The sequence below is a fragment of the Agelaius tricolor genome, unplaced genomic scaffold, assembly GCF_023055355.1.
Source record: "Agelaius tricolor isolate 1412-34295 unplaced genomic scaffold, bAgeTri1.0.p SCAF_12, whole genome shotgun sequence".
Taxonomy (NCBI): Eukaryota; Metazoa; Chordata; class Aves; order Passeriformes; family Icteridae; genus Agelaius; species Agelaius tricolor.
Genome location: NW_027269272.1, coordinates 5,771,501 through 5,839,811, shown reverse-complemented (window position 1 = coordinate 5,839,811; position 68,311 = coordinate 5,771,501). Strand labels below are relative to the sequence as shown.

General features: G+C 49.7%; 4 protein-coding genes across 9 annotated transcripts in view; 2 read left to right on the top strand and 2 right to left on the bottom strand.

The window, feature by feature from the left end:
• Nucleotides 1-92, bottom strand: part of CFAP410 (cilia and flagella associated protein 410) — a 5,821-nt gene extending 5,729 nt beyond the window's left edge. Inside the window, exon 1 of the mRNA XM_071437322.1 lies at nt 1-92. This exon is cut by the window's left edge and continues 103 nt beyond it. The gene's annotated coding sequence lies outside the window, so the exon portion shown is untranslated.
• Nucleotides 93-11,655: 11,563 nt separating this feature from the next.
• Nucleotides 11,656-27,628, top strand: TRA2B (transformer 2 beta homolog). 3 transcript variants are annotated; one of them, XM_071437320.1, is made up of 9 exons: nt 11,661-11,824; nt 17,850-17,983; nt 21,275-21,437; nt 22,286-22,474; nt 23,319-23,434; nt 24,303-24,386; nt 26,130-26,192; nt 26,635-26,708; nt 27,215-27,628. In XM_071437320.1, exons 1-9 carry the CDS (start codon nt 11,789-11,791, stop codon nt 27,223-27,225), a joined length of 870 nt encoding a protein of 289 aa, XP_071293421.1. In that variant the 5' UTR covers nt 11,661-11,788; the 3' UTR covers nt 27,226-27,628. The 3 variants fall into 3 exon arrangements, with proteins under 3 accessions (XP_071293420.1, XP_071293422.1, XP_071293421.1); XM_071437319.1 differs by lacking the exon at nt 27,215-27,628 and having other exon boundaries at nt 11,656-11,824; nt 17,829-17,983; nt 26,635-26,716; XM_071437321.1 differs by lacking the exon at nt 27,215-27,628 and having other exon boundaries at nt 11,657-11,824; nt 26,635-26,716.
• A 5,536-nt stretch (nt 27,629-33,164) lies between these two features.
• Nucleotides 33,165-54,801, top strand: IGF2BP2 (insulin like growth factor 2 mRNA binding protein 2). Of its 3 annotated transcripts, none has more exons than XM_071437315.1 (17): nt 33,165-33,487; nt 33,952-34,012; nt 42,749-42,797; nt 43,121-43,172; nt 43,699-43,762; nt 45,070-45,342; nt 48,943-49,077; nt 49,231-49,353; nt 49,896-50,031; nt 50,205-50,333; nt 50,852-50,872; nt 51,411-51,479; nt 51,670-51,786; nt 52,050-52,124; nt 52,333-52,464; nt 52,770-52,883; nt 53,285-54,801. In XM_071437315.1, exons 1-17 carry the CDS (start codon nt 33,298-33,300, stop codon nt 53,378-53,380), a joined length of 1,836 nt encoding a protein of 611 aa, XP_071293416.1. In that variant the 5' UTR covers nt 33,165-33,297; the 3' UTR covers nt 53,381-54,801. The 3 variants fall into 3 exon arrangements, with proteins under 3 accessions (XP_071293416.1, XP_071293415.1, XP_071293417.1); XM_071437314.1 differs by having other exon boundaries at nt 50,849-50,872; XM_071437316.1 differs by lacking the exon at nt 33,165-33,487 and adding an exon at nt 33,635-33,753 and having other exon boundaries at nt 50,849-50,872.
• A 731-nt stretch (nt 54,802-55,532) lies between these two features.
• On the bottom strand, nt 55,533-65,231 carry SENP2 (SUMO specific peptidase 2). 2 transcript variants are annotated; one of them, XM_071437317.1, is made up of 17 exons: nt 65,047-65,231; nt 63,937-63,992; nt 63,113-63,243; nt 62,815-62,881; nt 62,057-62,135; nt 61,309-61,438; nt 61,077-61,180; nt 60,574-60,662; nt 59,912-59,969; nt 58,845-58,908; nt 58,352-58,495; nt 58,067-58,198; nt 57,513-57,716; nt 57,327-57,406; nt 56,514-56,669; nt 56,245-56,340; nt 55,533-55,749 (listed from the first exon to the last, which is right to left on the bottom strand). In XM_071437317.1, the coding sequence occupies exons 1-17, from the start codon at nt 65,178-65,180 to the stop codon at nt 55,707-55,709; spliced, it is 1,767 nt and encodes a 588-aa protein (XP_071293418.1). In that variant the 5' UTR covers nt 65,181-65,231; the 3' UTR covers nt 55,533-55,706. The 2 variants fall into 2 exon arrangements, with proteins under 2 accessions (XP_071293418.1, XP_071293419.1); XM_071437318.1 differs by having other exon boundaries at nt 56,585-56,669; nt 65,047-65,229.
• Nucleotides 65,232-68,311: the final 3,080 nt, after the last annotated feature.

The window sequence follows — 68,311 nt, the reverse complement described above, 5'->3', positions numbered from 1 at the left end:
CGGCACCGCTGGGCCCAGGCCCCGCCCGGCCGGGGCGGCCCCGGGGCTGGATTCGCCTCCTTCTTCCCGGCACGCCGCGGCTCCGGGGCTGGATTCGCCTCCTCCGCCCCGCCCCGGGCCCGGCACCGCCGCAACGGGCGCGCGTTCAGGTGGTTATTGGTGTTTACGGGTAAATGCTATTAGCCGTTTAATTATGGCTTATTAAAGAATGTTTTGTACACAGAGCCGCGCCTTTGTGGGTGTATGTTTATGCGGAAGGATCACCTTGGAATCGTGGAATGGTTTGGGCTGGATGGGAAAAGCCCGTCTCATTCCAAACCCCTGCCATGGGCAGGGACAACTTTCACTATCCCAGGCTGCCCCAAGCCCCGTCCAGACCGGCCTTGAAGACGTCCAGGGTTGGGCACAAGCTGCTTCTCTAGGCAACGTGTGCCAGGGCCTGACCACCCTCACATGGAGATTTTTTTTTCCTAATATCTAACCTAAACATACTCCTTCAATTTGAACCCATTCTGCCTTGGCATAACACATGAGTGTATAATTTTATACACTCGTGTGGTTTATGTGACTTTACACATATATCCCCATATACCCCTCTATCGATACATGTATGCAGTGTGCATAAATAAAATATATCCACATTTGCTATAATAAATATATAATTTGCCCTCTGACCCATCCCTGCCTGCTCCCCATCTGCATCCTTGGCCCCCTCTCTCCTCAATCAGTTCCTAAACATTCCAACAGGTGATAGTTCAGCCCTTGAACTATTGTACAAATAATAGTTAATGACTATCTCAAGAATGACTAATACAGCACTACAGTTTCTTACTCCTCTTATCCCATGTTGCAATAAGAAAACTAACGCTCACCTTTGCCTCAGCCTTGGGACTCAAGTGGTTCAGAACGCATTTTTACAGAGCCAAAGTCCTTTAGGAATCTTCTGGACTGCTGGATTTCTACACCACATCTGATGTAGGAAAACCTCCAGTTTGTATCTTGAGGGGTGTAACAGCAGCAGGTGATTAAATGGGAGAGCTGGAATAAAAAAGTCTGGAGAAGCAGTGTGGTTAGTTAAAAAAAAAAAAAGGATTCATACAGAGTTTCCCACTGTTTTTCTGTGTGTTTCCACCTTATTTGGCAACACAAACAACTGCAGGATGGAGGTTGGGTGTTCCATGTTTGGTTGTGTGGGTGTTTGGGTGCTGCTGCAAAAGGAAGGGTTCAGGTGTGTCAATGGGGCACTTAGGGACATAGTTTACAAAATCACAGAATCATTGAGGGAGGAAAACCCCTCCAAGTTCATCAAGTCCAACCTGTGACTGTTCCCCAGTGCCGTAGGCACACAGTTTGTGGTGATTGGGAGTGGGGCTGAGCCTCAATGGGCCCAGCTGTGAGCAGCAGGTGAGCAGCACTGACAGCAATGAGCCATGGAGTGCCCAGGGGCACTGACCAACCACCAAAGGGAGCAGAGGGCACACAGGTGCAGTGCATGTGGGATAAAGAGTATAAAAGGTTGTACTGTAGACTAGCAATGAGCTACTTGAAGCTTTCTGGAGTGACACAATGTTCCTCTGTATGGGCAGATGCCTGAAGCTTTCTGATGAGCTAAGGTGTTACTCTGCTTGAGCAAATGCTAAAAGCTTTTTGAATTTGTGTGCTGATACTCTGTATATCATGGCCCCCTTGACTGCAGCATATGCCGTGACACCCCACCTTGTCACCAGCCCTGAGCACTGAGTGCCATGTCCAGGTATTCCTTGGACACCTGCAGGGATGGGGACTCCAAACCTCCCTGGGTAGCCTCTTCCAAGGCCTGCCCACCCTTTCAGTGGAGAAATTCCTCCTGATATCCAACCTGAGCCTCCTCTGGCATAATTTGATGCTGTTTCCCCTTGTCCTGTCCCTGTTCCCTGGGAGCAGAGCCCGACCACCCCCAGCTGCCCCCTCCTGTCAGGAGCTGTGCAGAGCCACAAGGGCCCCCCTGAGCCTCCTTTTCTCCAGGCTGAGCCCCTTTCCCAGCTCCCTCAGCCTCTCCTGGTGCTCCATTCCCTTCCCCCTTCCTGGACACACTCCAGCCCCTTGATGTCTCTCTTGCTGTGAGGGCCCAGAGCTGTCCCCAGGGCTGGAGGTGTCTCACAGGTCCCAGCACAGAGGGACAGTCACTGCCCTGGGCTTGCTGGACACCCTGTTCCTGATATGAGCCAGTGGTGAACATGGTGGTGCTGGGTTAATGGTTGGGCTTGAAGTTAGAGAGCTTTTCCAGCCTTGATGATTCTATGGAACACACTGGAAGTGAACCCTTGTTTGTGGTGATTGCCTTGTGTTGGGAGAGGAGATGGGTGGCACTGAACTCCCTCCCCTCCTGATTGCCACACTTCCAGATAAGGGAAGGGCTGAGGGATGCATTGTTTGGGATCAGTGAGTGTGCACTTGTCAGGAAAAATGTGGTGTAAATGGGTTAGGCAGATCATCCCACTGCACTTCCCTCTCTCTGCCTCAGCTGCCATCACACATTATCCAGATCATCATCACATCACATTATCCAGAACACAGGTGGTGCATGAGGATTTTTGAGCTGGATATGCAAGACTCAGATGGAGCAATTCTTGGAATTTTTATGTTTTCTGTATGCAGCTGTCCACGGGCCAAGGCACAAGGAAGCTCAGGATTGGGGCACTTGGGTCCTGTGTTGGTGAGGGCAGCAGCAGGACCTGAGGAAGAGCATTATCCAGGACTTTGGGGTACTTTTGTTCACCAAATCCCAGGCTGCTTTCACTTCCACTGGAACATGGAACACCCAAGCATGATTCCAACCACCCAGCCCTGCAATCCCAGCCCCTGCACTGCTGGCAGCCAAGCCTGTCCCTGAGACAGGCTAAGGAGATTAAGGAATCTTCTCTAGATGCCACAGAGAGATTTTTTGTGCTCATCCTGCTGGAAGAAGCACAGGTCAGTCAGTTTTACTGGCACTGTCTGATCTGAGACCTCTCCTGAGACTAAATCAGACACAAGCATTTATTTCATTCAAGTTAATTAAATAAAACCTATTTTAATCCACAGTTTAATTCTGCAAGCAGTAGCAATAATCATCTCAGGCAAACCTCTGCCCCAGTCTTTTAAAAAGAGAGCAGTTAAATAATGCATTTAGGCTTGTGAAGTGTGTGCAGAGAACAGGAGAACCCCTGAGGCCTGGGAGCACGTGGCCTCTCCAGGCTGCACAGGATCACCTACAATCCATGGCACATCCACATCCTGCTCACAGCCCTGCAGTGGCACTAAAGGATCTTTCAACATTCCAGAGCAGGGGTCAGGTATCCCTGTGGCACTGATGAGGCCCCACCTCACCCCCTAATTCCTGGTGGTGGGTTGTGCTCCCTTTTTGAGTCTGTGGGAGCCAGAGAGCAAAAAGCTCTTTGCACACTTGGGCTCGTATCTGAAGTACCCTCAGTCAGGTCTGTACTACACAGCAGCCTCACATTTCTTTTCCAGCTTCATATCAGTGTTTTATAAAATGAGCCTGTTAGAACCTGTTTGATGGCTTTGTGGAGGGTACAGGAAAGCCATTTCTTGCATGTAATCCTTGTATGTATTTTTCCCTCTCATTTCCAACCAGGACATTTGCTGTGATCTGTGATTCCTTTGTGCAGGGTCTCACAGCTCACCCACAATAGCCTCAGAAGGAAAAGGTGGAACCCCCCAAGTGTCCTGGTTACTGAACTGAACCACCTGGGTGTGGTGTGGGATTGCTGTTGGAGTGGGGGTCACACACAGGGGATCTGAAGGACATGGCAGCTGCCAGTGATAGTGATGACTCCTTGCTGCCAGTAGCAGCCACATGTCCACACTGCTCTCCAGGCTTGTCACTGGCACTGATGGCTGTCTGCCCTCCCAGGTATCATGGAATCATAGAATCACACAATACCCCAAGCTGGAGGGGACCCACAAGGATCATCCAGTCCCACCCCTGGCCCTGCACAGACAGCCCAACAATCCCACCCTGTGCATCCCTGGGAACATTGTCCAAATGCTGTTGGAGCTCTGGTGGCCTTGGGGCTGTGCCCATTCCCTGGGGAGCCTGGGCAGTGCTCCATCACTTTTGGGGGGGAAGAGCCTTTTCCTATTATCCAACCCAAATCTCCCCCCCAGTATAGCTTCCTGACATTCCTTCAAGTCCTGCATGGTGTGGTTTTGTCCTCCATTGGCCACGTCAGATCTCATTAACCCTTTGTGGAGATGGAGATAGATGGCAGTGCCTGTATGGAGACACCTCTTGAGTCCTGGCAGCTGGGAGTGCAACCAGAGCCACCTCTCCTGGTGCAACCCCACAGCAGCTTTATGTGTTCCAGAAGCTGGTCCCTATCAAGCACCATCCTGGTTGAGGAAAATATGTTAAACATGATAGAAAGAGCAATATAGCTTTGGGAGAGTTCTATTTTCCTGGTATCCTGGAGAGGTGCTCAGCCCTCCTGGGATGGGCTCTGCTCCTTGCCCTTTCCTCTTCCTGGGAAAAGCCTCATGCATTTGAGAATGCAGCAGTTACAGGAACAACTTGTTGCTCAGAAATGAGGCAGTGTGGGGTCACGGCAGGCTTGGCCATGCTGTAGTTGTGAGGATGCTCATGGCAGCTCTCCAGCAGCTCTTCCACCCACAGGACATTCCCAGGGCTGTCACTGCCCTGGATCCAGAACACCGTGTGCTATCACTATTTAGATGTGTGCAGGAAATGCCAAAGTTTGGTCAGAGCAAACAAAATAATCATGTCATGGTGATGGATGGAGACAGGCACGTCACACGGGCTCTGTCAGGTTTCAGTTTGGGAAATATCCCCTCTTATTCCCTCTGAAGAGACAGCTAAGAGGAGGAACACCTGTGTCTACAAGACACTTCCAGAGCTAGGGAGACAGATGAGCACTCCAGGGCCAAATTAACAGAGGAGCTTCTGCAGAATTTCTGGGGAAAAACTTTGGAGAGGATTTCCAGGAAAGCTCCTGCTCCCTCTGTTGTCCTGTGATGACAGCAGCACTAGCCCTATTTCACCACAAAGCAGCTCTACAGACACCACAGCCACACCTGAAGCCACCTGGGGACACTGCACAGCTCCAGTGGACTGAGCAGGATGAGGAACTTCCCAACAGACAAGATCTATCTCACCCAACAAATATGAATTCTCAAGACAGTATAGGGAAATGACAGCCAAGTAAAGGGAAGTCACAGCCAAGAGCATAAAATGAGTATTGAGGGGCTGGTGTGAGTCCAGAGAAGGGAAATGAGCTAGGAAAAGGGCTGGAGCACCAGGAGTGGCTGAGGGAGCTGGGAAAGGGGCTCAGCCTGGAGAAAAAGAGGCTCAGGGGGAATCTTCTGGCTCTGCACAACTCCTGACAGGGTCACAAGTCTGCCTCAGGTCCCAGGGAACAAGTTGTAGACTTAGCAGTGTAAGGTTGATGGTTGAATGTGACAGTGTTCACAGGGGTCCAAAGATGGGGGAAGAGATGAGGATCCGACTCCATGTTTCAGAAGGCTTGATTTATTATTTTATGATATATATTATATTAAAACTATACTAAAAGAATAGAAGAAAGGATTTCATCAGAAGGCTGGCTAAGAATAGAAAAAGAATGAATAACAAAGGCTTGTGACTTGTGACTGATGGAGACAGTCTGGACAGCTGTGCTGTGATTGGCCATTAATTAGAAACAACCCCATGAGCCCAATCCCAGATGCACCTGTTGCATTCCACAGCAGCAGATAACCATTGGTTACATTTTGTTCCTGAGGCCTCTCAGCTTCTCAGGAGAAAAAAATCCTAAGGAAAGGATTTTTCAGAAAATATCATGGCTGCAGTTGAACTTGACTTTTCCAACCTAGATGATTCTGATCTGCTTTGCTCACTTCCCTCTGCTCTTTTGGCAGGAAGTTGAGCTGGGACTTGGGGATAAAGGTTACTCCTAGCAGGATGGTTTCTGTGATCCCCTTGCAGCAGAGAGCTGCACAGGTGCTGGGTGTGGCAGATCTCTGGGCAGCACAGAGCCAGGAAGGGCTGCAGTGGGAGCTCACATGGAAAAGGTGCCACCCCTGCTCCAGGGAGAAGCTGTTTGAGAGCCTGGTCTGTCCCCCTCTGTAGCAGAGCCACCAACATTCCCCACTGATTCCTGAGCTGGCTCACTCCCTCCTGTGGCTCCTGCTGCTCTGGAAGCCTGTCCATGTGCTGTGTGGGTGGTGTGGAGGAAGAGAGGCTGAGGGCAGCAGGAGCTGCCAGGCTGGCTCTGCAGCTGCACACGTGTGCTGCTGGAACAAACAATCTCCTTTCCATAACTTCCCCAAGTGTGGCTTTTTTAGCCTGCAATTCACTAGGCAAATGCCACAACCGCCCCAGCTTTTACATGTTTACCATGTAAAAGGCATCCCTGTTTGCAGGTGACTCATTCCATTGATCCTGAGAATAAACTGTGCAGGTTGATTTGTGAAACTTCCAAGATGCACTTGTAATCAGAAATTTAAGTAACTCCCACCTTTGTTTTTATGGGTTTTATGGATTTTTTTCCTTTGGTTGGTCATTTGTTGAAAAAAACCCTGAAAAAATTAACATCAAGGTTCAATCTCAATTAGCAGGACCTATGGATGTACTTTAGCATTTGCTCAGCTGAGGAACAGCTGCAAGGTTTCCACCAGGAGTTGATTTGCATGTAGCCAGAGCAGCCCAGAGACCTCAACAGTGTAGGCATGAGCCAGTCTTCACTTGGGATCAATTTTAGGGATTACACATAACTGGATAGAGGGAAATTGCTGTTCTGGGAGCTGTTACAGCAGCTCTGAAGCACAAACGTTTTCTCCTCATGACTTTTCACTCACTCTTTGTTCCTAATCTTTAATCTTCCCTTACATGCTCTTAATCGTCACTTAATCTTTGTTCTTGCATGACACTGACCACCTAAGGGGGGGTGTGAGGAAGGATTAAGAGGTGAAACAACTTGGCTGCAAAGCAGCATTGTCCTTGGTAGATCTGGGTGGAGAAAAGTGCTGGTTCAGCTCCCTGCCTCTTTGTGCCTTTCTCCAGATTCTTTTTAAATTCCCAACAGCTCCCACTCTGTTTGGGCTCCCTTCAATAAATCCTCAGAAAGGAGGAAGGCAAGAGGGAGCCTCCTGGCCCACCTTGACTTTTATGTTCTGCCTTTTTCCCATGTTTTTTGGTCTCTTTATAAAGGAGGGACATATCATCCTGGTCCCTTCAAGCTCCTTCCTGTGCATCTCACAGCATCACACGCTCTGCATAAAGAAACATCATATTTTACTTTGATCTGCAAATCAGCAGGATCCCAATTCCCATGTAAATGTATTCACAGGATGCATGTTATGGGCAAAAAGAACTGATAACAACTGTCTCTACAGAGCACTGGGTGCTGTGGAACTTGCTCCTTATTTTAGCATTTCAGCTGTAACCACCAGGCTGTTCTCTCTCCTCCTGTCCCTGTTCCCTGGGAACAGAGCCTGACCACCCCCAGCTGTCCCCTCCTGTCAGGAGCTGTGCAGAGCCACAAGGTCCCCCCTGAGCCTCCTTTTCTCCAGGCTGAGCCCCTTTCCCAGCTCCCTCAGACTCTCCTGGTGCTCCATTCCCTTCCCCAGCTCTGTTCCCTTCCCTGGACACGCTCCAGCCCCTCCATGTCCTTGCTGAATTGCTGGGCCCAGAACTGTCCCCAGGGCTGGAGGTGCCTCACAGGTCCCAGCACAGAGGGGCAGTCACTGCCCTGGGCCTGCTGAACCCACCATGGCTGGGACAGCCCAGGGGCTACTGGCCTCTTGTCCACCTGAGCACACCTGGGCTCCTGTCTGGCTGCTGTCACCAGCACCCCCAGGGCCTGTCCCAGCTTTCCAGCCACTCTGTCCCCAGCCTGGAGCTGCACAGGCTTGGTGTGACCCAAAGGCAGGACCTGGAACTTGGCCTTGTTGACCCTCAGCCCACAGATCCAGCCTGTCCAGATCCCTCTGCAGAGCCTTCCTGCCCTCCACACTCCCACCCAACTTGGTGTCACCTCTGAACGTACTGAGGGTGGCCAATTCCCTTGTCCAGATCATGGATAAAGATATTAAACAGTGCTGGGTCCAACACTGAGCCCTGGGGTGCCCCAGTGGTGCCCAGCCAAAACTGGTTGTAACTCCTTCCCACCATTCCCTGTGCCAGGGATCAGCCAGGTTTTTGCCCAGGAAACAGTGCACCCATGGAAGCCATGAGCAGCCATTTTCTCAGGGAGAACTCTGTAGGAGACAGGCTCCAAGGCACAGATGAGACTGTTAATTTAACTGCAAAAGGTGTTTCACAAACTCTGGCAGGAATATGTCTGTGGAGACCACGGCCAGGAGGCCCCCAAATCCAGACTGACACTGCAATACAAGCTGGAAATGGCCTAAGCAAACAGAAAAATGCCTCTCCAATCCAGCTGCACTCCCTGCACAACAGGCTGCCTCTCTGGGTGCTGCTGGGAGCAGGGAGATAGATAATCTCCTTGGGATCATCTCACACATCTCTGTGTCACTGCTGCAGAGGCCAGGCACAGCAGGCTCAGGGGTTCCCCAAAGGTAGGGAGGCTTCCCTAACTGCTGGTTAGCCACATTTAAATGTGAAGGAAAGGATCAAAGCATGCTCACATCAGCTGTTTCTATTCCTCCATGCCCTTTTCTCCTGCTCAGAGGATTTTTGGGAGCATTGGGGTGTCTGCCACCATGGGACAGGCCCTGATTCCTAGGAAATTCCAGATGATTTATCCCTGCTGGTGTCTTCTTGTCCCACTGGTGAATGGGTAGAACTTGAGGAGAGGTGGACAATGCCTTGTCCTGCAGTGAGGGTTGTAGGCAGTTCTGGGGTTTGCAGTCTCTGAGGTTCAAGTACTGCATAGATTTGTAAATACAGACCACAGACTGGAAAACAGATGTCCATTAAACTTCCTGCAAGAAGGGCAGGAGGAGCTGAGGTCACTTGGTCTGTTCAGCCTGGGGAAGGGGAGGCTGAGGGCAGAGCTCACCAGGGGCTGCAGCTTCCTCCTAAGGGGCAGCTCCAGTCTCTGCTCTCTGTGACCACAGACAGGACCCAAGGAATGGCTGGAGCTGTGTCAGGGGAGGGTTAGGCTGGATATCAGGAAAAGGTTCTTCCTCCAGAGGGGGCTGGGGCACTGATCAGGTTTCCAGTGAATGGGCACAGCCCTGAGGCTGCCAGAGCTCCAGGAGCATTTGGATAACGCTCTCAGGCACAGGGTGAGATTATTGGGGTGTCTGTGCAGGGCCAGGGTTTGGACTGGATGATCCCTGTGGCTCCCTTCCAGCTCAGGATCAGCGTGTCAGTAACACAAGCAAAGCACTGAGATGAAACCACTGGCATAAAAAAAAAACCCTGTGGTATTTTTAAATCAGCAAAAGCTGTGAAAATATTGTTCACCTTCCTTTTTAGTTGATAAATTCGCCTTTGTGCTCTGGGGCTGGCAGGGAGAAGGAAGGCAGCCAAGAAACCTCTGGCTTGTCTCTTCTCACAAGTGTCAGAGGTGATGGAAATGGAGCTGGGGTTCCCCCTGGGTGTCTCTGTAGTCATCACCTGGGAATGCAGGGCGAAACTATCAGCAATTTGCTCTTTTCCCTTTGCACTTTGCCTCCAGCCTCCTCTTGCAGCATTCTCAGCTGCCACTTCAATCTGTGTAGGGAATGGCACCAGGAAAAAACCCTGGTGGCCAAAAAATCCCACTTAGAAGAGGTCCAAAAATCCCACTTAGGAGAGGTCTGGAAATCCCACTTAGAAGAGATACAGACCTGTTCAGGTCTCTGCCTCACTGCTTGTTAACAGCACAAGGGGCAGGCAGGGCATTACCCAGCCCTCACTGCACAGGAAATGCATTCCAGTGAAGAAAAATGGTCACTGCTGGGATGTCAGGTGGTTATGGAAGTGTTTCTAGAGCAGGATTATGTCCTGCAGCAGCAGTTGTGGGATAACAGGTGAACTTTCAACTTGAAAGAGAGGTAGTTTAGATTAGATATTAGGGAAAAATTGTTCTCTGTGTGAAAAACACGTATTTTATCATTGGCTTTTTGCAAATATTAAAATGAATATTGTGTTAGAAAGTAATGCTGTATTAATTCTCTTAAGTAGTGTGGTAAATACAGTTTTAGGTTATAACAAAATGTTAAAATAGAAACTGTGCTATGTAGGATACTTTTTTTTTTTCTAAAGAAAGGACTTGCACTGAGATAGCAGCCACAGGACACCTGAATCTTTCAGAGAGAAAGAATTTATTGCTCCATTATCAGGAGAAATGAACTTCTTCCTGCCTCGCTCAGGCAGGATGACACCGTTAGGCTTATGAGGAAGAAGTTGATGATGACCAGACAGAATCCTGTGTTTGAATGGAATTTATGCATCATGTGTGAGGTGTATGAATATGCAATGGGCTATTGCTTTTAAGGGTTAATCCTCTGTTAATATGTGTCTTTTTCAGGCTTGTGCTGCCCAGAAAAAGGTACCCAGACTGTCTGAAACTCTTTGTTTTTATTGTCTCATATTGTCCTAATTCAAATTGTCCAAAGTATTACTACTCCAATTGTATTACTATTTTTACAATCATTTTATTACTATTAAACTTTTAAAATTTTAAAAACAAGTGATTGGCGTTTTTCACACCTGTGAGGGTGGGGAGGCCCTGGCACAGGGTGCCCAGAGAAGCTGTGGCTGCCCCTGGATCCCTGGCAGTGTCCAAGGCCAGGCTGGACAGCACTTGGAGCAACCTGGGACAGTGGAAGGTGTCCCTGCCCATGGCAGGGGTGGAACTGGGTGGGCTTTGAGGTCCTTTTCGAACTAGACAATTCTGGGACTCCCTGGGATGAGCTGAGCAGGTGCAATGTCTCCTCCTGTCTCCCAACTCCCAGCATTGTGCAGTGTTGTGGTTTGAAAAGCACTGAAGAATTCAGTATTTTGGTTAAACCACAGCTGTGTGTTTTAAATCCGGGTGGTCCTTTCTGTGTGGGTGTCCTTTGCTAATCCCTGCACAGTCCTAGCCCTTTGGGGCGCTGCTTGTGACATAAAACAGATACAATGGAGGTGTTTGTGACGCTCGTCTTCACTGCACATATTTTGTGGAGAAACTATGCCAAGGATAGAGGAAAACCCGCCATTTCAGCGACACTCTGCTGCCCTCGAGCGGGTGCCTAAGAAATATCCCGCTCTTCTCTGCCCACGTGCTTTGAACTAATGCTTTCACACTCAAAAAAAATCCCTCGCAATCACATTTTTAAACTGTTTCAGCGTCCCGGCGAGGGCGAGAGCCGCGACCTCACTTGGGGCGACGGTGAGGGGCCCCACCTGAGGGCGGGGCCTCACCTGAGGGCAGGGGGGCGGGGCTTCGATGGGGCGGAGCTTCGTGGGGTGGGACCGTGGCATTGGCCTCACTGATTACGTCAGGAGGCGTGGCCATTGCACCCAGAGCCATGAGGGCGGAGGGGTTTGGGGTGGGCGAAGGGGCGTGGCCATGAGGGGGCGTGGTTTCGTCCAACGGGCGGCCTCAGGGCAGGGGCGTGGCCTTTTTCTTAAGGCGTGGTCTAAGGTTGAGGGCGTGGCCTTCTTTTCGGGGGCGGTCCGTGCGGGGCGTGGCTTTGGGGCGCGGTCTCCGGTTTAGGGATGTCCCCCTGGGGGCGTGTTCTGCCGAGCGCGCGCGCGCGGCCCCGCGGTCTCGTCACTTCCCCCGCGGACGGCGCTCTCGCCGGGGTCGGTCGTGTCCAGTTCGGGCGGCGGTGGCGGGAGCAGCGGGACGGGACGATGAGCGACAGCGGGGAGCAAAACTACGGCGAGCGGGTAATACACGGAGCCCGAGCACGCTGCGCGTCCGGGCCCCCCCCTTCCCTCCCCACCCCACGCACCCCTCCATCGCCTTCGGGTGGCGCCGGTTCCCCCGTGTCCCCTTTTGGGGGTGGCGGAACCTCCGCGGGAGCGGAGAGGCGGGTGAGGCGGCGCGGTGGGGCCGATGGCGGAGGGGCCGCTCCCCGCATGAGGTGCCCGGCGCCATCTTGGGCCGGGACCGCGCGCCCGGGAGGGACAAAATGGCGGCCCCGGGCCCTCAGGGGCCCCGAGCCCTCCATCCCACCCCTGCGGAGGGGGAATGCTGTTATTATCTTCTCTCCAGAGCCGCCTTGCAATCCACTCTTGAGTTGCTCTTTAATTTAGACCGCTTTTCGCTGCCTCTCCCCTGTAACAATAACTCTGCTTCTCGGGCCTGGCGTCCAGGTGGCTCGGGGTCTCCCCTAATTTAAATTTGATAATGGAGGCAACCCCTTGGCTTTGTGAAACCTGCAGCAGATGCCTCCCAGGGCTCCAAGCTTCGGAAAGATCTCACTGTCCAAAAGAGTTTTTATTAATGTCCATATAGATGCTTTGCTAAGATTCACGTTTGTGATGCACATCGGTAGTTGCTTTTTATTTACTGGATCAGCCTTCGATGTCTTTATTTAGGGTCACTACTGTATTTTGGGGATTTTTTTAGCATAATTCAAATATTTTGTTGCAGTATCGGAGGGAATTGTGGAGGTGATAAGTTCCTAAGTTTTAAACTAGAGGGGGCAAGAAATATTAAAAAACCTAGTAATTTTGAGCAATGTATTTCTTAGAATACGGTTTTATCTAATTAATTCACTATTAGGAACTGTTATGTCTGAGTGTTTCTACTTCAAGGTAGGTAAAATTAGAAAAAATTGGTCTCCAGGGGGCTAAGAATAGGAATGAATGGTGAAAGAGAGGGATTAAGGAATATCCACGTGCTAGCACCAGTGTTTCATTTGTATCTTCATTCACGAGATCTTTTTATTGGGGGGATGTTTTTTGCTCAGGGTGAATTATTTGTGTGTTAGTTTTTTTAAAGATGCTTTAATTGTTGTAAAGGTCAGACTGGAAGCCAGTATAGTCTTAATAAAGTAATAAAGCCGGGATAACTTGCATTATATTTTCAGTCAGAAAGAGTGAAAATAAAGCTTCTATAGCAAAGTCATTTTGTGTGAAACAATCGTGTAGAATACTGGGGCAGAAATTGTTGTCTGCTGCTTTATTGTATTTTTAATATAAAAAATGTATTAAAGCATTTGTAGGCAGTCTTTGCTAGTGCCTAGAATGGATTATGTGTGAACTTTTGTGACCTTTAAATAGGTAAGTTGTTTGAAATGGACGTGTTTGTGAAGGTGAAACCATAGAGCTGCACACCTGCTATTCCAGACTGCAGCAGGGATTGGTTTTCCTTCTGCTCTTGCCTGTGTTATTTATGGGGTTTTTGCTTACTTAAGGCTTATGTTTTACTGAGTCAGTGGCTTTTGTGCTTTTCCAAGCTGGAGTCTCTGCAGACTTGAGTTAGTGTTTGGATAAATAATCTGGAATATGATAGCAACTGTCTTAAACTGTCCCAAGTGCAGGCTGCCAGCAGGAATTGAGCTCCTGTTCTCTCCTTTATTGGTGTTCCTTCAGGCAGTCAGATCTGGGAATTCAGTCAGCTGGATCTTGTTGTACTCCATTTCCAGCTGCATTGGTTTGCCGGCCTGACTTGATTGAGCCCTCATGGCAGCTTTTGGGATGAAGAAATTCCAGGTGCTTTCACCAGGAATGGGACTTGTTTAAGCAGCAGCACGAATTTACTCTGGATTATGGTGTTTTTAAAAGGGGGAGGGAAGATAAGAAGATGAAAAAATCCCCACTTGAACTCTGTTTCACAGCTTATGTTCCGTAGGGGAATGAACTGAAGAAACTATAAATTGTTAAGTACTGGAATATACTTGAGATGCTGTTGTTATGCTGCAATGCCATGCATTTCCAACTCAATTTTGTTTTCACTGAAATTGTTCTCACTGAAGCACATGGAGGAGTTGCAAGAAGATGAGTTAAAGGCCAAATTAATGAATCCTACCCTGTGAATTAGTTAATTAGGATAGTGATGGCTTGGTATGTGGTCAGAAGCTTTTCAATATGCAAGTCAGGGTGGGGGGTTTTGTTTGTTTGGGGTTTTTTATGTATAAAAGCTCAGTTTACAGATTACTTACAAGGTATTTAATACATGTATTTTCAAGGAAGAGTGATTTTTATTACAAAATTGTGTGAGAGGGAGGTCTGAGGAAGAAATCTGAGGTCAGAGATGAGCTGATCACTCAGTGCCACCATAGGGATGGACCATACCCTGTGTTCCTCCCTCACTTGATGGCACCTCTTGGGGAGCTCATTCAGTGCCCAAACCTTGAAGATAATTTGCTTTTTGCTGGTGGATTAATTTCCTTCCAGCCTGGGCACTGGAGGAGCCAGTGGCAGAGGTGGTGGGAGGAAACTGTGGCCTGATTTTTCAGAACACACTGTTCTTTCTGTGTGGAGTTTGGAAACTTGTGGAAGGGGATGGTTCTGCTCTCCCTCCAGTGAATGCCCAGCTCCTCCAGCAGTGATCTCGTGTCCCTCAGGGGAAGGGAGGCAACTTCCATAAGGGAGAGGTTGGGGAAGGTGCAGTCAGCACAGTGACACCTTGAATAAACAGGCTGCAGATCTGATAGTGTCATGTGAGGCTGCACCAAACAAGTGGAAATACATAACTTCATAGGAATATATGATTATAAAACCTTAAAACTTTTATTTCTCTGTATCTTACATTGCTGACTGAAATCTGTAACTCTGATTCCTGGGAGGAAAACCTGGATCTCAGAAGTACAAAGAACTGTGGCCATCATCTACTGCTTCTGTCCATGGAAACCTTTCCCACCTACTGCCCCCCAAATAATCCTGCTTTGGGACATTCCCTGCTCAGAGTACATGGCTGTAAGGCTCTTTGTGAATGTGCTTAGAGCTGTTAAAATCATCCCAGCACTTGCTTTGAACGGGCTCAAGGTCGGGAATGAACCATTTGGAATCCTGGCCTGGACTTTGGGGCTTCCACGTGAATTCCAGAAGTCCCTGATAAAGGGGAAGAACTGTTGATAACGACCAAGGGATCTGGGGGAGGGAGGTTAAATTCACACTTGACAAAGTTAGGGGGGAAAAATGGTTATTGTTTAGTGAATACCAGTCTGGATCTGCTGAGCAGCAGTGCTGAAATACAGGCAGGGTAAAGAAGATTGTTTGTTCCCTCTTTCCCATGTCACACCAGGAGCACACTTGGGCATTTTTCAATAGCTTAAAATTCACAGAGAGAAAGAGCAAAGAGTAGGAAAAGCAAATATAAAGAAAAACAAAAAAAGATGCAAGAAACAAGCTGTGGGAGTGACTGATGTGAACCCTCAAGGGTGTAAAATAAATTTTCAGTGTTGCAGGCCCTTGGTACTTGGAATTTTGGGTAGGATTTCCCTGAGGCTTGGGGTGGAACAGGGGCAACGTGGTAATTTTGGGGTTATTACCAGTTCTGGTGATACCCAGAGCAGGTGAGGTGCATTGAATTCCTTTAGGCTGGAATAAAGAAGTGCAATAATCCTATAAAATATGGTGGATTGAAGGATGATCTGGGAAAAAAAGTGGATTTTTAAAGACTGGGAAATAAAAAATGGAAAAGAGTTGAATGAAAATAGGCCAGCTGTTAAATTGTTTTGATTTTGGTGGATAGTTGTCTTTAAGACATTTTCTTCTTCCCGAGTTTCTGCTCAGCTCCTCAGTGTCCAGATTCCATATCAACCTTAGCATAGTACAGCAAAGACTGCCTGAAAAATGTACCAAATATATGAAGACTTGCCTGTTCTCTACTCATTTCTTCAAAGCTTTTTAACTTTTAAAAGCTCTGAAAAAGGGTTTGGTGTGTGTTTGTGGGCAAAATCCTCCCAACTGCTTCCCTCCAATCCTGCATTTCTCCTTTTCTTTCTGGTCTCCAACTGTACTTGGACACAGCTCCTTCTGTTTAGCCCAGATTATCTTTTGTGAATTGAAGTATTTTTCTTCAGGTGAAAAGTAGCCTTGGTTTGGGTTTTAATCCTTCTTCAATCTTGCTTTCCCTAACTTTGTTAAAGAGCTAAGACTTCTTACAGCAAAATTAATATATTAACTCGGAACTCATCTCTGTGGAGTGTTTTCTTTCAAGGTACTAATGGATTTAGATTAAATTAGTTAATTGTAACTTAAATTGCTCCTAAATATTCCCCCTGCCCTTTGCAGTGTTAGTACATGGGGAAACTGTAGTTTAGAACAAAACATTAAACATCTGTGTGAAGAATACAGCCTTGGCCAACTTTGTGCTATTTCTGTTGCTCTTGGGATTAATTGCAAACCTGCTTTGTCCTGTGCATCATGTTTCTTTCCTCTGTATGGAAGGGAACTGTAAAATGGTAACATTTGGTTGAAGTTGTATGGGAGTGATTGAAGCGTGTGAATTTCGGGTTAGCAAATAAATTTGTGAATGCTTGGTACAGGATTCCTGTTAAATTAGTGTTCAGGTGTAAGAGATATTAGAAAGATAAAACAGGATTTTTGAAAAAAAGCTGGTACTCAGTGTCATTGGTGAGCTTTCTCCATCAGAATTTACACTAAATTAAGGATTGTTTCTAGAAAGAAGTATAATTCTGCTGAATTTTAAGTTTTCTCTAATATCTTGAAATGAAGAACACTTTCTACTAGTGTGTTTAAGGCATATGACTAAAACCAAGTATTATACTGCTTTTAAAATAAAAATACATAAGTTAAAACTGCTAATTAGGTCATGTCACTGCCAGAGGAGATTGCCAACAAATAACAGAGCAGGTGGGGTGTTAGTCCAGAGCAGTTGGGAATGTGGGGCTCCAGTGCAGTTCTGGTCAGTGGGGAATGCAGATTTCTGTGGAAACACAAAGCCTGCACATGTAATCCCACTTGTGCAGGCAGCTGGGGGTGTGTGCTCCTAAACCTTCACACCAGGGCTTCCAAACTGCAGGAGGGGCCCAAAATTCAGATAATTGGAGTTCATGGAATGACCAATGCTGTGCTTTCTGCACATCTGTCAATGGCCGCAGCAGGACCTCACTGGAGTCACTCCTTGGTGATTTTGTCTCAGTGTGTGGCTGATAGTGCAAATTATTTTGAGTTTCCTGATGCTACAATTCCTTAGTAGGTTCTCAGTTGATCCAGTTGCACTTACTGTTAAATACAGGCATAAATAGCAAATTCAGCTACTTAGGGCTAAGTTAAACTGAGTTGACTGAACCTGTTGATAAAATTGTAGGGCTTTGGTAGATTCAATTCTTGAACTGCATTTATAGTAAAAGTCCACAACACTTTTTTTTTTCTAGTTTCAGTTTTGGCACTAGATTTTATCCTGGAGTTCTTAAATATTCTTCATCCTGTTCTTTTTCTATTAAGGTTAATGTTGAAGAAGGAAAATGCGGAAGTCGCCATTTGACAAGTTTTATAAATGAGAATTATTTGAAGCTCAGGAATAAGTGAAGCTGAAATTTGAAAAAAAAGAAAGTGAATGCATGCTAATTATCAGACCAGAAGTCCCACTTGTAGAATATTGAGCAATTTGTGTGAAGTGGGGAAGATGAAAGAAGTCAGAATTTGAAACGGAAGAATGAAGAAAAGGAATAAAAATGAAGTTAAGATAAGAAGTAATCTGGAATCTGAAAGCACTACGCTAAGTAATTACTAGTCTGTTTATGTGTCCCTGTATATTTTGCTAAACATGCATGCATTATCTGTTTAATAGCAAAAGTACATGCAGGGTAAAGAAGTGTCTACCAGGGAAAAAAAAAAAAAAAAAAACCTCCTTAAAAAAATCTAGGCAGTGCTAATGCCGACTGCCCGGACACATAGCTATGAATATTTACCATTTATTTCACTGGAGCTTGTTTACAGCCCCTAGGTGAACAAGGAATTGTGTACAAATTAGGCTTTCAATATCTGCGTGCAGGAATCCCGTTCTGCTTCCAGAAGCGGAAGTGCTCATGGGTCTGGCAAGTCGGGGAGGCACACCCCTGCAAGATCTCGCTCTAAGGAGGATTCCAGGCGCTCCAGGTCAAAATCTAGATCCAGGTCTGAATCCAGGTGAGTTTGCTTCTTTTACCTCTTCCTCCTCCTCACAAGTCAGATGATTGTCAGAGGTGGCCCAGCTTAGCCAGTTCTGTTTCCAGAGTTAGTGACTCTTCTGTGGACATGGAATACAAAGGGGCGTGCGTGGTTTCAGGATTGGGAAAGCCAAATTATATCAATTCAGATATTTCTGCTGCTTCTTGTATCCTTGCTGATACACTTTGGAAGTGCCTTTTATCTCTTGGAATACTGCCTTGTGTCTGAGCATGGAGTACTAGGAACTCTAGATCTTAGGTTTTTTGTGCATTAACAGAGCTTGGTGCATCAACAGATTTCCCATTTTAAGCCACATTCCTGTATCACATTTCTTTACTGGAAGCAGTGATGTTCCTGGAGTAGTGGAAAGAAGCAGTAGAGATAAATGTGAACTTCCCAGTTTGACATTTTAAATACATTGATTTAGCTTGAAAATTAACAGGGTAGGAAGCTTTGAATATTAGTCTGCTCTTCAAGCTCTCCAGAAAAGTTGTGGAGAGCTTGCTTATTGTATTTGTTATGTGGCAGCACAAACATCCACGTGCCTATTGCACTGTATTACCTCTCCTGCCAAACAAGCTGTGTGCAGGGTCAGAATTCCTCTTAAAAAGAGGAGATAGTTGACTGCTGACTACAGAAATTAATGTGTTGGTAATTTCTTTACTCATTTGTAGGCATTCAGGCTATAAAAAGTGGGGTTTCAGCAGTGTGGTTTTCAGGTGTGCTGTTCACAACAAACTTTTTATGTGAACAAGCAGTGAATTGCCAAAGCTTGGGGAGCAGGCTGGAGGAAGATACTGTGCTGTCAGCAGTCACCCAGGGTTGAAAACATCATCAAATAGTGTGTTAAATCTTGCAAGATCAGACAGAAAGGCTTTTGTGAGAAGGAAGGTAATTGGGAAGCTTTGACAGCAGAAGAATGAGGTTTTTTGTTTGATTCAGGCACAGTCACAAGTGTCATACCGTGCACCTGGCAGTCCCTGTTGTGTAAGAAGAAATGTGTTGAATAAAAGGAATAAATACTTGTTAGAGTAATACCATTAGTGAGTGTGGAATTGGAATGACCTGTGGGAGTGCCAGCAGTGAGAGATGCTGGGGCAGCTCAGGAAGGGCCCAGTCCCACGTCCTGCTCTGGGCTCTGACTCTGCTGTCAGGGCTTTATCCACTTGGGGTTTGAAAACCTCGGGGGAGGGAAGCTGCAGAACACCTTTGGGGAGCCTTTTAATATTAAAAAAACAAAGTCAGGACACCCTCCCAGCACCTTCTTCTGTCCTTTAATCCATATGACTCCAGGGATTCCATATTCCTTAAAATACATCCCACTTACAGAATCACCACAATACTGAGTAAAAATACAGTCACAGATGGTACACAATTCTGAGGAAGCAAATAGAAGATGTAGAATTTATGAGAGACCTGGCAAATCTTACTTTTGCAATAAACAGTGTTTAAATAATACCCTGGCAAATGGCTTTTTACTTTTTAATGACCAAACAGTAGAAGTTTATAACTGCCATGGCTTCCTGAGCATTTAACAGCTATCTTGAAGGTGCCTCTGGCTGGAAATAATGGAATTACGTGCCAGAGTTAGTGTTGATTAGTAGATTTGGACAGAATTGTGTCGAGGCACATATTTAGAAACTACATACTTTAATCTCTGTTCAGTGCTGTCACATGTTGAGGTGTGGTCATGGGCAGATCATTGAACTCTAGAAATAACTCTGTGATAACTTCTTTATTTCTTGGTAGTTTCTGTTGCAAATGTATTTTTGAGTTACAAGCTTTATAAATTAAACTTTGATTTGGGAACCAACCTGTGTCCTGGTGTTTTTATCAGTTGGGGTGTGGATATACTTGATTTTAAAATCTACTTTTATTGATGTTTGTAGTTCCTTTCTTTGGCTGATACCATTCTTGTACCTGAAATATCAGTTCTGTTTGCCTTAATTTTTTTTCCTATATCAGTGTCTGAAACGTGGCTGTGTGCATGTGTGGAGCTTCTTTTTTTTGTTATTGATATTCTTTCTCTCTTTTTTTACTGTTTTCCCAGCTTCAGGGAAGTTCTCTTTTTTTTTTTTTAATTTATTTTGTTGCCAAAATAATGTTTTCTTTATAAATGCGTAGTGAGAAGTGCTGTAATGGGACATGCTGAATTAATTTTTCCTGGACATGAATATGCATTTTAAGTTGAGCTTCTCTGGCTCTCTCCTGATGAGGTTGGAGGTGGTTTTTGAGGAGCTAGATTGAACAGTTTGGTGACACTTGGTGAGAAATCCTGGAAGAAGCTGTTAAATGCTCAGGAGTAAAAGCAGTTCAGGTTCAGAGCTTCCCTCACACCAGTGGGGTGGTGCTGCTGTGGAATTAGAGGAAGGGGACATATAAGGCACAAGAGCCTGAAAATCAGCAATTTGTGACCCAGATCCATTGACTGTTACACTGTTTATTGCACTTCTTAGCCTGGAGGGGTTTTTCTTTGGAGTGGTGTGGAGTGCAGGTTACTCAGTGCAGCCATCAGCAGACCAAGATCAGGTGTAGTATCCCTGTGTGAGTGCCCAGCTTCTCCTCTAGGGTTGCCTGTGTTGGGAGGGGGAGGCTTTGGGAGGAGGAATTAAAGAGTTTCAGACCCCCATGTCCACAGAGCTTGTGATGTAAGAAATTATTTTTGGGGAAAAAGAATCAGTGAGCAGTTGCATAAATGCACTTTAGAGTCTGAACGTGTAAATATTCATGAACAAACAGTGCCAAATAACTGCTGAAATACCAGCAGGTAAATGAGCCAGCTCAGGATTGATTTCTTCAGATTGTGTTCAGCTCTGTTTCAGGGGCATTTGCTTTTCAGTGTCACCCAAGGCAGCACTAAGAGAGTGCCCCCCTTAGTGGTGCATGCCTTGTGTTAAAGCATATTTACTGTTCCCTTTGACTGATAGGTGTGAAAGGAAAGCCCACCCACTTGTTTTTACCTAAACACTGAATATTCTAAGCCCTAACTTGTCACACCCAGGTAGCTTTGTTAAAGGAAGAGCTGACTGTGATCAAGTGCAAGTTCCTGGACTGCAGCAGGAATGCCCTGAGACTATCTGCAGTAATCTGATAGTAAAGATTTAGCACACAGTCCTCGAGAGTAGTGAGTAATGGATTATAGCTGAGGTATGTGGTACTGCAGGAATTTGGAAAACAATTACTTGAACTTTTTATGGCTGGCTGCTGGATTTTTAAAATGCTGACCACCCCAAGAAGCCCAGCACTGTACCTTTGTGTTCTTTCCCTCAGGTCTAGGTCGAGGAGGAGTTCCCGCAGACACTACACCAGGTCGCGCTCGCGGTCCCGCTCGCACAGGAGATCCAGAAGCAGGTCGTACAGTCGGGACTACCGGCGGCGGCACAGCCACAGCCATTCCCCCATGTCTACTCGCAGACGTCACATTGGGAACAGGGTACGTGTGTGAGCCATGGGTCATGGGCTCTGTGCCCTGAGAAACACCAAGGGGGTTGGTGACAGGCTGGTGCTCCTGTAGGTTTAATGTGTTACTGTCTATTAGCAGGTGACCTGTGAAAAATGTGTATTTTATCATTGGCTTTTCACAAATACCAAAATGGATATTATATGTGTTGTGTTAGAAAGTAATGCTGTATTAATCCTCTTAAGTAGTGTGGTAAATATAGTTTTAGGTTATAAGAAATGTTAAAACAGAAACTATGCTATGTAGGATAATATTTTTAAAGAAAGGACTCGCAGTGAGATAGCAGCCACAGGACACCTCAATCTTTCAGAGAAAGAGAATTTATTGCCCTCTTATGAGAAGAAACGAACTTCTTCCTGCCTCGAAGGCCCTGTTAGGATTCAGGGGAAGAAGCTGATGATGACCAGACAGAATCCTGTGTTTGAATGGAATTTGTGCATCACGTATGAGATGTATGAATATGCAACAGGCTATTGTTTTTAAGGGTTAATCCTCTGTTAACGTATGTCCTTTTTCGGGCTTGTGCTGCCCAGAAAAAGGTACCCAGATGTCCATAACTCTGTCTTTATTGTCTCATATTGTCCTAATTCAAATTGTAATTATTATTACTCTACTTCTATTACTATTTTTCTAACCATTTTATTGCTATTAAACTTTTAAAATAAAAAAAAACAAGTGATTGGCATTTTTCACATGACCCAAATCTCAGCCCCACCTTAGTTGTTATTCTTGTTGAAGCCCTGACATTCATGACTCGAGAAATACGTTACACTGCAAATAACCCAAATTTGATCTTAATATCTGTGTCCTTTCCTTTTTAGGCAAATCCTGATCCAAACTGTTGTCTTGGAGTGTTTGGGCTGAGTCTGTACACTACAGAGCGAGACCTGCGAGAGGTTTTCTCCAAGTATGGCCCCATTGCTGACGTTTCCATCGTGTACGATCAGCAGTCGCGGCGCTCCCGAGGGTTCGCCTTCGTCTACTTCGAGAACGTTGAGGATGCCAAGGAGGTAGCTTGGGGTACACAATGTGGGTGGGCCATGTTTGTTGGGCTCTGAGCTCCTGGGGGTGTGTGTGTTCTGTCACAGGGTATAGCCAGGGGAAACTCATAGCCTGGAAAATACTTGGAGTCTTGTAATCATGGAATTTGGGCTTACTAGTGCTGCAGAATGAATCGAGAATTCTGTAGTCACCCAAGTAGAGAATCCTATACTCATACCAGTCCTTGTAAAGCTACCCTTTATGGGCTAGAACAAGGCTTACATTCTGCATAAACCCCACTCCAGAGAATCTCCATTCTTTTCCACACCTTTTCCACATCTCTTCCACATTTTTTCCAGGTCATGAAGTCTTCCATTTTGGTTTGCAACTTGATATGTAGGTCCTGCTACTTGCCAGACAAAAATAAACCAAAGCACAATTGGTTTTGGTTTTTTACTTTTTATTTGTGACTCTGTTTCAAGGTTATGGTAGTTCAAAGGATGGATTTGAATACCTTAGTGATGTTCTTTTAACCTGTAAATATTTTATGTTGTGTGGTGGAGTAGTTGCATCTCCCTATATCGGCATGTTCAAAGGTTGCTCTTAGTCATGTCAGAGGCCCTGAAACAACTGCCCAGTGGTGTTCCTTTCAGGATTTTAATGCCATAAAAGTCACATTTACAGTGGTTACTGGCACTGAAGTCCAGCTGGCCTAGGGTTGTCTTACACAGTACATTCACTGCAAGATGTGACACTCAGCCCTGCTTCCAAACTGAGCTGTGTTTTAGGACATTTTAGCACTTAAAGCAGTAGTTAGAAATTGTTGTTGCTAGAGTTCATACCTACAGCTAATGCTCTTCTGTCACTCCTTAGGCAAAGGAACGTGCCAATGGAATGGAGCTGGATGGAAGAAGGATCCGGGTAGACTTTTCCATAACAAAAAGACCTCACACACCTACCCCTGGAATTTACATGGGAAGACCCACTTAGTAAGTTTTATCCATGGTTTTGTTGGTTTTTTTCCCCCCCAACCAGAACAGGATAAGATTCATTGTTTTGTAAAAACTCCTGTTTCTCCTCCGAGAGACCTGATTCTGAGTGGTTTTCCTGGTTTCTTGGGCTTCCACATTAATGCACAAGTTGTGTTTCCTTATTTGTATTTCCTTATATCAGCTGTGCTGTACACTGATAACACGAGACCTGAGCATCAGTAGTAATGCTTGTGTCAACAGGAAGACACTTTGACTATTTCTAAATTATTTTAAGTCGTTTTCCTATGTACCTTCAAATATTCATGTCCTTTGCAAGCTCAGGTTTTCAAGAGTGAATGAACAAGTGCTGATCAAGGAGCTGGGTGGCTCAGTTAGCATTAGGGCTTAGCAGTTTGCTGTGTTCACATGCTGCACTTTTGACTTCAAGTTACCAGCAGTGTCAGTTGTTTTCCCAAGTCATTCCCTGTTCATTTCCCAAGACTTTCAGCTTACTGATGGTTATGGTGATGTTGAGACTACAGGCTTCTGATTTTTTTTAGGCAGTTGATTGAATAGGAGCTTTTTCAGAGTTAGAAGTGACTTGTCTCAGAATGGAATTCCTCCTGTGGCTGTGATACCAAAAAGTTGAGGCTTACAAAGGTTGAGGAAAACAGCTGAAAGTTCAAGCATTTAAAAAGCAATTATTTAAGTAGTTCTGTTCTTACCTGCACTGGTGGGAAAACAGGAGTGCTCATAGTCTTCCAGCTGTGAGGATGGGACATAATAATAATAATACAATTTAGTTTAAATAGTGTAAATTTACCAGAGTGCAAACAAAATTAAAGTTCTGTATCTTAGTAAATGCAATTTCCTTCACTCCCTGCAGTGGCAGCTCACGGCGACGAGATTACTATGACAGAGGCTACGACAGAGGCTACGATGACCGTGACTACTACAGCAGGTCATACAGGTCAGAATATTTGCAATATTTTGCTGCTTTCTAAACTCTGCTTTCTCATCTGCCTGTGCAAGCATTAGGCAGTTCATCCTACATAACTATTCCAGAATATTTTTGCAGTCGTTGTCATTCTGGAATCTTCCTGTGAAATCTTCACCAAAATGATTGCTCAGTACAAATCCAGTTGCTTGGATTGAGAAATACTTGATGGTGTTTGACCTGTGGCCTAGCTTAGTCCAGAATGTTTTCTGAATCTGCACTAAGTTTTGAAAAACAAAGTGTGTTCTTTGCATTTTCATTTTAGAATCTTAAGTTGGTTCATCTGTTAGCACTGAAATGGTGCAGATTAATATTTGAGTTGGCATTATAGTGTCAACTTAGATTTTGAGCACAGTGTAGTAGATAAAAAGTGGGAAATTTCTGTGCTCCCCAGTATTTCCTGCTGATAATTATGGCACCTCAAATTGCCTAAAATAAGGAATTGTGAATTGAACATCTGCATTAAAAGGCTTTTTTAACACCCCTTGTCAGGTTGAATGTGTGTGTAATCATGACTGGTTTTGGTGACAGCATTTTCCAGCAAAATCCTTGTCCCCTGCAAAATCCTCACAATTTCTGGGACGTTGTTAAGTTGAACACAAAAAGAATAGTTGTTTTTTTTCTGTCTGCACTACCAAACATTCCTGCAATTGCAGAATTCTGTGTTAAAGTTACGATGTGGGCCCAAGTCTTAAGCGGAGCCTTTTCCTTCTGCTAGGGTTTGTGGGTGTTAGCAGAAGCTGTAATTGGGTCAGGAGAAAGCCAGTGGGAGTGACCTGCTCTAGTGGGAGGTGTCCCTGCCTGTGGCAGGGGTGTGCCCCTGCATGGTGTTTAGAGTCCCTTCCAACCCAAACCATTCTGTGTTTCTGTGAATAAATATGGAGCCAGTATGACTTGTGTGTGGCTACTTGAAAAATGTTATGGTGCTACTTTCCCCTCCTACAGTCATGGGTTGGTTGAGGAAGAGAGAAGTGTTGCTATGTTGTCAGGGCTTCCCTGAGGAAGAAAAAGTTGGAATTGTTCAAGATGCAGTGGAGCATTGCATACCCCACCCTAAAAATTCCATTGGTAACAATTCATTTGCATTCCCTGCCCTCTGTGAAAATAATGCCCTAAGGGAAATGCAGTGTCAGATGGGAATTGTCCTGTTAAAACTTCAGTTTCTTCTTGTTGCAGTGGGAGGCTTACTTTTGCCTGAAAAGCTGTCTGTAAATAAGGGAATATAAATAAACTTTTAAAAAAGCAATTCCCCTAAAACAACTGGGGAAGACTTTAAACTTGATTTAGTCTCCTGGTAAAGCTTTGTTGATCTGAATCTGAGGAGGTTCCAGTCCAGCCACTCAGTGTTAATGCTATAAGGTGTTTTTTGTTCTCCATAAGAAGTTGCATCACAGTTCTCGTTTAAATGTGACTCTAAAGTGTTAAAATGTAAGGATAGGAGGGTTTTCCCTGCCTCCACCTTGGAATCAATGTTTTCTTCAATGTTTTCTTCAGGATAGTGAGTTGATCTATACTTGAAAATAATAAGTAAAAGGGTTTTCCTTGGGTAGGTATGTGTTTAAAAATCAATGTTAAATGAAGTAATTCAGCATCACCCAGTGTAGGAAGTAATGTTGTCTTATCTTCACATGATTTTCTTACTCGATGTGGGGGGTTTGTGCAGTGAACTTTTTATTTTTGAAATTCCTAAAAGTCGTTCTGCTTTTGTTTTCACAGAGGAGGAGGTGGCGGTGGCGGAGGAGGCTGGAGAGCTGTTCAGGACAGGGATCAGTTTTACAGGTGTGTGCTGGATTAGTGGAACTGGACAATGAACCACAAAACTTGGGAGAGCCTGGGTTGGAGGGATTTGGGGGTACCTGGCTGTAGCACTGACTGTAAATCAAGGACATCTTCACCTTGGACAAGTAATTCAGATTAAAAGTGAAGGTGGATTTGGCTTACCCTGCTTGTGTGGGATGCTTCTGGCTTCAAACTAAATTCACATGAAAGCAGATTGTGAGTGCAAGAGCTTGTATTTGTTGTGTTAGTCAAAAATAATACTGATAACAAAAAAAAAGAATTCAGATCTTTGCTTTGTTACCCAGTAGAAACGTTGGTCAGGTCTCCCATGCTTGTTAGCATTCCTGAGACCAGGATGGGGTTAGAGCTACCCACATAAAGCTGCTGCCACTCAGCTGTGCAGGTGTTAACAAAGGGATTGTGTGTGTCACCCCTGTCACAGGAGGAGGTCACCGTCACCATACTACAGCCGAGGGGGCTACAGATCCCGGTCCAGATCCCGGTCCTACTCACCTCGTAAGTAGCCATGGACTCATGGAGTGCTTTGGGTTGGGAGAGACCTTAAAGCTCATCCCATTCCACCCCCTGCCATGGGCAGGGACACCTTCCATAGGCCAAGTTGCTCCAAGCCCCTCCAACCTTACCATACCTGGGCCTAGCCCAGTCACAGAGTTCATGTCTCAAAAGTAAATTTGCCATTCCTTGAACTTCTTTTGAGCTTCTGTGTCCACTAAGATTGACTCTGATGTGGATATTTTCTTGAGCCACAGTTCCTTTATTGCTTCATTCAGAAACCTTGAGGGCAGAGTAAATACTTAGGAAAAACCAAGTGAGATAGCAGCCCTTGTTTTGAGTGTAAGATCCTGTTTCTTCCTCCAGAACTCTCTTAAAACAGGAGTTTTGGGGTTTGGTTACCTCTAGGCCATCAGCTCAGATCTGATGCAGGTTTGAGGAGAAGGCAGTGGATTTAGCCAGAAATCATTCAATCCATGAAGTCTGACTGTTGGGTTTTTGTCTTTCAGGTCGCTATTAAAGCATGACACATAGAGGAATTTCTAGCTACAGCCTTTGAGTTGAAATTGCGAGTTTGTGGACAATATTTTTTTATTGTCTCTTCTGTTAAACCAAGTGACAGTGCCTAGTGAATTAGGTGACTTTTACACCTTTTATGAAGACAACTTCTGTGGTGTTCAATGCTGTTTCATTCTGCATATTTGTGTAGTTTGGTGCTTTGTTTCCAGTTGTGTTTTGAAAGGAGTATGTTTTGCATGTATTTTTTTAGTCTCCATTTTGACTCCTGAAAGGTTTCTATTGTAAAGACAAAAACTGTTCAGTAAGTTTTTTCTACTGATTCCAAGTTATTCCCAAGATCCAAACCTGTGTAAAATGCTTTCTGAAAGTGAGAAAATAAAATAAAAAGACGTTTGTTTTTTTTCTTCCCCCTCTTATTTTTGCCAAGAAAACAAAAGCATGGAGGTAATCCCAGGGCAAGTGCCATCCACTCCTTCCAGGAAGAACCAGTCTCTTCTGGTGTCCCACGGGTAAATTGCACCTGAGGTGCTTCTCAAGTCCATTTCTTCCCTGTGAAATGAGCACTGAATCCCTTATTTGGGTGTTTAGCTGTTGCCACTTGTATTTAAAAGCTTTTAGACCAACACTTCATGTGTATCTGTCATACCACGTAGTGAATTTGTGCACTTGGATCTGTGAGCCAGTTATTTTTTTAATCTTGTGTTGGAGGAGCTTTCCATGTTGGTTTGTGGTGAGAATGTGGGGTTTTGTGGAAATAATGGAAATTTCTAGACTCAAAACTGATTATTTCTATGGATGTAGGGAACAAAGTTTAAGAAGGATGGTGTGCCATCATGCAAAGAAAGAGACTGAGGGAACAGGCCCCACCTACTTCAGCTGCCTGGAGAGGAGGTGGCCAGCAGCAGCACACCAGGGGTCTTAGGGATTTACAAATTATCCAGCTATTCGTTAAAACTTCACTGTTTTTACTCTCCAGAGTGGACAACAGGACCATGGCAGTAATTATCTTAAATTGTCTGAGCTGCTTCTGGTGACACATTCTGGAGTTGGCTGCTCCTGGTGACACATTTTTTGCAATGTGTCACATGGCCCCTGTGCTGAGCGTGTCCCAAATCCCTGTGCCAGGTCCATGCTTGGTGTGAGCACTGCAAGGCCATGGTGCATCATGGAATCATTTTGTTTGGAAAAGCCCTCTCAGATGGACTCCAACCACTCCCCAGCACTGCCAAGGCCACCATGTACCCATGTCCCCAAAAGCCATATCCACAGGGTTTTTAAATCCCTGCAGCAATGGAGACTCCACCACCTCCACCTCCCTCAGCAGCTCCTTCCAGTGCCTGAGCACCCTTTCAATGAAGAAATCCCTTCTGATCTCCAGCTTGAGCTTCCCCTGGCACAACTTGAGGCTGTTTCCCCTTATCCTGTCCCTGTTCCCTGGAGCAGAGCCTGACCACCCCCAGCTGTCCCCTCCTGTCAGGAGTTGTGCAGAGCCACAGGCTTCCCCCTGAGCCTCCTTTTCTCCAGGCTGAGCCCTTTCCCAGCTCCCTCAGCCTCTCCTGGTGCTCCAGCCCCTTCCCCAGCTCTGTTCCATTCCCTGGCCATGCTCCAGCCCCTCAATGTCATTGTGAGGACCAGAGGTGCTGATAAGGCTCAGATCCAGATGAAAATTCCACCAAGGGTTCCAGAGGAAATGGGTGTTTTCTGTGAGCAGCAGCTTGCTGAGCTGCACCCCATAATCCACATTGAAGCTGTTCTGGGGTTTGGAGAATAGCTGCTCTAGCTGCCATGGGGAGGAGAGCCTGTTGTCCAGCACTTCCTGCTGCTGAATCATTCCAAGGGCTCTGAGTCCAGGAGCAGCCCAGGCTCTGATGCTCCCAGGCTGTAGTGTTGCCCTGTGGCACGGCTGGCAGGCAGCTGTGGGATGTGTGTGCTGGAACCCACAGCAGGCTGGCCTGGTGCTCTGCCAGCAGTGAGGCAGGAATGATCCATGGGAGGAGGAGCCTACCCTGAGCCCCAGCATGGATCCCACCAGGGCAGTGAGGAATCTCTGCTGGAGCAGCATCTGCTGGCTGGATGTGACAGGCTGTGCCCTTTCCAGACCTGCTTTCCTGTCAGCAGAGGACAGATAAAAACCTTGGAAGCACGTGGAGGGGAAAAAGGAAACCAGGAGCTGTTTGTGCCGCTGTCCTCTCCCCACACGTGCAGGTGGAATTTCCTCTGGGGCAGTTTGAGCCTCTCCCTGTGCAGGGGATGCTGCTGTCCCTGCAGCATCTCCTGCCTTTCCCTGGGCACGAGGAGGGCCCCTGGAGGGATTGTGAAGCTTGAGGGAGCTGTGCAGTATCAAGGCAGTCGTGGCTTCAGTACATTCAGGCACCCCTTGCACAAGCAGTGCAGTAGCTCTCTGCTCCCCATGGAATTCCATGAGCTCCTAAAAATCCCATTTTTCCTTGCATCTCCTTCATTGGGTTCAAGCAATTTATTTTGCAGATTGCTCACACAAAATGCAGGTGCTCCCATCCCAATGGAGCAGCTTTGGAGCTGGGAGAAGCTGATCCTTTCATTTTCCTGCTTGGATAGGAAGTGTACAGCTCCAAGGACCCTTCTTAGTGCCCATCTCTGGCACCTGGCCTGTGCTCCACACCGTGTTCCCACAGATCCATACCTTTGTCATCACCTTGGGAGAGCCAGCAAAACTTGGAGCTCCTTGGGAAGGAGCTCCTGGTGTCTGTCCACCATTCCCATCATTAATATCTCACTCATGCTCAGCCCCAGCACAACTGTAATTAGCACAAGAATTTAATTACCCAGCCATGCCAGTGCCTCCACCTCAGCATTCCCGACTGTTGCAGACTTGGAAACTTCTGAAATCCAGTGAGTAGTGAATAAATTTTCACTCATGTCCCAGCAAAGGGTGAGCAAAAGGGTTGAAAAGCATGGATGCATTTTCCAACCAAATTGTGAATTATTTTTCTGCTCTTCCCATCTCCCAAGGTGGGCTGCTTCCATGCCAGTGCTTCATGCTCTTCCCTCTCCTCCATAGCAGCTGCACCATTCTCCAGCTGGGAGGTTTCTAAAAGCCAAACATTGCATTTCAGGCAGTTCATCACCACCACATGAGGGAAATTTGGGATCAGGCCCAGCCTGGAGCTGCCTGGTGGCTTGCTCAGAGTGGTGAGGGGCAGGTGGGAGCTGCTCTGGCAGCATGTCCCAGTCCCACTGTGCACAGAGTCATCTCTGCCACTGGCTGGAGAGAACAAAGGACAACAAACCAAGTCCTTGCCTTAAGGAAATGGGTTCATTTTTAGGACAGGGTTTACTCAGGGCTTTGTTTTGGCACTGCCTGACCTGTGCAGTCTCTGCAGCCAGAGGTGTACCCCATGGAGCAATGAACAGCTGCATTCCCACCTTGTTCCCAATCCCAACAGTGCAGGGGTGGGAGGAAGCTCTCCTGAGATTCTCTGTGTGATGAATAGTGAAAAATATCCTTAAGGCTTCAGGGAAAACTTGCACATCAGAGAGGTGAGGTGGGTTCCTCCTGGGCCAGGTCACTGCCTTTGTCCCTCTTGGATTACTGCAGCCTCCTGGGGTCACTTCTGGAGGCACCATATCCCTGGAGAGATCCCAACACAGGTGCTCCATTAGCAGGAGCCCAACCAGTGCCCTGAGTGCAAGTCCCAGTAAGACCAGTCTGCCAGAACAGGGTGATGGAACCTCGTGGATCCCGACCTGCCTGCTCTGAGACAGGCTTACCAAAGGCTTGGGATAAAATGGAGTTGTGGGCCAGGCTGTTTCTCCTGAGCTGGGAGGAGACTCAGGAACCCCCCAGGCTGGCCCCAACACGGATTTGGTAGTCCCAGATGTTTGACTGACCTCCTCTCAAAACCTCCAGCTGAGGAACAGCATCTCCTGCTCTTCCTGTGTCCAATCAACCAAACACTCCGGTTTTTTCCTAGTTTGTCCTGTTTTTTCAAGGCAGCCCTTCACACACAGCGGGTTATCCTGTCCTTTTCCAGACTAAACAAACCCTCCTTCAACCTCTCATGGCCTTTTGCTCATTTTATCAGTCTTGCTGCTGCATTCCAGACTCATTCCATGCCAGCATCTCTTTCCAGGGAGGAATGGTAGCCATCTACAAGGCTACCCTTGGAAGATGCTTTCCCTTCCCTGCTGGATCCTGCACTGCTTTTAGGACCTTTTTTTCCATCTGATTGTCACCTCTCCAGCTGTTTTGTACCAGTGCTCTGAAATCTTCCTCCTCAAAGCACAGATTTCCCTTGAACATCACATCTGGACCAAGACAGATCCACCAAAACTGGGTAACAGTATCAGCTCCATAGGGTTGGGAAAGCATCTGTCTGTTGAGCTCTTTCTGCAAAGCCAAAAATCAGGGGCAGGAGGGATGAGCTCATGCAGGTAACTCCTCTGTTACATCCAGCTCCAGCAAAAGGCTGATTTGAGGAGTAGTAAATGAGTATTGCATCCCGTGGGCACTAATTAATCCCAAAACCTCGTGTTTCTCCCACTGCTTCCCAGTAGCAGTGACCTCACACAATGAACCAGCAGCTTCCTACCCCATTCCTGTCGATAACTCATCCCTGAGGAGGCAGGAATGACTTGAACAAGATCTTTGAAAAGGACTTTATCAACCAATTTCAGCCTAAAATCACCCCAAAAAATGTACTGGGGATGGAGGAGCCGCGAGCACCGGTGACAAATGACAGCCAGGCAGGAGCTGCGCTGAAAGCAAAGCCGGAGAAATCGGAGGAGAAGGATTCTTCTGGCTTTGCATCATCGCAGCCCAACCACATCTATTTTTGCTGTAGGCATGGCATTGAGCACCCGTCACCGCTATTCCTACTCCATCCATCTCCGTATGCCAGGCAAGACTGGCAGTGGGATGGAGCAGCAGGAGGAGTGGTGGTTTAAGTGTCCTTAATTGCCTTAAAATCTGGGGAATTCAGATTATTGCCCTTCACCCCCCAGCACAGGAAGGGACACCTGGCCCTGGACACAATGCTCCGTTCCAAGAGCACAAGGCCACTTGTCACCCACCCAGCCAGGATTATTCTGCACCTTATTTCTGCCTCCAATCATGTCCTCAATGCAATTCCACAAGGATTATGCTTTTATTCTCGAAAGGAGAGAGAAAAATGTCACTTAATCTGCAGGCAGGTGGTGACACCAACTCCTGGTGACCTGAGGACACCCTTCAGCAGAGCCCCAGAGGCTGCAGGAGCCAGCTACCAGCGGGCAGAGAACGTGCACAGCTCATGGCTGGAGTGTCTGGCACAGGCTCGGCATCTCCTGGAGCCTTTCCGACAATGGGATCACACGCAGTGATGGCTGGTTGGATCTGGCTTGGGAAGGGTTCACACATTCTTGTTTTCCAAAAAAGCACTGTAAAAACATGATTATTTATATTATTTATCATGTTTGTGTGTTTGTTTTAATTGTATTAAGTAATTATGTAGATAAATATATAAATATAAATAAGTGTTTCTTATATATTTATTTTCTTTGGTTCCTGAGCGATTTCCTCTCTCTGAAGGAACTCCTGAAGGGTTGGGGCTGTTGTGGTTTCCAGGGCAAAGGGGTTGGAGCGTTGTGGGGCAGAGGGAGGGACTGGGGGTGATGGGGTGGGGTACGGTGGGTGCAGGGCAGAGGGAGGGATTGGGGGTGATGGTGTGCGGTGGAGCGCAGGGCAGAGGGCTCGGGGATGATGACGGGGTGCAGGGGTTTAGAGCCAATGGGGTTCAAAGGGTTCCAGGGCAGAGGGGTCGGGGTGCGGGGGCCCGGGGGTGCTGGGTGCGGTGCGTTCCCGTACAGAAGGGCGGGGGCCCGGGGCCGGTGCCCCCCAGCCCATCCCGTGCCCGCGGGGGTCTGGCGGCTCCACCTGCCCCCCCGCGGGGCGGCCCCGGGGCCGGGCCGGGCCGGGCTCCGCCCGCCGCTGTCGGAGGCTCCGCCGGGCCGGGGCCGGTGGCGCAGAGCGGGACCCTCCCGAGCCCGCGTCCGTCCCGCTCCCGGGAGGGGAGGAGCCGGGGGGGCTCCCGGGGAGGAGCCCGGGGGGCTCCCGATGAGGCGCCGGAGGATGAACCAGCTGTACATCGGCAACCTCAGCCCCGCCGCCACCGCCCAGGACCTCCGGCAGCTCTTCGGGGAGCGGCAGCTGCCCCTGCCCGGCCAGGTCCTCCTCAAGTCCGGCTACGCCTTCGTGGACTACCCGGACCAAAACTGGGCCATCCGGGCCATCGAGACCCTCTCGGGTGAGCGACCCCCCCCGCGCCCCCCGCATCCCCCCCGCGACCCCCTCATCACCCCCCTCGCCGCCCCCTCCCCGGGCATCTCCCGGTCCCCCCTTCCCTCCCTCCTTTCCCTCCTTCCCTCCCTCCTCCCGCCCCGGCTCTTCCCGACCTCGCCTCTATTTTTCGCTGATTTTTTTCTCCGATTTTATTGGGAGCCCCCGGGGCGCGGCGCCCCCGGCCCCGCCGCCCCGCCGCCCCCCGCGCCCCCCCGGGGACCCGATTACGAGGTGCCCAACCCCAACTCCCCGGGGGCGCCGAGCGGGGGGGACCGGGGGGCGCGGGGGGCGCGGAGACAGCCCGGGAGGGCCGGGGGGTCGGGATGCGGTGGGACCCGATAGGGTGGGATGGGGTGGGACGGGATTTGGCGGGGGGACGCTGCTGTGCCCCATCCCGGGGGGATGCTGAGCGCCCCGCTGTCTCCGCAGGGAAAGTGGAGCTGCACGGCAAAGTGATGGAAGTGGATTATTCCGTGCCCAAAAAGCTCAGGTAACCCCGCGGTGTCCCCCCCAGAGTCCCCGCGGTGTCCGTGTCCATCCCGGCGGGACGGGGGGCGCGCCGGGCGCTCCGGGATGCGGGGCACGGGGGGGCGGGCGAGCCCCGTCGGTTTTACTTTCGCTCCGGAGCGCAGCGCGGCGGGGGAAGGAGCTGCCGGCCCACGGCCGCGTTCCCACGGGTGGGCACCCCCGTGATGCCCCCTCACCCCACGCTCCCCGCCGCTCCCGGGGAAAACAGCCGCTAATTTAGCAGGAAAACACGAGAAAACCCCTTTCCTCCCACTTTCCGCGGCGCGGACGGAGCTTTTCCCGGCAGCGCAGCCACCCGCACCCTTAAGCTTATTATTTTTTAGTCGGTAATTAATCAATTTTCCCTCTCCAAACACCTCATCTCCCCGCTTTATCCAGCCGGAGAACCCCAAAACGTGAAGCGTTTTTTATTTAATGCATCGCGGCGAGCGCGCCCTCTCATTTCCATCAGGTGCCCGAGGCCGGGCTGATGGGCACACGCGTTCTGCAGGGAAAACAAACACCGGCGCCGTGTGGCGTAGCCTCATCCCGAGGTTTATTCCACCCCCCCCGGGTTATGTGTCGGGATAAAAGGAAACAACAAAAATAAAAACCCCCATCGGCTGCTCCGGGCGGGTCATTTGGCTTCGCTGGGCGCGGAGGCTCGGCCTGGGCCGGGAGCTGGGGTACGGATTTGGCCCGGGATTGCTGCTGGGGTATTAATTTGGAAATGACGGGGGGGTTGGAAATGCTGTTGTGTAATTGAGGCTTACGGGGGGGGAATGGCTCGTGCCCGGCATCACGTGTGCCGGAGTGGGATTTCGTCTTCGGCAAGGGATCTGCACGCTCCCTACCTTCAAAAAACCATCCAAAGGAGCCCCCCCAGAAATCCCCAGGTGTGGCATTTCCCAGCTAAACCCCTGCAGCAGCCTCAGGATGGGCCGGCGGTGACTTTGGAAGAGGGATGGAGGCAGAAATTCGGAGTTTGGGGCGATAGTACGGAGGCAGGGCTCGACCTTTACCATGCGGCCGGGGATGTAAACAAGGAATTCATCTTTAAATTCTCCGTCGGGGCTGGGGTGCGCCTGCTTTTCCTCCCAAGTTTTACAATTAGAAAAAAGCCATTTAACCGGCCCAGAAATAAATACTGATTTCTTTTACATCGCTCTGTGTTCAGCTGGCTCCAAGTTTTCTATTCCCAAGTTTCTTCCGATTATTGAGATCTAATTTAAGCCGGTGTCTTTTTATGCCCAGCTCAAAAAAAATCTACCCTGCTAATTTATATTAATATCCCCAGTTTGGGGGGCTGTGCCTTGACTCGGTAGATTATAGATTTTATTTTTGTAATGTGATTTTTGGCAGGGGACGGAGCCTCACGTGGTCGTGTTTATTCCCTCTCCTCCCTCTTTAAATTTGTAGAAAATCCAATTTTTATGGTGGTGCTTGAGTCCCGGAGAGACGCTGGGATTCCAGGGAGTGAAATGATAAAAATCCCCCCGTTCCTGAAATGAATTTGGGGTCATTGGTGTGGAGAACCCGAGCTGGGTTGGCTCCCATCCCTGGGCATTCCTGCGTCACGGGAATGTGAGTGAGGAGCTGCCGGTGCCCAGCGCTTCCCTCCATGCCCGACTTCACCTGGAATGTTTAATTTTTACATTAAAATCTAATACAGATCTATGCCATCAATAGATTTGTATACATAGAAATACATTTGGATAAGGAACTGGCTGGAAAACCCCTGGGACATCTGGCCACGGGAAGCAGGGAAGGGAATTCCTCGAGGGGAGGTGCTGGCACAGGGGTTGTTTCTGTTTCTCCGAAGGCAGGAATTAAATGTGACAGTGGTGGGAAGGAGCCTGAGTCCTGCCCAGCCCATCGATTCACCTCCCATGGGCTCAAAATCAGCCCTTCTGCTGCCATCCCAATGGCCTGGGCTCCTCTAGGAAGTATCCAACAGCCTCAAAAATTTTTGTTTCCCCTTGTATATTGTGCCTTGGGGAATTAAAGAAAAAAAAATCACTTTATATTTTATATTTTAATCAACATTTTCAATTTTTGAATTATTTTAAAATTGATATTGAACTCAGCAGAAGTAGGGTATACTTTCTTTATTTGCTTGAAGCAAACCCACTCCAAGAGTATTTTGCTTTTGGAGCGTGGCTGTGGGGGAAGCAGCAGCATCTTCCTCCTTAAAGATTGGTTGTGTATTCCTAAAATCTTTAAAAAAATGTGTTAATGGAAAAGAAAGATGGAAAAGAAAGAACATACAAAGTTATATAAAGAAAGAGCATTTTAGAAAAATTAAAATGTGAAAAATGGGAAGCAAAACTCAGCTAACCCAGTGCTGACTTGTATACAAGAATTGTATTAATATGAGGAGTTTAAAAAGTAGCAGAGCTCCAGTTATTGTCCCCAAAGCAGTCAAATTTGGGTGGTTTTGGTTGTGAAGGTGCCTTTTAATTTCTTCTTGTGCCATAATTGTCAGAAATGAGAAAGGAAAGCACGAGGGAGATGTGAAGAGCAGTGAGGGGAGCCTGGAAATCACTGTAATATTAAATTATTATATACAAATACATCATTATGTCTAAAACTCGGGTGGTTTTGTCCCAGATGAAGGTGGCTGGAGGGGGAGAAGTGCTGGTGCCTGCCCGAGTGGCTTTGATTTTGGCGGTGATTTTGTGGCACTTTCTCCTGTTTCAAAAAGAATTACCCTTAAATAATTCTCTTCTGAGCATCAATTCAATTCTCATTTCTGCGTGGTTTTGCTTTATTTGTTATTTACTTATTTCCCTGTGCTTTTCAACCCAGAAATGTTGGTGATGTTAAAGCTTGTGATGAACATCCAGGCCCTTTGTTCTTCCTCTGGACACCCCATCTTTGCTTTCCTTATCAATAATTGCTTGTTGTTAGTGAGCTGCTTAATTAGCAGAGAGGAATTCCCGTTGCTTTGGCAGGAAAAGCCCCTGGAACCTTCCCAGGTGCGTCTGGAAATGCTCACGGGGAGCAGAAAATTGAATTTGGGGTGCTGGGAGTGGGGCTGCTCTCAGTCCTAGCCCTGTATCCTTAAATAGATACATTTAAAAACTTTTAATATGTTACATATTGATACAAATTAATAATGTGTGGTGGTGTGTTTAAAGTATTTGGTATCTTTTATGTAGATATAAATAAACTATATTACATGTATAAAGACACTACATAAAAGGTACATATATATATATTTTATAACTACAAAAATATACTTCTAATACCTCATTTTCTGTGAGATATATGGACTAGATGAACTCTAAAGTTCCAACCCAAACTATTCTATGATTTTATATTTATGTATGTTTATATGAAACATTCATGTAAAGATATTAAATTGCATAAAATACACAAAATATTCCTATGTAGTATATAAAATTTTATAAGAAGACATATTTATGTACAAAAAGAGAATTTATATATATTTTTTTAAATATATAGACGTACTTATAAAGTTGCCAGGGCAATGTTGGTCACATCCAGGATGGGAAACCCCCCTTCTGCTGCCCACTGGATGTTTGCCCAGTTTCCCATAGGTCTGGGATGCTGTTCCCAATGGGCTGGCCAGGAGAATCCCCTTGGAACTGATCCTTTCCCAGACTCCAGCGCTGGCTCTGGACAGGGGTGACGCCAGTGCTTGTTTTATTATTTTATTTTATTTTATTTTATTTTATTTATTACTCCATTTCATTTCTATTTGCAGGTGTGGGAGTTGGTAGTGTTTGAGTTTTGGTTTTCTTTAGATTCATTTCCACGTGGGTCTTTGCTTCCATTAATATTTTATCCCTTCTTTCCCCTGTTTATTTACCCCCATTTCCTTTCCCTGATTTCTTTTCCCCCTTCTTTTTCCTCCCATTCTCCCCCCCACCTCTTTTTCCACTTCTTTCTTTCCTCCTTCTTTCCCCCATTATTTTCTTCCCATTTTTCCTCCCCTCTTCTTTCCCCTGTTCCCCTCTCTTCTTTTCTCCCCCTTTCTTTTCCCCCTCTTCTTTTCCATCTTCTTTTTTCCCTTCCTTCTTTTCTTTTCTTTTCTTTTCTTTTCTTTTCTTTTCTTTTCTTTTCTTTTCTTTTCTTTTCTTTTCTTTTCTTTTCTTTTCTTTTCTTTTCTTTTCTTTTCTTTTCTTTTCTTTTCTTTTCTTTTCTTTTTTCTTTTCTTTTTCTCTCCCCCCTTTCTTTCTCCCTCTTCTTTCCCTCTTTCCCTTTTCCCCATTTTCCCTCTCTTCTTTCCCCCTCCTTTCCCCTTTTTCCCCCTCTCTCCTTTTCCTTTCTCTCCTTTTCCACTCTTCTTTCCCCCTTTTTTTTCCTCCTTTCCCCCTTTCTCCCCACCTTCCTTTCCTCCTCTTTTTCCCCTTATCTTTTATCCCCTTTCCTTCTTTTCCCCTCTTTCTTTTTCCCCTTTTTTCTTCCCCCCTTTCTTTCTCCCTCTCATTTTCCCTTTTCTCCCCCTCCTTCTTTTCCCACTTTCCTTCCCCCATTTCCCCCCTCTCTCCTTTTCCACTCTTCTTTCCCCCCTTCTTTTTCCTTCCCTTCCCCTTTTCACCTTCCTATCCTCCTTCTTTCCCCCTTATCTCTTCTCCCCTTTCCTTCTTTTCCCCCTTTTTCCTTCCCCCTTCTTTCCATCTCCCCACCGCTCCCGTTTATCGATTTCCCCATCATTTTTACCCGCTCTCTTTGTTTTTTCCCCTCCTTTTTTGTACCTTCTCCTTTCCCCCCTCCTCCTCCCGTGGCTCTTTTGTTTTCCCCGCCGTGTGCGGTGACAGATGGGCCGGATTCCCGATTCCCGTCCATCCCCATTGTTGATGCACGCACGGGGCCGGAGCCCTGCGCCGCTGCCCGGCCCTTTTCCAGCCCGGGATTTTAATTCCTTAAGAGCAAAGCCCCCGGCTCGGGAGGGGAACTGGAGCAGCCGCAGCCTCCTGGCAACTGGTGGAAACTGGGGCAGCTCTTTAATGCTCTGCTCCGCAGGAGCTGCTGCTGGGTGGGCTTGGGGGGCGGCAAAACTCCTTCGGGACAGCCCCAGTAAAGGCAGAAAATAGATGTAATAATGAGCAATCACAAATCCAGCAGCCGCTTCCTCTCCTGCCTGGTCAGGGGGCTGTGGCTGGCTCAGGCTCCGAGCTGGAAAATTCAGCTGGGACAGAGTTTGATCCCTGCCTGATGATGGGAATCTTTTTTTTTCTTTTTTTGTAGATGTTTTCTTGCCTGGGACAAATATTTCATAAAGCAGGCAGAGCCCCCACTGGGTTTTCAGCATGTTTTCCCTTTGCTTTTTTTCCCCAGTTCTCTTGAAAATTGATTTTTATGGAAAACAGGAGGTGGCAGAGCATGTTTTCTTTGCCCTCAGCACTGATCTGAGGTGGAAGGTGATAAAATCCCTTTAAGCTTTATTATAGTAAGATATTACAAAGTGTGAGTAGGAAAAAAATCTGTGTTTTTTAAGGCAGAGAGTGCTGAAGCATCCCTTATATTCCACTATTTTATATATATATATATATAATAGTGGAATATATTTATATATTTTATATTGGAATATATTTAGTGGAATATATTTATATATTTTTATATATATATATATATATAAAATAGTGGAATATATGTATTATATATATAATACATATATATACATATAGATATGTATATATAATATATACATACCATTATATATTATTTTTCTTATATTATTGTATGATATTACTATATAGCATTATATCACAATATTACTTTATTACTGGATTACTTTGTTGAGGTTTTATTATTATATTATAGAGCTTATATTGAAGCCAACTTGTTTCTAGTTCCCAAATTTGTGGGAGACAAAGCCCCTCTGGAGCTTCACCTTGACTAAGGGATGGGTGGGTGATCCATGGAAAATCCAGGCAGGGCTTGTGGATGTTGGGCAGGGAGTTGGTGGCTCATTCTCATTTCACAACTTCATGACATTTTATGCTTGTCCTTCTGTGTCCCTGGATTCCAAGGGGGTTGTTACCCGCTATTTCCCTGGAAGCCATGCTGGAAAAGGGGGGATTGTGCCAAAACCCCCTCAATCCTCCTGATCCTGGGGAATAAACCCCAAGTTTTAAGGCTTTCCTGTTTCACTGCATGATTTCAGCAAGTGCAGGTAGCAGTGGTGATGCTGGCAGGGCGTGGATGGCTGGGGGTTGGTTTTCCATCCCCTTTCCCTGCAGGACTGTGATGCCAGCCCCATGATTCTGCTCTGGTCGATGCATGAGAGGACACACAGCCCCATCCTGGATTATTTCACGAGCCCACTTTACCTCCTCACTCACTGCTTGATCCTCCCTGTGCTGCCAGCAGCTCCTGCCACCCAAACCCTGCTCTGGGGTGGAGGAGCTGCTTCCTCCTCGAGCTGCTGGTGAGCAGGACTAGTTTGGGATCAATTTAGAAAGAAAAAAAAAGCAGCTGAACCTGGTTTCTTCAGCCCTTGAAGCTGCTGAGGCAGCGGGGTGGGTGTGTGGAGGTAGGGAAGAGCCAGAGGGCTGCAGCTCTCCAGGTTATCTGAGGGTACTCACTACAGCAGGGCCGGTTGCATCACACAGCTGAGTGTTTTTCCCCCATCTGGTTATTAGGATTTATTTCATTCCTTAAATTCCCACCAGTCTGCTGCAAAACAGGGTGGGTGAAACGTGGCCATCACCAGCTCCTGTGCTGGCGTTCTGTGCGTGCCCTGGAGTCAACCCCTGGGCTTTGGGGAAACAAACTAAAATAAAAAATAAAGGGGGTTTCTGCCACAAAGTTCTCCTGGCAGTGGTGTTGGGAATGGATGAGTTATTCCCATGCCCCTGGGAATAACTCATCCACCTGTCATGGCTCCAGATGTGCATCCCTGGCTCCATCAGTGATGGCTGTGTGTGGTCCAGCACTGCTTCACCCAGGTGTGGAGTTACAAGAGAGCCATGAGCACACCCAGTAGGAGTAATAACCTTGTCTTAAATGTTGAGTGGTGATGTTGAGCTGCTGGGAATGCTGCCCATGGGAGCTGAAGCCTGAGTGCCCTCGGGGTGTCTTTAAATGCTGTGCTCTGGTTTGGATGAATGCTGGAAGTGGGAATATGCTGCCATGTCCTGTTGGGAAGTCGGGTTATGTGGCACCTGCTGTGGTCCTTCTGTTTGGGTGTTTTGGGAGGGTGAGGCAGCACCTGGGGAGACCAGGGCTGCTCTGGCATCTCCCTTAGCAGAGGAGTAGGGAAATGATGGCTCTGGAGCAATTCAATTCAAGGCAGGGCTTTTCCAGGAGTGGCAAAGGGATTTGTCCAGCTGCTGTGCTGGTTTCTCTTGGATGTGCCCCTTCCAAGTTCCCTGTGTCCCCTGGGCTTTGGGGACAGGTGGGCTGAGCCAAATGAACCCCAAATGGGGAGCAGCTCCTCCATGGTCCAACCTGGGCCATCCCAGTGGTTCCCACCTGGGAGAGGAAGGTGGCTGTGGTGATGCTTTGGCTTGGAGCCGAGCAGTGGCACCTTGGGGTGGAGGTGCCCCCTGGGTTTGGGTCTGGGAGGTGGTGGGAGTCACTGGCAGTGTGTCCAGCTCTCTCCAATGGTTTGGGACTCGCTGGGATTTGTTCAGGCCCTCTGGCCTCACAGTGTGGCACCCATCATCTCAGGGGTGAGATGTGTCTATTGGAGGGCACTCAAACTCCCAAAGTAGGAAAAGTTGTTTGTGAGAGATAGTTTTCATTTTTCTGTCTAGCGGTGTAAAAGCAGCTTTTACCTAACACAGGTGTTAGTTGTGTTTCACCTAGGAATAGATTGTTATGCTAATGAACTGCTCACACTAGAATTGTTTGCACATGGGAACTTGCAAGGGGCTAGCCTGACAAGGAGAGCAGGCTTGATGTTTTCAAGCCTTTCTTTCTGATTTTCCTACTTTATGGCAGCAGGGTGGCTTGTGGCTCAAGGCTTGGCTGGATCCTCCATGGATTGGGCTGTGTCAGAACTTGTCAGTGCCCAAGCACATCCCACAGCCAGGCTGAGGGGATGTCTGGGGGCTCTCACCCTTGGGAAGCCTTGGCAGGGCTTCCTGTGCAGCCACAGCCAGGCTGACAATGAAGCCACTGCCAGCTTGGGAATGCAACCACAGTTTGGGAATGAAACCATAACAAGGTTGGGAATTAAACTATGTCCAGGTTGGGAATGGAACCACAGCCAGGCTGGGAGGGAGCCGTGCTGTCACGTGAGTTTGGAAGTGCCATGGACAAGGCTGGGTGTGTTGGCCATCTCCAGGCTCAGGCTTACAGGGATATTTATTTGGGTTTCCCTCAGGAAAGCAGCCCCACGTTGCTGGGAAGTGGTGAGCCTCAGCTGGATGTACTTTTGAGAGTTCCCCTCAGGGTTTAGCAGGGCTGGCCCTGGCCAGGCTGGGGTCCTGTTCCCAGCCCAGAGCAGCGTGGGCAGGGCTGTCTGTGCATCCCCGTGCGGTCATGGCTCTGCAGAGGTTCCTTTCAGGAGGTTTCCTTGGAAACCTGACAGCCAGCATGAGGAGGGAGCGTTCCAGAGAGAGCTTCAGCCCCAGTGGTGACCAGGGCACAGCGAGGAGAAATGGCTCTCCCTGAGGATGAGCTGGTGTGGGGAGGTGGGATGCTTTGGGAGGCTGTTACAGCTGCTGTCTGATTCCCAGAGAGGCTTTTCCCTCTGCTCTGAGGTGCCTGCAGACCCTAACCCAGGGCTTTGTCTTTGCAGGAGCAGGAAGATCCAGATCCGAAACATCCCTCCCCACCTACAGTGGGAGGTAAGAAGTGGCTGATCCCAAAAATCCCAAAAACATCCTGTTCATCTCCTTCTCCAGCAGCATGAGCTGTGCTGCTGGAGCACATGGCCTGCATGTGGGCCACCCTTGAACTTCCCAGTAACCTCAGGAGGGAGCCTGAACTGAGCTCCAGCTCCTGCCTGCTTTTGGGTGGCAGGGCTGGGGGCCAGCTTGGAGTGCTGGCTCATCCCATTTTGGGATGATGGGATGCAGGTGGGTGGTGCTGGAGGGTGTTTGTGGGTGGGGTGGGCTCCTGCCCTGCCTGCTTGGGGCCTCACCTGTGCTGTTTGCTGCTCTGTCCCTAGGTGCTGGATGGCCTCTTAGCTCAGTATGGCACAGTGGAGAATGTAGAGCAAGGTAAGATGGTCCTGCATGGTCCTCATCCCTGCAAAATTCCCAGTGCTGCTCCCCAGCTCTGCCCAGGCTGCAGGAAGCCCCCTGGGATGAAACCTATGGATAACCAGACCAGCAGCACTGGTCTGAAATGTTGGATAACCAGACCAGCAGCACTGGTCTGAAATGGGTTTTGGACACAAACCCTGCTGGTGGGATGATGTGGGCCATCCATCCACCATCCAAGGGAATGTTCCTGGTCCCTGAAAAGTTGAAAGCAGAAATGAGCTGAGTGTAGCTTGGGATCCACTGGTGGGTCAGGGATGTCCAGCCTTGCATTCTGCTTGGATCCAGCCTTGGATCCAGCCCAGTCCTTGTGCTGGGGGAAAACCCAGGGTGCCCAGGGGAAAACCCAGGGTGCCCAGGTGTGCCATGGCACAGGCATCTCCCTCCCCCCATCCCAGCTGAATCCCCCCCTCTGGAGCACGCTGAGAGCAGCAGTGACACCTCTCCCATCCCTGCTCCAACTCTGCTTCTCTTGCTCCCACAGTGAACACAGACACAGAAACTGCCGTTGTCAACGTGACCTATGCCACCAAGGAAGAGGCAAAAGTGTGAGTGGGGTTTGGTTTGGTTTGGTTTGGTTTGCCCATGATTTCACACCACACCAGCTTTCCCAAGGAATCCCAGGTATCTTCCAGGCTTCTCTAAGCTGTCCCACCACTGGGCTGTCCTCTGCCTTCTCCCCTGGCATGGGAGATGGGGTAGTACCCATTATTTCAAAGTGGAAGTATGGTTCCAAACAAAATGTTTTTTTCCAGTCTTGTAGAGACCTCAGCCCTGTGCTGGAGACCAGCCAGTTAGTAGTGAGATTATTATTATTAGTGGCCAGGGTATTTTTTATATGGTCAAGAGCAGATCCCAGGCCACAAAGAGCTTTTGTGAGTCCATTTGTTGATGGATGTTCTGTCAGCTTCCCATCTGAGTTGACCCATTGTGACGTTGGATAAGTGAGGACAGAGATGGGGACAGTGATCTGCTGGTTCAAGAGGGCAGAGGAAAATCCTTCTGGTTCCTCCAGCCTGGCTGGATGTGCTGTGGACCACAGATAAACATGAGTGTCTTAGATCATGGACCCACAATGATCACTGAGTCCAAATCCTGGTCCTGCACAGGACAGCCCCAAAAATCCCACCATGGTCATGGGAGTTGTGGCAATAATGGAAGACAGAGTTTCCCCAGCACAGTGCTTAATGCTTTGGGGCGAGAGGCTTTTTGGACTTAGGAACAGGGTGGTGGAGTTGCAGGAATCCTCAGAGGATGTGGAATTCAGGCCTGGAAGGAGCTGCCTGTGATCTGTCAGCAGTGGGATGTGGTAGGAGCAGGGAAAGCTGGAGCCAGGCAGGGTCATGGCAGATGCCAGCATGGCCAAACATCACAGCTGAGCAGGGGCTTGGGGGATGAAGAGTCCAGTGCTGCCTCCCAGCCTCATCCAGCTGGGAAGGGAGTTCCCAACAGAGGGGGCACCACGTGCTGCATCCTTCTCCTGGTGGCTCCGAGCTGCTCTGTCACCTTTGCCTTGTCCAAAGATCCTGTGAGACCGTCCCCATGCTGCGTGGTAGCTCCAGGCAAGGACTTTGCCCAGGTGAAGGGGCAGGTCCCTGGGCTGCCATCCTGCCTCTGCTGGGGGGAAAAGTCGTGTGCCAGCTTTGGCATGGCCCATGTGGAGGGCAATGATGTCCCACCAGGTTATGGGGCTTGCTCCTCGTGGGAAAAGTGTGGGGCTCTGGCTTCCCATGGCCACATTCTCCAGACTGGGGAGGAAGGAAGATGCAAGTTAAGAACGATGTTCTGCATGAGGTGGGGGTGCTGGAGGTGTCCTGGGGAGCCCCTCACCACCCCTGCACCTCCTGCCTTGCAGAGCAATAGAGAAGCTGAGCGACCAGCAGTTTGAGAACTATTCCTTCAAGATTTCCTACATCCCGGATGAAGAGGTGAGCTCCCCTCCGCCCCCCCAGCGATCCCGCCGCGGGGGCCACTCTTCCAGGGAGCGGGGCTCCTCCCCAGGGGGCTCCTCACAGCCCAAACAGCTCGAGTTCCCACTGAGGATGCTGGTGCCCACGCAGTTTGTTGGTGCGATCATAGGAAAGGAGGGCTTGACCATAAAGAACCTTACTAAGCAAACCCAGTCCAAGTAAGTACTTCCAATGGTTTTGTTTCCTTCCCTAGGGTGCTGTAGGTCCCAGCTCGGGTTCTCCCTGCCCTGGGGGCTTTGGAGTGCCAGCCACTGCTGGTTTCTTGGGGTGGTGGCAGAGCTCAGGTGCTGAACCATTCCCGCTGGCCAGGGTGGTCTGGGTGCTGCAGGAGGGGGATGCGCACTGGAAAAAGGCCTGGAATGAGTTCCTAAAGCCTCATGAGAGCAGCTGGGGATGAGGCTTTAGGGAGAAATGGCAAGTTTGGGGATAAAATCCTAAAGGTGAATTCTCAGTGCAGTGGTGTGGTTCTTGGGATTTGCTCATCCTGCTCATCCCATGTGGGCTAGAGCTGTTGAGGGGAAAGGGACACTGTGGGAGCACTGCCACGAGAAGGATGGGCTTTTGTAACTGTGTGAAGCCTTTTTTAGCCATTTTAACATGTTTATTTTTGAACTAAAAAAGGAAAAAAACCAAAAAAGTGGGGTTGTCTTGCCAAAGTTTTCCATGTTTCTCTTGTTGCTATTCTCCTGATCTCACTGCTCATTCTCTGCATGGTTTTCCTGCATGGTTTGTTCCTGCCCAGGTGTGTTTGTGTTTAACCCCAAGCTGTCTTCTCCTGTGCTCATCATCCTGAACCTGGTGATCCCATGGGACGTAGGAGTCCTGTCCCAGAGCATCCTAGTTCTCAGAGGAGTTTTCAGAGGCAAATCTTTGGTAGTAGTGTGGCTGGAGGTAGAAAGACGAGCCAAACCCTGGTGCTGGGTTGGCAGGAAGAGGTTTGTATGGAAAGGGGGCAGAGGAGTAGGGAGAGGAGCTCTTGGAGCCTGGCTTGCCCCAGGGCATGGTAGCCGTGAGCAGATCCTGGTTGGCTGCAAGCCCTTCTCCAGGTGAGTCCTGCTGGGATGAGCAGCAGGTGTAGCTGTGTCCTCACCACCCAAGAAGGGAATTTGCCCTTTCCAAGCCCTGAGCCTAGCAAGGAAGGTGGGAAGGTGCCATGAAACCAAATGCAGTTGCTTGGAGCAGTTTCTGCCACTGAATTGTCCCTCTGGTGGGGTGGCTCTGTGTGCCTGCCCTGAAGACCCGGGTCATGGAGGAAGGTCCTGCTCAGTGCTCTGCCCTCTCCTGCCCTGCCTGCAGTGAGGCACTGCCTCTGCTCAGGCTTGGGTGAAGGGAACCCTCAGGAATCCATCCCAGGCAGTCACAGGAGCCCCTGTCCTTCACTTTGGGTGTCATCCCACACTCTGTCCCTGCCCAGGCCACCCTCATCCACTGGTGATGATCTGAGGGTGACATCCTGTTGCCCGGCCCCTGCTCCTCCCCAGAGCGATGCTGCCTTCTGGATTCCTCTGGTCATGTTGGATTTCACCCCTGGTTCCACACACAGAGATCCCAAAGATGCTTCTGAGCCCCAGGCGGCAAAACAGTCCCCAAGCTGAGCCATGTTTTTCCATGAAGAAACCCAGAGCAAGAGCCCACCCCAGCAGGTGACCTTGACAGCCCTTGGAGCTCCATGAGGAGAGGATCATGGCTACCCAGCAGCCATGGCACCAGGATAACCCTACAAGTACACTGTGTTGTCCACCTGGAGAGGGCTGTCCCTCATGGCAGCCACTCCCTGCAGCATTCCCAGCCCACCCTAAGGTCTCTTGGAGGCTTTTCCTGCTGCACTGTTGGCAAACCCTGTCCCCCCAGCCCTGGTCATCCCTCCCTGCGGCACCTGGTGATGGGGTGAAGGTTCTGAAAGTCCCCTTCTCCATCCTCCTGTTGGAATGGAGCAGTTCAGCAGTGGCACTGGGATGTGCTGGGAGCTCCAGAGCTCTTCCTTCTCCAGCTCTCTGGGGTGGGACATGCCTGAAATCAGTGGCCCCTTTCTGGCATCCCTTCTTCTCTCTGTCAAGTGAGCTCGTGCCCACACATCCAGACGGGGGATGTGTCTTCTTCTGTGCTCATCATCCTGAACCTGGTGATCCCATGGGATGGGTTGGTCAGCCAGGAACCTGGCTTGTGCCCCTTTCTGAGGCTTGTCCAAGGTCCTCATCACCTCGGTGCCTCCATTCAGCACTTCCCTGGCACTTGGTCCCTCTCTGGAAGGAAGGCTCAGCCATGTTCTCCTCTCCACCAGCCTCAGCTGCTGTGTGGCTCCCATCTGTGGGGCTTGTTGGGATTCCTCATCAATTCCCCCTACCTTGGGAGCATCAGCCTGGTCTGTCATTGCCTCATGTGGCCGTCATGACCTGTTCACCCTGTCCCCATCGAAGGGGTGGCAGCAAGTGTCCCTGTACCTGCTGGGAACAGATCCTCCAGGCCAACCTGAGGGAGCTCCATGGCTGGGAGCACCATCTGAAGCCACAGAAGATCTGGAGAGATGGAGCCTACAAAGGGAATCACGCTGTCTTCCCTCCCTGTTCAGTGCTTGGATGGAACCACTCTGGGTCCCTTTGGAGTGGGCAGGGTTGGCCCTGCCCTTCTCCCAGGGACAGCTGCTCCCCTTCCACTGTCCATGTCCCAACGTGCTGGCTCTTGAAAAGTTGACCTGTGCAAACCCACCTGGACCCCCCAGCATGGCACTGTGTGGTGACTCTGCCCCGCAGCCCTTGGCCTGGCACGTACAGCAGCACCCCGGATGATCCCATCAGGACAGAACCTCGGAGACGTGGCCGGAGGGCACCCGCCGTGTGGGAGCTGAGCGCCGGCAGCATTCCAGAGTGGCTGAGCTGCCACTTCCACGCCTGCTCGGAAGATCTGGCCCTGGCTGCAGCAGTGGCAGGGACACCAAGGTGGTGGCCCATGGCAGGATGGCCGCACAGCATCACCCTCCGGCGGGAAGAGCGCGTGGATCGCGCGGAGAAGACACAAGGGTTCCTCCCCCTGTTGCCCAAGGCGCGTGGTCGAGGTGCGGGAGTCTCCTACCCTGCTTTCCTCTCTCCCTCTCTCTCAGGGCTTTGCCAGGTACGGTTGAGCGTGAGGAGCGAGCTGGAGGCCGTGCCTCCTCCCGCCATGAGCTGAGGGAGGACCAGAGGAGTAGAGCACGGTCCCTGCCGCTGCGCACGGGAGCCTGCTGGTCCCCCCGGGAAGGGCGTGAGTACCAGCGCTGTTGTTGCCGGGTGCCTCCGTGTCGGGACAGACAGACGCTGCCCACGGGTAAGTGCTCTCTGTGCCCAAGGACGTGCTCGCTGGACAGCCTCGGGTGTTGTGCAGAGAGAGGTGGAGCTCGGCAGGGCCTCTGATCCCGTCTCCTGCTCCAAGCGGGGCTGGCGGCAGAGATGATGATGATAGACCAGGTTGCTCAGGGCTTTTGTCCAGTTGAGGATTTGTTCTGCCCCCCTCTATGCATTGGTTGATGTTGTGACACCCCTCAGCTTCCAGGACCTCGGGTCCTACAGGTGAACGTGGTCCAAAACCGATCCAAACCACCCAAAACCAAGCGCTGCCTGGGCTTGCGTGAGCCAGGTGCTGGTAGATGCAGCTGACACCCAGGTTCACCCCACAGCTTGAGCAAGTGTTGAAATGAGCTTTTCTCAGCTCCTGAGCTCTTAAAACCCTCTATGTGACCCCAGACCCATCTGAGGGGCTCCTCTCTGCTGGTTGTTTCGCCGCAGGGTTGACATCCATCGGAAGGAGAACGCCGGCGCTGCCGAGAAGCCCATCACCATCCACGCCACGCCAGAGGGGTGCTCGGAAGCGTGCCGCATGATCCTGGACATCATGCAGAAGGAGGCTGATGAAACGAAATCGTGAGTGCTCCTGGATCGGCCAAAGCATGGTGGGACACAGTGGTGGTGGTCCTTCTCCTTTCCAACACATCCTTAGTACCTGTGGCTGGAAATTTCGATGTTGCCTGACTAGCTGGACCTTCAGATTTTATTTTTTTTCTTAATCCATTTTAGAGCAGAAGAGATTCCCTTGAAAATCCTGGCACACAACAGCCTGGTGGGGAGGCTGATTGGCAAGGAGGGCCGCAACCTCAAGAAGATTGAGCAGGACACAGGCACAAAGATCACCATCTCCCCGTAAGTTCCTGTGACAGGACTGGGGGAATGGCTTCCCACGGTCAGATGGCAGGGTTAGATGGGATATTGGGAAGGAATTGTTCCCTGTGAGGGTGATAGATTGCCCAGAGAAGCTGTGGCTGCCCCTGGATCCCTGGAAGTGTTGCAGGCCAGGTTGGACAGGGCTTGGAGCTATCTGGTCTAGTGGAAGGTGTCCCTGCCCATGGCAGGGGATGGAACTGGATGCACTTTCACAATCCCTTCCAACCCAAACCATTCCCTGATTCCGTGATTCAGTGAAGTCCTGGTGGACACCAGGCCACCCCATTCTGTCCAACATGGTACAAGCAGTGCTGGAGCTGGAAAACAGAGCAGCTGTGCCCTCCCATGTGCATTCCTTATCCCAGATGGATGCTCCTCATCCCAGGTGTCGCACAGGGAGAGGGCGCGTGGCTCTCACTCTGTCCCGTGGGGAACTCTCAGCTGTGATTTGAGTTCTCCTGGGGTTTTCCTTGACTTGAAGAAGGGATGTGACCGTGTCTCTGGATTTTCCTGTGGGGCAGCTTGCAGGACCTGACCATCTACAACCCTGAGCGCACCATCACGGTGAAGGGCAGCACCGAGGCCTGCTCCAACGCCGAGGTGGAGATCATGAAGAAGCTGCGCGAGGCCTACGAGAGTGACGTGGTGGCCGTCAACGTAAGCCCAGCCCTCCCCCGTGCCTGCTCCACTGCACAAAAATTCACAGTGGAGATCAGTGGGGTTGATCTCCCCAGTCAAAACAACAGGGGTTGGGCCTCGCCCATGCCTGTGTTGAGAGGCCCAGTACTCCTTCACCTTTCACACCTTTCTCCGTGTCTTTCCTTTCCCAGCAACAGGCCAACCTGATCCCAGGGCTGAACCTCAGTGCTTTGGGCATCTTCTCCACAGGGCTGTCCATGCTGCCATCCACCCCTGGGGCCCGGGGGGCTGCAGCTGCCACCCCCTACCACCCCTTTGCAGTAAGTGTGGTGTGTTCCTGGTGCCTGGGGCTCGTGGGTTTGGGTGGAGACTGGAGCTGTAGGAGCCACCTCATGGGGAGCTCTGACTCTCAGCCATTTTGGGGAGGATGCTCATTGCAGCAGCAAAGTGGAGAGGACAGGGAATGAAAGTGGCAGCCTTCAGAAGATCAGCTGCATCCCTTTGTTGTGCTGCATCCCTGCATCCCTGGGTTGTGCTGATCTGGGTTCCACCAGTGTTTAAGGACTGGCTGTGCCCCAAGGGTGCTGCTCTCTGAAGAGAGCCCGGGAAAACCATGTAGGTGGTCTTCAGTCCTGACCCCAAGCCCACCACTGGCCTGAGGTGACAGTGGGCAGGGATGGTGCAGTGCCAGGAGAACAGGATGGCCAAGGTGCTGGTGGAGAAGGTCCATCCCAGGTCACTCAGGCACCGTGGACTGCCTCCATTGGTCCCTAAATAATTTATTCTGAGCTGTGGGTTAATTTACCTGTGCTGTTTTCTTTCCCTGGAATGCCAGCAGCAGAGCGGGCGGAGGAGGACGGTGAGTGCTGGGAGGATGTGGGGGTGTGTGGTGGCTCTGGAGGGCTCCAGGAGGGTTGGTTGGTCACTCTCAGCCTGTGGAGGGAGGGTGCTGTGCCTGTATCCACAACCTCTGGGAGACAGCTGTGGGAAGTATTTATGGGTGTGATGGAGAGGAGAGGGACAGGTCTCCTGAAGGGCAGTGTTTGGTGTGGGGTCCTTCACCCTAAAGCTTTGTGTGGCCTTTTTCAAGCTCCTTGAAGGAGCCAGAAGGAGATCTTTTTTCTGATACAAACATCAGCAGGACAAAGCCAAAAAAGCAGCAGTGGGGAGGGACTGGGGTTAACTGGGAGCTCCCATCCCCATCCCAGCCTTGTGCTGTGCCACAGGCACAGGATCCAGGCTGCAGCTCATCCCTGGATGTGCCTGTGGTCACTGTGTCCCTCGTGTTGCTCCTGGTGCTGACACACTCCCCATGTCAGGGTGGGGGTGTTGGGAAGGGGCTGGCACCTTGAGGACATCACTGATGTCACTGCCCCTCATTTTCTCTCCCACCACAGGGCTCCTCAGCCTATCTGTCGAGTCTGTACGGAGCCCCCCCAGCTGGAGCCTTCCCCCATCAGCACCCTGTAAGTTTCCCTTCCCCAAAAGTGCCATGAGGTCTTCCCTTGGGCACCTTGTGGGAGGGCAGGACCACAACTCAACTCAACAGAACCCAACCCAGCCCCCCACCTCTTCAAGGCTGGAATGCTGGCAGGGGGAAGCAGCCCCCTGGCCCAGCTGTTCCCCTGACCCTCTGGCTCTTCCTGCCCTTTCCAGCTGCCGGAGCAGGAGGTTGTGAACTTGTTCATCCCAACACAGGCAGTGGGGGCCATCATTGGGAAGAAGGGGCAGCACATCAAGCAGCTGGCACGGTTTGCTGGTGCCTCCATCAAGGTGAGTGGGAATGAGGGGCTGGGTCGGGGCTTTGTGCCTCAGTTTCCTCTTCCCACTGCTGAGGGCAGAGAAGGGAGCCCTTGGTGAATGGTTTTGCTCCCTAAATGAGTAGAAACCAGTCCTGCAGCGTCCTGATTGTCACTGCTGCTCGGGTAGGGGGGTGTCTCTGCATGGGGGGTGTCCCTGCGTGGGGGCACATCCCACAGAGGGGAGGTCTTGCCAAAGGAGGGGTCACACTCACACTCCTTCCCATCCCTCTGCAGATTGCCCCAGCAGAAGGTCCTGATGCCAGTGAGCGCATGGTGATCATCACGGGGCCACCTGAGGCTCAGTTCAAGGTACAATGGTCACAGGGTGGGGGCTGGCTTGGGGACATGGGTAGGGGCAAGGGGAGAGCATCCCTTTGGTCCCCACCGTGCCAGGGGGGCTTCTCAGCTTGGGACCACAGTTTTGGGACCACATCATTACCTGTGGGAATGAAGGGCACAGCAGGCCGCCTCCAGGATGCTGCCCACCACCTCTGTGTCCCTTTTGTGCCCTCTCCAGGCCCAGGGGCGAATATTTGGGAAACTGAAAGAGGAAAACTTCTTTAACCCGAAAGAAGAAGTGAAGCTCGAAGCACACATCAAGGTGCCTTCCTTCGCCGCCGGCCGCGTCATCGGCAAAGGTGGCAAGACGGTAGGTGGGGGTGTGTGGGGTCCCACCTGGCCTGGGAATAGAGGGCTGGACATCCCCTGTCCATCCCCTGTCCATCCCCTGTCCATCCCCTGTCCATCCCATCACCTCTGGCCGGGTGCTCTGTGGTATCAGTGATGTCTCAATCACTTTGTCCTGGGGGTGGCTCTTGGATGGCAGGCATCCCAAGGGGACAGGGTGTGAGCCACAGCAGCCTGGTGCCACGTCCTGGCTCAGAGCTGGGAAGGCACCAGCAGTGGAGGATTTTGGCTGCTCCACAGCAAAACCTGGATCTCTCATTTGCTCAGGTGAATGAACTGCAGAACTTAACGAGCGCAGAAGTCATCGTGCCGCGAGACCAAACCCCGGACGAGAACGAGGAGGTTGTCGTCAAAATCATTGGGCATTTCTTTGCCAGTCAGGTAAGGTTTGGCCATGGCTCTCCCAGCATTCCCAGTTTGAGGAAGGCCACTGAGCACAGCATCCCTTAAGCTGTTTTGAGTGGTTTCTATGCACCCAGGATGCACCAAAGGGGGTTTTGGCTGCATTAAAACTAAAGATTGGCTCGATTCAGCCAAAATCTGTGCCTTGGACACGGGGTGGGAATGGCTCCTGCATCCCACCTGGGTGCATCTAACCAGGCTGGGTTCATGACTGTAAGGGCGTGGTGACACCCCAAAATCTTGAGTGATGGAAGAACAAGCCAGCAAAGCAGAAGTATCACAGAATCACATGCCTGGCCTGGTGTTAGAATCTGTAGGGTTGAGGTGCTGTAGGGTTTGTGGGGGCTCAGCTCTGGTGTTGTTTCTTGCCCCCTTGCCAGACTGCCCAGCGCAAGATCAGGGAAATCGTGCAGCAGGTGAAGCAGCAGGAGCACAAACACGCTCAGGGAGCCGCGGCCTCGCAGCACGGCAAGTGAGGCTCCCGCCAGCACCGCCCGACGAATGTAACCCCCGCCGCCACCGCCGGCCCCCAGCAGGCCAGGGGACAAACCAAAGAGCCCCGAGCCCGCCGGCTGGCAGCCCGGGGCACGGGGGGCTCTCTCCAGCCCGCAGCTTCCGCCTTATCCACCGCCTCCCCCGCCGCTCAGTCAGACTAACACAGGCACAGAGAGGTGGTTTTTAGTTTGGAATTCTCCCCAAACCTGCCCATTCCACCCCCGAGGAGCTCGCCCGGCCTGGGGGGGCCGCGGCGCTCGTTAATTTAGAATTAATATATCAGTAACGGAACTAACGCCGATTTTTAAGTTTTGTAAGATTTTATTTTTTAACTCACTTTTTAAAAATTTTTTGGGGGAGGGGGGGCTGTTTGTTTTTAGCAAAAGCAGGCTTTTCTAGAGGTTTAATGGCAGGAGCTGGTTCATTGGTTCTCTAATGCACCGTAGAGCAGAGCTGTAGGATCGCCAGCAGGGAAAAAAATACTAAATAAGTGTTAAAAAGCAATTTCTGAAGGGCTTTGAGAAGAGCAGGGCCTGTAGGAGCTAAGAGGATTCCTCATGTAGGAATTGTTCCTCTCCTTCACACACCCTTTCCTCTTTGCTTTGGACTCCAAAAGCAGGGTTTGCATCCATTCTGTCCCCCCTTTCTGTCTGTCTGTCCTCTCTCCATCACTGCCCAGCACTGACATTGCTGGAGAATGATGGGCAGCACCAGCCCTGCCCGCTTTGGACTGGGATCTTTGGGGAAAAGATTCCTGTTGCAGGGAGAGGAGGGGGAAATGGGTGAAAAAAACAGATTTACAAGAGGTTGTCAGCCCAGGGCTGGAAAACCCAACCAGCAAAATTGGCTTCAAATGAAAAAATAACCCAAATAACCCTCCCAACACACACACACACACAGAAAAACTACCTCAGGTTTTCGTACCTCAGCACCTTGCGCTTGTGTTGCCCTTTTAGAGATTTTTGTATGCCTTGTAAAACTGATAGTTGGAGCATTTTTTTATTTTTGTAATAAAAAAAAATCGAGTTGGAAAAATGATCTCGACCAAGTCAGCTGCGAGGTGGAAGAAGGAAACCATCCCCCGTGTCCCAGAGCTCTTCCGTAGTCTCCTGCAAGCCGAGAGCCAGTGGCTGTTCCTTCGGAGAAAGCTTGAGAAATGGTTAAAAAGAACAAAAAAAAAAAAGGGAAAAATAAAAAAAGCCAAACACAATAAAAAAAAAGGGTTTAAGCAAATCCAAGTGATGGATGGAAGCGGTGAAAGCCGACGGGCAGAGCAGGGATGGGAGCAGAGGTACCAGCACCGCTCCCGTGGGCTGCGAATCCGCGTTTTCCTCTACTGCAAAGTGTTCTGTGAAAACCAACCTGAGACACCAACAAAGAGAAATATATCCAGCTAACCAGAGCCTGAGCCTGCTCTCTGTTGCTTTCTTTGGGGTTCCTTGTGGTGGTCACATCTGGGAGTTCCTCCCTGGTGCCCAATTCCCTCCTGCCAGGGAGGGAAGGGCTGGATGGGAGTTGCAGGCATTGCCAGGGGTAGTTTTACCCTGGGACCTGGGACGTGTTGCCACCTCTCCCTCCCTGCACGTCCCTGGATGACACATCCACTGGGGAAAGGCACCAAATGGGGCTGGGATGGCCTTTGGGGGGGCATGGTGGGGCTGCCTGCGATGCTGACAGGTGCCACAATGAGGCTCCAGAGCCAGGCTCTTCCCTCCCACCCCTCCTGCACTGGGAATGGTGCTCTGGTGGCACCTGGGACAGTCAAAACTGCAGCCCCAAACAGGAGGAACCAAAGGGAAGGGGGAAAGGACACCTCAAACACTCCCAGCTGCTGCATCCTCATGCTCGGATCTTTTGCATCCTCAGGGGAGATTAATTATCCCTGATTAATTATCTGTAAGGATAAAACACAAGTGTCTTTGGAATTGTTCGTCCCTTGGAGAATCTGCCCTGAGATTGTGCCAGACTGAACCAATCAGTGAAAGCAAAGAAAGACAAAGCCCCTCTGCAGGGATCTTGTAGGTCTTTGGGTCAGGAGCAGCACAGAGATGTCCCCAGAGCCACCAGGAGAGGAGACAGCCCCTGTTCTTCTTCAGATGGGGAGCAAGTTAAAAACCACACAGAGACAGCAGATCAGTTTTCAATTAAAAAATAAATTACTCTATTAACAAGTAACCTCCCATACAATAAGGCTCTTACATAAGTTAATATTTATCTTATCTTACTCAAACAATAAGAAATAAATACTACTCTTTTACAGAACAGTGTTTTCCTAACAGTGCATGTCTCCCAGCAGCTGCTGATGGATTATTTCCCACACCATCTTCCTGCGGAAATAAGGCATGTGCTCCTGAAAAGAAACAGGAAAAATCCATCACATAGGAAGCCAGGGGAGAAGGAGGCAGGAAATCTCCATTAACACCCAGGGAATTCTTGAGTGGGAAGCTGCTTTTGAGCACCTGCCAGTTGGGTACAAGGTGGGTTTCACACCAGGGTGATACAACCACCCAACAAACACCCACTTTTCCTTACAGTGATATTTAAAGATCACCAAATTGGCAAAAAAAAACAGGGGGAAGTTTTCCAAGTTTTCCTATTTCACCAAGAGCTACAAAGGCCAGATATCCCAAACCCCTGGCTGCAGCATCCTGGCATTGGAATGAGATGGTCCTTAAGGTCCATTCCAACCCAAACCACCCTGGGATTCCACAATTCCACCATCTTGCCCAAGAATCAGACACCAGACATGAGGAACAACCCTCAGCCCCTGCCCCAGCTGCTGTGCAGCTTCCCTGGCTCCCACATGGGTGTGGGAAAGGCTGGAGCTGTTTGCAACCCCTCTCACCGGGGTGAAGATGATGGGTTTGTCTCTGGAGATGAAATCGGCAAATTTGCAAACAAAAACTCCACAGTCATTTCCATTATTTTGTTGAGGGATTTCCTGAGGAATACAAAAACATGGAGAATTTTTATCTGTCTTGAAAGAGCAGCAATCTGGTTGTAGCACACATTTTACCCACACCTACTCCTGAAAACCTATTTCCATAATCCCTTCACCACTCCCAAACCCAAGGAACAGTCCCAGTTAACTGCACATCATCTCCCTCTGCTTGCCTGGGAAGTGTTAAATCCTCTGGGACAAGGAGTTCTAGCTCCCATTCCAAATCCAGGCATTGCTCCCATACCTCTGTGCCCATGCTGTGAAGAGTCCACTCAGAAGCAGTCAATTCAATGTTTCTTTTTTCCCTGCTTTCCTCTTCCAGGTATTTTCTGTTGAAAACAACACAAAAATCACTTTTCATCTCCCTAATTTAGGGCAAAAACAACAACAACAAAAAAAGCTGTTGAAAGGTGTCAGGAAGATAAATTACAGTGAAATGGCAGAGGATGCTCACAGCAGAGGATTTAAGGAATGTGGAGGGGAAATTGCCATCTTAGAGACACAGTGAGGGCTGTGAGCAGGGCTCCCCAGGGCCCAGCCCTGTGTAATGTCTTTATCCATGCCCTGGACGAGGGGATTGGGCACCCTCAGTGCCTTTGGAGGTGACACCAAGCTGGGTGGGAGTGTGGAGGGCAGGGAGGCTCTGCACAGGGCTCTGGGCTGGTGACAAGGTGAGGATCAGTCATGGGATGGGCTCAATGAGCCTGGAGGGCTTTTCCAGCCTCAGTGAATCTGGGATTTGTCTCTGTGGGGCTGCTCTCCTGCTCTCACCCTCCAAAGCTGCTGGATGAAGGGTTTTTAGTGACAAAGACATGTGAGGATGTGCAGCACCTCTGACACTCTGGAGGATTCAAAACACTGAGCAGAACAGAAGAGGTACCAAGTGAGGAGCACCATGGGACAGGGCAGAAATACTTCAAATGGGGGAGAGGAAAAGGCCTCAAAACCAACCAGAAGGGATAAAAAAAGCAAAAGCAGCTACTCACAAGACAGTTTTACAAATGTGGTCTCCTTTCTGTCCCAAGGAGTCAAAGTATTTGATGGTTTTCTCTCGGAGGTCCACAACCTGGGGTTAAAAGGTGACTTAGACAAAGCACACCCCAAACACTAAAGGGCTTTTCTTGCTAGTTTTGTTCTCCCCATCCCCTAAATAATGAGCCAGTTTGACTCACCAGCAGTGTCCAGTGAATTCTGAGGTGAATAGGCACCAAGATGACATCATGCTCAAAGATATCCACACCTTTAGTCCATTTCTTTACTCCCTTGTGGCTTGTAGAGCTCAGCTTGGAATAAAAGAAGGTATTAAAAGCATAGACTGCTGGATATCCTTCCTTCTTGCTTCTTTCCACCAGAAGACCCATGTAGAAATTCATGATCTGGAGCAGAGAGAGGCAAAGTGAGATGTAAAATAAGACAATAAATTAAAAAGACAGCAACATGTCCTTGCTGGCCACCCCTGAGCTGAGAAAACTCCAGCTTGGCAGCTTTTGCTCCCAGAATTTCACACTGGAGGACTTGTGCTGCTGGTTAAAGGCCCCACACCCACTCTGATAACCCAGACTGACTCCTGGGAGCTGCATCATCCAAGTGAAAACTTCCAGAAACAGCAGCCCACACAGTACCCAAAATAAGGAGTGTACAGCTATTTCTGGGCTCTGCAGTGGAGCTCCTGGAAGACTCCTGTGCCCAGGGAGGGGGGATTTCCCAGAAGTGCAGGATCCCATACCCTGTCATTGAGCCAGCCCAGGGGCTGCAGGGTGCAGATGTCCTCACGGGTGACAGTGAGCTTGAAGGCCCTGCTCAGGATGTCCTCAGGCTCACCACTGTCAAAGGCAGCAGAGATCTCACTCTCCATGGCCTGGAACAAAGGATTCAGTGGGGAAGGGCTGGTGGAACAGCACATGGAGCACACCAGCCCCTCAGAAGGCTCCAAGTGCAGCCCCAGTGCCAGAGCAAGGAGCCTTGCAGGCTGAACCAGGCACAGCACTGGCTTGCTGCTGAGCACAGGTACCTCTGTCAGTGGAGCCAGATCATCTCCTGGCTTTTCTAGGCATGGCAGTGGCTCACTGTCCACAAAGAAGAGGTCTTTGGACAGGACAGGTGTCACATGGAACTGGAATAACTTTCTTTGGGGGACTTCGGCTTCACGCTGGCCCTGCCAGGCACAAGGACAGAAATCAGGGAGAAGCACAAGGGGTTTGCTGGGGGACAGGGCACAGAATCCTGCAAGAAACTGCAAGGGCTTGTGTAAACACATCCCAGCAGCAATCCCCAAAGTCACATTTGATTGGTGACTGCATTCCAACTGTGCCCAGAGAGGCAGGGCTTTCCTTGGGCTTGGATTAACATCCCCCACAAAGCCTCCACATGCAGGTATCAAGCTGAGATCAAGGTAAGTATTTCTGATTTCCACACTTCAAATTTTATTTTGGATCTCAATCCTGAGCAGAGGTGAGTTACACTTTCCAGAAAGCCAAGTGAAGCAGTGACTAACTCCAGCTTACCACTGAAGCAGCTCGTTTCTCTCGCTTCCCCTGTCCACGAGAGTCTTCTGGTGGTGTGTAGTAACTGTGAGAAAAGAGAGAGAAGTGAGCTGGATATCCACACTGCCCCATGAAATTCTCCAAAATTCTGCATAAAAAATGCTTTCTCAAGGCTGATTCTGACACATGACATCTCACTCCTTTTGTAGCAGCCAGACCAGGATAGATGAAAAGCTGGAAGCTTCACAAACTTTCTTCCACCATCAGGTGGCAAACTCCTTTTTTATTTTTTTCCCTCAGTTTTAATCTTTGGAAAACAGGGAAGCAACCAGCATTTCCTCTATTAAGTACTTTGTGACCTCCTGGTGACAAATGCCACTCCACCAGTTATTCCCTCTCTTCCCTTGAGCTTAGGGGACAATGACAATTTAACTCAGGACAAATGCACAGATCAATACAGTGCTCATGTCTAAGGGGGAAAGAGAACAGGGACAAAATCACCCCAAACCACACCTGACACAACCAAACCTCTGTCCCCATCTGCACTCTCTCTGAGAGGAGGAAGAGGAGGGCACCAAGCTGCCACACCAAAACCCCTCCTTGGAGCTGCAGCCAAAAGTCCCTTTCCCTTCATTCCTGCACTCCCATCCTGCCACCACAGAGTCCACTGGGCCCTGCTGAGGGACAGCAACGCTCCATTTTTGGTCCATTCCAACCCAAGGCATCCTGCAAGCCTCAAAAACTGCCTCAGTCCCCCCAGGCTTTACAAGCTGCCTACTCCTTTTGCTCAGGATCCACAGGAAATGCAAAGTCAGCTCATTAATGGTGTGGCAGAAAGACACTCAGGAGAAAAAACAGATTCTGCAAACCCAAGGACAACCTGGGTTGTCACCCTTACTTCCTTCTCCCCCCAAAACACCCAGCACATCCCACAGCTGCCCAGCTGTGACAGGGGAGCTGTGGATTTGAGGGACAACTGGCTGTGAGCAGTTCCTCAAACCAGCTGCTCCTCTGCCCCAGCACTGAGACACTGAACAGGATTGACAGAGCCAAAAGAAACAAGAGCCATGGTTAGAAGAGACTCTTACCTGATCATGACACCCCTCTGAGGCAGCTGGGGGCTGAAAACGTCCCCATGTTTGACACCTGCAGGGAAAAGCAGCAGTATGAGAACAGGGAGGTGATTTCCTATTCCAGTAGCTGCACAGAGCTCTGAGTTTCTGGGTGACATCACAGACTTTTCATCAGCATTTTCAACTCAGAAGTTCAAACTCTGGCACCTGCTCAGAAATCATTTCAATCCCCATATGATCATGTCACAAAGTCCAAGATATAAGAGTTAGTGATGAAAAAGTGTTTAAGTAATGAACAGGGGAAAAAAAAACCCTGGGGCAATATTAAACATACAAGTAATTAGTTTACTTGTTTTGGAAGCTCTGCTTTTATGGCAATAGTCCTGTCTAGCATTAAAAAGGGATTCAAGTGCATCTCTGAGGGTGCAGAGTCAAATATCCCCCTCCCCTGGTACAAGAAAAGCAGGTAAAACTGGTGCTACAACCTTCTCCTGTGCAGTGGGGTCACATCCAGCTACAAACTGCACTGCCACAGTCACAGCTCTCAAATACCATTTTAAACCAGTTCTTCCCCTTCAGGAAAACCCTCACAAACCCAGTTTAGCCAATACTGAGGAAAATGCCCTGTTTGGGCTGGACTTGTACCAACAGAGTGGAGCAGCCCTGGGGATACTCACTGGTCCTTTCTGGCACAGGTAGAGAGGCACCTCTGGGTTTCTGTTCTTTCAGGGGGCTCCCAGTCATCCCTGGTTCCTTGGTTTGAACTCTTTGGTGTAGCAGAAGAAAAGGACAGAGTTTTTACAGGTGATTTGTTACCAGTGCACTTCAATTCACTGCAGAGCACACGGCTATTTGTACACAACTGGCTAAATGAAAGCAACAGAAATATATAAAGCAAAATTAGGCTGTTTAATCCTTAACAGAGCCATGCTGTCACTGGTTCCAGGACAAGATGCAAAGGGCATTTGAGGAGTTTACATCCAGAAGTTTGGCCACTTTCAGCTCATGCATACTGAACATACAAGAGTCAAATTTTCTGTTTCCACTATTCCAAAAAAGACTCAATCATTACATTTGATTCGGTCCAGAACCCTGAGAGTAGAAAAGATCAATTCTCCTCCCCTTGCACATACAACAAACTCACCACCAGAAAGTTAAGGGTTATTTTGCTCATAATTACTTGTTGAGTCTTGCTGACCGTGGAGAAGTAAGTCTTCCAGAATATTTCTCTTTGAACAGACTCAAGAGCTCTTTGTATTTCTTATTTTCTGCTTGCTGAACATCCTTGGAGAAGGGAAGGAAAAAAAAGAGACTTTAGCAGGCATTCCCAGCCCTTCCTTTTGTCTCAGCCTAACTGTACAGAAACTCCACAGCTGTTTCATCCCAAAACAATTCCCTTCTCCCCACTTTACCTCTTCAGCAGCACACAAAGGCCTCCTGGTGCCACTGACTCCTGGAGAGCTGGGACCTGGCTCCTTAATGGGGGGCCTGGGTGTGACAGGGCTCTCCAGAGCAGCTCGGATGTGGTTATTCCTGCTCAGGCTGCAAACACCAAAGGCAGAAGAAATGGTATTAAGAGACCATTCAAAGCTCCTGATTTATTAATTAGGTTTTAATTAGCACCTCCTGATTCAAGGAGGCTGCCCAGGACCATGCTGGGGAGGGTTTTCCAACATCTCTCTAGGTGACCTGTGGAAGTAGCTGAACACCCTTAGAGGAAAAACATAAAAGGGTTTCCCAATGGAATTCCCTGGGGAAATGAAAATTCTCTGGGGAAATGAAAATTCTCTGGGGTTTTGGGGGATTTTTTTTTGTAGTGGTTGTGGTTTTTTTCTGTTTGCATTCCTGGTCTCAGCCTCTTCCCAAGTTCAACACTTCCTCCTACCACAGGAGGTGAGAGTGTTGAACTTGTTCATCTTTCTCTGATCTCCTGAGTGCATCAACTGTCTGGATTTAAAGAGAAAGCTTAAAATTGGCCAAAGGCAAGAACATAGCTAAGATCTCACTCAGTATGGCAGTTAGGAGGAGTCCCAGAACATGGAAAAATGTTGCTCTGTGGACACAAATACAAATGTTGGGCAACAGAGGAAATTCAAGGATGAAAGTGAAAGGCAAGAAACCCTAAAAAGCAGAAGTGGAAGAAAACAGAAGGTTTTTTACCTCAGATATGGAACTCTCTTGCAAAGAGAGGATGGTGTTTCCTCAGTCAAGCATGGGTTGGTGTCACAAGGCATTTCGTCTGTGGGAGAAGAGCACAAGCCTCAGCAACTGGTCAGGAAAACGGGAGTTGTATGAGTTTAAAGAGCTTCACCAAAGATAAATTACTCTCATTTCATCCTTCATGTTCTAATATTATTTGTGTTATGTTGCTTCAGGATATTTTCATATTGGTAACTACAGAATGTTGCCAACTTACACCTAATACAAAAGGGTTCTGAGGCTCTGCTACCTAAAATCAGCATTTACAACAGTTTCCTTCTGGCAAGCCAGCACTGGGACACACCAGAATGGCATCCAAGGCAGTTAATAGCCAGGATCCACAACCACATGAGCATCCTGGGATAAACCACTGAACATCCCACTTGGAAGGGATCCACAGAATCATCCAGCCCAACCCCTGGCCCTGCACAGACACCCCAACCATCCCACCCTGTGCATCCCTGAGAGCATTGTCCAAAGGCTCCTGGAGCTCTGGCAGCCTTGGGGCTGTGCCCATTCCCTGGGGAGCCTGTTCCCAGCCCTGGCTCCAATCCAGAAGCAATAGCAGGATGCAGGGAAGAAACAGAGCTCACCCTCCACTACTCCTGGTGCTACCCAGATATTTTACCTTCAGCAACCAGCCCCCAGCCCAGACAGAGCTGCACAGACTCAGAGCAGCAGGAGAAAGGAAAAAGGAAAGGATTTGCTGTCAGCCCTACCAGGTTCTGTTGTGTCCTCATCCTCTGCAGATGTTACAAATGAAGAGTCAGAAGAAATGTACACAACCTGAAATAAAAGCAAGTACCAGAGTGAGCATAACCTGAATGTGAATCCAAGCAAGCACCTCCCCTTCCTGAAATTCAGTCAGCTGTGTTCTGACTCAGAGCCCATGGTTTTGCCCATGGGGTTGCAGCAGAGGGCAGGGGCACTGATGGCACCACTTCTGTATCACAGGCTCTCACACCTGCAGGGATTGTGGGAGCTGATCCCTGAGCTCCCCTCAAAATCCTTGCTCACCTCATCTTCAGATTCAGAGAAGGAGAAGTCATCTCTCTCTTCAGTCTCCTGGCTTCTACTTGTTGCCTTCTGTGGCAACTTGGCAGCCACAGAAACCTCTTCAGGCTCCTTGTTAGCCCCAGAGAGACATTCTGAAAAAACCACACCACCAGGCCATAAGGAATGGGACTGGAAACAGGGCTTGGGACTTCTGCTTACACCCAAGCCCAGCTCCTTGATCCCACGTGAAGCAGAAAACTCACTTCAGCAACACTGCAACAGCCCAGCAGCACCCCCACCCCATCACTGGGGATCTTGTTCCCAAGTAGGAATTAGGGAGCTCCACATCCCCCATGGAACAGCAACAGCCTTGACTGAAAATGCTCTTTGTGCTGCCCTGCAGGGCTCAGTGCCAGGGAGAGCTGGGATATGCCCTGCCCCAGCCAGGATTCATCCTTGGTGCAAACACATGGCCTTCCCAGGGTGGAAAAAGTTATCCCCTGCTTCTCTTCCTGCCTTCATCTGCCCAGGATCTCCCATCCTCCACTTGGTTTGAAAATCCCAGAATCATCAAGGTTGGATAAACCCTATAAGGGCATCAAGTCCAACTGTTCCCACAGCACTGCCAAGGCCACCACTGCCCCACGTGCCCAAGTGCCACATCCATGAACATTGGGACACACCATCGATGGGCCCAGGTCCCATGAGACCCCCTGAAGCCACAAGAATGGCTCAAAACCCCTCAGTTTCAGCAGCAGTCCTGAAGTACCAAATCCAGAGCTCCCCAAGGTACCCCAGACCCAAGGAAAATCAGACATATTAAAGCTCTCTGTGAGGGGCTATACCTGTTTTCAGCCTCTTTGCAGGGATCTCCTCAGGATCTTCCACAGACGACAGAACACTGGGGGAAGAACAGACAGAACAATGTTTTGCAAGCACAATTCAACTTCCAAAGGGGGACTTCCTATTTCCCCAGGATCATCTCCCAGAGAGCTGATCACCCCACTAAAGCAGATCAGGCCTCTTTTTCTCCTTCTGTTAATGCTTCCACATGCTTTGTGTTTGTTCCTACCACCAAAAAATGCCTTAATATGTAATGCTTCCCTCTTTCCTCCAGGAAAGAAGCACTCCAGAGGTCACTAAGCCATCCAAGTTCACTCCACTCAAAGGAAAGTTTAGGCAGAACAGGAAATGCGAGGTGGGAATGCCAGCCCTGCTCACATCCACTCCAGCAGCGTCCTGCTGAGTCAGCACGGGCACAAACCCTTGAAACAGCCTCACCCTTTCACGCCCAAGGATTTTCACCAGCTGATACCATCGTTAAGTCCGGTAAAAACGTCTCCTTTAAGAACAGAGCACAAAGAACATTCCTAATTTTATCTTTCTCTCCCCCAGGAGCTAATTCCTTCTGAGCTGCTCCTCGGTGCAAACTACTGGCACAACACGCGGCTCCTTGCAGAGACACTCCCTGGTCTCTGTCGCTGTGATGATGGGGCACTAAGGGAGGGAGCAGCTGCCCTCCCCAGCCCCAGAGCACACAGGGCCATCCGTACATCCCACAGAGCAGCAGGCACCCAGGGGCTTCGGCCATCGCCCCCGGCAGCAAAAGGGTTAACACGTGGGCAGGCAGCCTCCTTTTATCCACCTCGCACCCCCGATGCATGGCGTGCCCCCAGCCCCCCATCCCCACGGCTGTGTGTGCCCTGCTCCACAACACATCTGGCCTAAATCCCCAGCTCCCCGTGCCGGCGGAAAGGGAACGAGGGGTTATCGGCAACACCTGGGACCCACAGCCAGCGAGCACCGGTGTCTGCGCCCCATAACCACCCCCGCACCTGCGGGCGGCCTCATGGGCAACACCTGGCCTTTATCAGGGACTGCCCAGACCCACACGGGGAGCCTCGGGCCGAGCGGCGGGGCAGCAGAGGGGCAGCAGCGCGGCGGGAAGGGCTGACCTGGCGGGCGGTTTCTTTCGGCGCGGCGGCTCCGGCCGCGGCTCCGGGCTGAGGGCGAGGGCCGGGGCCGGGGCCGGGGCCTGGCGGGCGGCGTCGCGGAGGGCGCGGAGGACCGCGAGCAGCCATTGGTACATGGACCGCGCGCACTTCCGGCGCCGGGCCCCGCCCCGCGCCGCCAACGGCGGCCACGCCCCGCCCGCGGGCCTGACGGACCCGCCCACTGCACCGATGGACCCGCCCACAGCCACACACGCCCCGTCCGGCCACGCCCACAGTCCTGATGGACCCGCCCACAGCCCCACACGCCACTCCCACATCACACACGCCCCGCCCCTCCTGCGCCCCGTGGGCTGCAGCCACGTGCGCGCGTGTTCTGAAACATTCCCCGGCCACAATTTGGGCCATTCCTGCCCATTCTGCTCCTGCCCCGTCCCGTTTTCTCTCCCCCAGCGCTGCCACAGCTGGGTCAGGGCTTCTCCCTCTCCTAGAGTCCGGAGGCTTTGCCGGCTCGGAGGGTCAGGAGCTTCCCCACTCCGAGAGTCGGGAGCTTTGTCCCCTTGCGGGGTCAGGAGCTTCTGCCCTGGCTCACTCAGCTTTCCCTACCCCGGCACTCGCTCCTCGGGCTTTGGTGGGGACGCGGCGTGGGGAGCTCGCCGCGGGTCCCTGCGGGGCACTGGGACTCGCTGCCCATTTCCCGGGGGCCAGAACGCCCGGCATCCCAGGAAAAGCAGGGACTGGCCCCGGTGTCTCCCGGTCCTTCCTCTCCGTGCCCCCGCTGCGGAATCCCCTCCCCGGCGCTCACCGAGCCGCGCTGGGCTCATTTCGGTGCTTCTTGCTGCTCGGCATCGCGCTCCCCTGCTGTTGTCGCGACTGAACCGCGACCGAGCGGCTCGAGCCGCGGCTTCCAGCGCGAGGCGCGGGCGGCGCCCCGAGAACGGCCCCGCTGGGTCATTCCCGATGGTGGGATGGCAATGGCCCATGTGCTGCCCATCACGGAGAAGGAACTTTTTTTTGGGAGCCCAACCCAGCTGAAGGGTCCTAAAGTAATAAATTGCCCGGGAATAGGTAACACTTTGCTGATAAATTGGTCTCTCCTGGATAATGAACGCGTGCAGCAACTTGGGCCAGCCGTGCAGTAATGCTTTGCTCCTTAATACTGCATCGGCGTTTAGTTTTATTCCCGAATTTCGGTGGCAAAAAGGGTTTTTAATGCTTTTCCTGTCGGCTCCAAGCTGGCTCCAGCATTTTCCTCAGGAGCAAAAGGGATGTTTGAAGGAAAGCAGGGAGAAAAAGGGGCAGATTGAAGCGTTTTGGGGCAGCTCTGCCAGCAGGAGATCCCGCAGGGAATCTAAGGGAGAGTGGGGTCTGCGTTAATTAAAACGACCTTCCTGGTTATTTTGGGGGTTTAATTTCCAGGTTTCAGGCCTCAAGGAAGGAGGCTGAGCCTGGCTGCGGAGCCCAGCAGAGGGCACGGCAGCCTCACGCAGGACCTGCAGAGCCGCCCGTCAATCCCTCCCTCATCCTCCCGGGATAGTGGAAGGAGGAGGATTGTAGGGCTGACAAATTATTTTTAACGCCTGTGATTGGATTTTTGCGTGCTGGGGACTGTGTCCGTGGGGTGGGAGTGATCATTGCATATGCAAATCCCTGTAACCTGTGCAGCTGGAGGAGTTTATCCCAAACACAGGATAACTAACGTGGAATTCTGTGAGCTGGTTGGTTCTCTCTTCCACGGTGTTGATATGCAGACTATCACAATCTCTGAAACATCAATAACCAAATACATGAATAAATTAAACTTTATTTAAAATAATGCCCCCAGACTGAGAGAACCTTCTTCTTTTCTTTCTTCTTTTATTGCTTTCCGTGCAGCAAAAGTTTCCCCCCTTTTTTCCCCCCCAAAAAACACAAGGAGTGCCTGTGTTGTAACTCCTGCCGTGCCTTCCCAGAGCAGTTTGACGTCGGCTGCGTTTCCCAATCCCTGTATTTTTGCAGCTGCTGGCTCCCTCCATGACTTCATCCTTATTCTGCCCCTGAGCATCTTGCTCAGAGCACTGACGTGTTGTGACTCAAAGTGATGATATTTGATGCACGCAAACCAAAATCCAGTCCCTGGCTGTTCAACAGACCTGGATCACATCTGTCCCATCTCCTACAACACAGGGGGAGCAGAGAATTTCCATAAATAATTGCTAATGATGGCTCATTATTTATGCATTGCTCAAAGCCTCCCTACCTTCAGTGTAGCTTCCATGTGACAGCAGTGGGGCTCCAGTCCCAAATTGTTGGGATAGCAAAGTAATTCCACTGAGGAGGTAATTTGGGAAGTGATGGGTGGTTCTAGGCACACAGGTGATTTTAGTGATACAAAGACAAATAGGCTCAATCTGTCTTTTAAATCCCTTTATTTTACGGGAGTGCAGGTGGAACAGCTGTGCCTGCAGGGCAGGGGCTTAACCTGGATGGAGGGGAAGGAAAAGGGAAGGTGAGGAAAAGAAGGGAAGGGATGGGAAGGTAAAGAAGAGGAGGAAAAGGAAGTGATGGGAAGGCAAAGCCAGGGATGGGAAGTGAAGGCCTGGTGAGGGAAAACAAGGGAAAGGGGAAGGCATGGCAAGGTAAGAGAGTGGAAAACAAGGGAAAGAAAGGCAGGGGGTGGGGAGGAATGGGAAGGCAAAGTAAAGAAAGGCAAGGCAGGACAGAGGGCAGGTGAAGCAGCCTGGGCAGGTCTCCCAACCCCATTCTGAGGACAGGATGGGAAGTTCCACCTGCCCCAGTATTTCCCCACCTCCCCCTCCCAGGCCCTCCCAGCCAGGAAGCAAAAGATGCCCAGGATGAGCAGCCTGATGCCAGAGGTCTCCTGGAAGAGCTCAAAGGCATTTCCACTCTGAACTTGGGAGCCCTTGGGAATTCTCCTGCTGTGAAGACAGACTCCTCCAGCCTGCCCAGTGTCTGGGCTGGGTGTCAGCAGTGGCCCTCCTGATACCAGGTGTCCTGAACCCCACACTCCAGGGAGTTTATCCCTGACCCTCTGCAGTGTGAGCAAGGGATTATCCTTGCCAGCACTTCCTGCCAGACCCACCACTCATCATGCTGTTTCACCAGCAGCTGCTGGATCCCTGGTCCCTGAGCTGTGTGTGGTGCTCATCTCCCTCGGGATGGCTTCTCCAGTGACTTTAGATGGGAGTTGCCAAGCTGGAATCCTCAGAGCACTTGGAAAAGCCCTGGAAAGGGAAAGTGCTGGCTTCTGGGAAAGGGCTACACACAA

Coding starts and splice junctions, on each gene's coding strand:
- TRA2B (XM_071437319.1), top strand. CDS start 11,789: ATGAGCGACAGCGGGGAGCAAAACTACGGCGAGCGG. Junction 11,825..17,828: donor AGCAAAACTACGGCGAGCGG/GTAATACACGGA, acceptor TGTACAAATTAG/GCTTTCAATATCTGCGTGCA. Junction 26,193..26,634: donor GACAGGGATCAGTTTTACAG/GTGTGTGCTGGA, acceptor CCCCTGTCACAG/GAGGAGGTCACCGTCACCAT.
- IGF2BP2 (XM_071437314.1), top strand. CDS start 33,298: ATGAGGCGCCGGAGGATGAACCAGCTGTACATCGGCAACCTCAGCCCC. Junction 49,354..49,895: donor ACAAAGATCACCATCTCCCC/GTAAGTTCCTGT, acceptor CCTGTGGGGCAG/CTTGCAGGACCTGACCATCT. Junction 52,465..52,769: donor TCGGCAAAGGTGGCAAGACG/GTAGGTGGGGGT, acceptor TCATTTGCTCAG/GTGAATGAACTGCAGAACTT.
- SENP2 (XM_071437317.1), bottom strand. CDS start 65,180: ATGTACCAATGGCTGCTCGCGGTCCTCCGCGCCCTCCGCGACGCCGCC. Junction 62,882..63,112: donor TCTCTGAATCTGAAGATGAG/GTGAGCAAGGAT, acceptor CTTTTATTTCAG/GTTGTGTACATTTCTTCTGA. Junction 62,136..62,814: donor TGAGGACACAACAGAACCTG/GTAGGGCTGACA, acceptor CTTCTCCCACAG/ACGAAATGCCTTGTGACACC.